This window comes from Ruditapes philippinarum, unplaced genomic scaffold (genome assembly GCF_026571515.1).
Source record: "Ruditapes philippinarum isolate M1 unplaced genomic scaffold, ASM2657151v2 ctg4709_1_1_1_1, whole genome shotgun sequence".
Lineage (NCBI taxonomy): Eukaryota > Metazoa > Mollusca > Bivalvia > Venerida > Veneridae > Ruditapes > Ruditapes philippinarum.
The window spans coordinates 1-66637 of NW_026867252.1; the positions used below are offsets into that span (position 1 = coordinate 1).

Consider the following 66637-nt stretch of genomic DNA (forward strand, 5'->3'; position numbering starts at 1 on the left):
CTTTATAAATATAACCAATGCACTTTCAGCATTTGCACCACGTGATGTTTGATTAACAATCAGTTTTGAAAACAATCTTATCAATTTAGCTTCGTTTTCATTTCCAGAGTGGAAAAAGCCATATCAAATTCATAAGACTCCCCTCATGGACTCGGTTTCATTTTCGGAGTCCGAAAGGTTCATATCATATCCATATCACACCCCATTTAGCCTCATTTTCATTTCCAGAGTCCAAAAGGTTCGCCTCGTTTTCATTTTTGAGAATCAAAAATCCATATGAAATACTTATTATACTTGAAATAACAAAGCTCTGTCAAAATGTCAAATAATGTTCGTGTGAAATAACGAGGTCATTATAAATGTTTTAGAACAATACTGATGTTATTTGACTTGTGTACAGCTGCGCAGTTACAAAACTTATATCAGACCAGGCTAGCGCCTCGTCTAATATGTTTTGACAGCTATGTACTCGTCTGATAGAGTTCAGTGTTGCACTCAACAATCAAGGATAACCTTATATTATCGCCATTCTTCAGTCAATGAATTAAGTGCTCAAATACCACGTTGAATTTTAGATATTGATATTTTTAGAGAAACAAATTCAATAATTTATGTAATTAATTGAATATATGTTTGCTGTTGTTCAAAAATCATCCTACTTCATTTAGTTACATTTACATGTATTGCAACACGCTGTTTAGGACACTTACAGTTTTGTTAAGTCAAGGCTTCTAGTTTATCTGGAATGGCACAAAAATTAAAGATTCCATGGTAACTGTCGTAAGAACGTTCATGGTGCTGATCAATTTATATTTCACCATTTTCATGTTTATTTTTGTTATTCTGCTTAAGTCGGTGCTAGCGGGTATTCTATACAAAATGCCCCATTTTGACGACAGGGCGAGGGGTTGCTATAATTAATATGTCGTGTTTCTTCCGTAATATTGACAATAATGACAGTCGATGACGTCTAAATATGTTTAAAGGTCTAAAAGAGGTTCATACATTTGCTCATATAAGCACAAATACTAAAATTAATCCCCATCATACAAGTTGATTAAAACTCGAAAACCAGCTCGTCGACCCTATGTTACTTTCGCTTCAATGTTTTTGTTATCTTATTCTAAGATCATGCAAATTTGTTTTATACAATGTTCATTCCATGTATTATGTTACTTGTATCTATGGAACTGTAGGTTACATCACGGTTTTTATTTTATTTTTCCATTATCTATCTAATCTTACAAAGTTATGTTTGAATCTTTAATTTCTTTTGATGTCGCTTTTGATTTAATTCTAATGTGGGTTATAAAACCCTACTTAACTGGTATTATTTTCTGTTTACAAAATCGACAATTTGCATTTATTATAAACTAATTTTATGTCTTATAAAGCAAACTTTGTCAGCCTTTCAATTCATCAAAAATCTAATAAATGAAATAACCCTTTGGACTTCTCGCATATCCTTGTGCTTTGTCAATTCATGTTGATTACCAGAGCATTGTCTGGCCGATTGCTTGTTATAGATTCCGATGTCCACATTGTATCCATTATTAATCGCAAAAAACCAACAATATTTCGAATATTCAGATATTGCTTGAAAATCATACAAAATCTTGGTAAAAAAGTAGATTTCATAATGTAATGTCATGATAGGATCGTTTGCTCGACGAAATATTTCTTATTAATTCAGGCCTTAAGACAGACAAATTCTAATCTATCAGCATTTTCAACAGGCAATATATACCTCCCGGAAAAATAAATAAACAAAATACTCCTGAAACAGACAAGGTCTGTTACATAATCATGTTCAAAGATTAGCTGTAAAATTACATTGCGTCTAGTAATGATGTTGACGTATTCTTTTTGATAAGCAACATGTTGGATTTGGCATTTTCAATGTATCTGTCTAGTGTGAATTATAACTTGAGATAACCCTCTTATCTTCACGTCTGTCACTAATGTAGTTATATTGAAAAATATTGATGTCATCATAACATTAAAGCAAGACAAACAACAATACACTATCATATTTTATTGAATAAAAGGTTGAAAGCCAAAACCATTTACTCGAAGTAGTCATCACATGTTTGAAGAAAAGCATGAACAATGTTGCTGTCAATTTCGATCCATCTAAACATTGCTGTATAACCAAAGAAAAAATGGCTTTATCAGTAATAATTCATCACAAAAATATTATATGAAATGAAACCATCAAAAAGTCAGTTAATAAGAAACTAGAAGATTCAAAATAACGGAGAATCTGACTTAATGTTTCCAAATTTAAATCGTATCTAGTATAGTTCATTCTTACGTCATAAAATGAGCCGCGTCACGACAAAACCAACATAATGGGTTTGCGACCAGCATGGATCCAGACCACCAGCAGTCTGATCAGGATCCATGCTGTTCGCTTACAAACCCTATAACAAGTAGAGAAACTGATAGCGAACAGCATGGATCCTGATCAGACTGCGCGGATGCGCAGGCTGGTCTGGATCCATGCTGGTCGCAAACCCATTATGTTGGTTCATTCTTACGATTGATATTGGCAAAAATAAGTTTAAATTTATATCAATGATTGTCTAGTCCTGACAAAAGTAATTCATGTAATTAATTAAGAATTAATTTTGAATAAAAGGCAAATACATACTGCTACAGCAGAATTGACCGTAGTAGGATGAAAACAAGAGCCGGTTGAACCGGGTGATGCTCCCCGAATAGGTTTTGGACACAGGAAGGTATACCTCTTGTAGTGTCAGAGTTATGTCACAAACAAAGTTCAAAGTGTAATAACAGCCCAAATGTTGCGCGCGACACATTGTCTCAATATGGTGATCATTTCTGTGAAATAGTTGTAAAATCCGACTTTAAATAACGAAGTTATGGGCTAGACACTATTTTGCTGCAAGGTCATGCTGTGACCTTGACCTTCAAGATAGCGACCCAAATTTTGCATGCGACACTTCGATTTAATATGGTGATCATCTCTGTGAAATTGTTGTTAAATCCGACTTCAAGTAACGAAGTTATGGGCCGGTAACAATTTTGCTGCAAGGTCATGCTGTGACCTTGACCTTCAAGGTAGCGACCCAAATCTTGCTCGCGACACATTGTCTCAATATGGTGAGATATGGTGAGATATTCTGTGAAATAGTTTTATAATCTGACTTCAAATAACGAAGTAATGGGACGGACACTATTTTGCTGCAAGGTCATGCTGTGACCTTGAACTTCAAGGTAACGACCTAAATGTTGCGCGCGATACGTCGTCTCAATATGTTGGTCTTTTCTGTGAAATAGTTTTAAAATTCGACTTCAAATATTAATGTTATGGGCCGGAAACGATTTGGCTGCAAGGCCATGCTGTGACATTGACCTTCAAGGTAGCGACCTAAATTTTTGCGCGCGACACGTATGTTAATATGATGATCATTTCGGTGAAATATTTTTAAAATCCGACTTCAAATAACGAAGTAATGGGCCGGACACGATTTTGCTGCAAGGTCATGCTGTGACCTTGACCTTCAAGGTAGCGACCAAAATGTTGCGCGCGACACGTCGTCTCAATATGGTGATCATTTCTGTGAAATAGTTTTAAAATCCGACTTCAAATAACAAAGTTATGGGCCGGACACGAATTCGGGACGTACGTACGTATGGACGGACGGACAACCCGGCGACTATATGCTCCCCCGAAATTTTCCGGGGAGCATAATTAATGTACCAGAGAGTACGTGTTTATACAAGGGTATCAATAAATAACTTCTAATCTAGTAGTACATCTGTGTGGATGGTTGGACTTCTTAAAGGCCTATTATGCTCCAGCATGCTTTTATCGTTATTCTTTTCAAAAGCTGATTAATTTTATTGTGCACTTTTATAGTATCCAAAGAGTTACACATTGACCAATTACCAAAACCATCTTTTTCATCGGTTGCTTTTTGGCACTAAGTACAGTTATAGTTAATTAGTAGTTTGTAAGGCAGTCAAATTACTACTTTGTTTACATTTTGCTACTTTTATAAGAAATTATATCACATTTACTTTCTTCTGGTAACAGGCATCTAACATTCATTAAAGCTATTATTATTTAAACGTTTGTCGTTTCTAAAGAAGAAAAAAAAATATTTGTTTCTAAGGCATTATGTGTCTTTACGATAAGCTCAGCAAACACCACAAAGCAATGTCGAATGAATCTCTTTTATTACATACAATTACGTAATACTAATAATTATTTCAAACATTAATTTATATTCTTAATATACAGAGACAAACGCAACAGAAAATAAATTCTACCTTGGCTATGGCCACAAAAAGCTGACAAACAATGCAAAGTAACAATTTTAAAGACCATTGAGCCAAAGAGTCGATCCACTAGCCTAATTGTTAGGTTGCAATAATTGTAGGCGTGCACTAAACAGTAATACAATTAATATAAGTGTTATTTATAAACAAGTTCTAGAGAAAACAAAATTTCAGGTAAAGAATGAATGCATTGATTCCTGCGAAGAAGATTAAGTAAAACATATTCAAAGCGATTTTGCATAAAAGAGGTTTTAAAATTGTTTAAGTTTAATGCGATGAAAAACTGATTATATTTCACTTGTTCCTCTTTTCTGTTGAAATAAACTACTATCGTATTAATCAGATAAAAACCTTAAATCCGAAGCAGACAACTGGAATTGCAATTCACTTTGTTCTTTCATAAATATTTGTAAGATTCAATTAAAATTAAGTAAATTCAAATGAAAATTTATGATCTGTAAGTGACTGAGGGACAATAAACACCGTGTCTGTTGTTTGGTTATTCAGCGGATAATTGCTGAGTCATCAAAATGTTCTTTCTCATTATATCGTAGTGCCCAATATCACGTATTACATTTGCACTTTACAATATTGTTTTTTTTTTGTTTTTGATTTCTTTATGTTAAAGTGAATAAAATTCACAAAACAAAAATCGCTTTGCAACTTCAGACATATTTAAAATTATTCAACATATTCCAAATAAGATTATTGTTTTTCTTCCGTATTTCTGCGAGTAATAATCTTTTGATAGTCTTTTATTACTAATTATTTAATTAACAGTCTCTTTTTTATAACTTTTCTGCTGAAATAATTTTTGATTGCTCATCCGATAATTATGACTGTTGTAATAGATAAATGTTAGATTCTCATTATAGTTGTCCGGAAAACTTAAAAGTACACAAGATTTGACAGTAAAATTAATCTTTATGGTTCTAACATTCATCATCACCTTCCTGTCAAAACAATAAATACAAACGAGCATTAATATTGTCCAAATGAAGGCTAAAAACGGTAATTATATAGGTGATTTAAACACTTTAAACGGGGTGTAATTGGTCGATGACTTAAAGCCACTTGCCCCTTACCGATGTGGGTTCGAATTCCGACAGGGACTTTGGATTCTTTCATGTAAGGAAGCTATCTAGCTATCTTATGGAACATTTATCACCTTTCTGCCAAAATAATAAACACAGACGATCATGAAAATTGTCCATATATTGGCTGAAAGTGGTAATTCTATAAATGATTCTCTTCAAATAAATGTGTTTTTACAAAGAGCTTTTTTACAAATAAATACAATAATATCAAAACAAGTACCTTTGATTTTGTCATTAGTCATAAAAGTTCACTTTTTTATTTTCAATACAACTTTTATGAAATAGTATGGTAACATTTTATATGTGTAAAGAGACACAATCTATATCTGCCTTTTCCCATAATGTTGAAAGGGTGATCTGCCCTTACTCTGATCATTCATTAGATAAATGTTATCGTACACGGGAAAGCCCTTTTAATCAACATTTTGTCTCTATAATGCCTTTAAAACTTTTAAAAAAATGTTTACATGAAATAAAAAAGACATTTTGATGACAACAAGAAACTAGATTTCTTACATTATATTAATATAATTATTGTATATTAATATACACAATATCCCTTTTTCAACGTAGCACAAAATTATGATAAAAGACACAAAAGCAAATTGAAAACAACTTATATTAAAAAAATGATTGTTGTTAATTTAAAAATGATTTTTTAAACTGTTTCATATAAAAAGAAAGAAAAATATCAACAAATAACAACAAAAAAAAACCAAAAACGAACCCCATAAAAACACAACACAAATAATAGTTACTTCTTACAATTGTATGAATAATTTTTTGTGAAATATTAGAGACTGAGAATACATGACTCAAAATATGTTTCCGAGATGAGTGTACTATTTGATTCATGTCTGAATCGAAACTGATGTGCGTGCATATTTTCTTGTTTTTCAGAATGATTATTTTTATTGTACAAAATGACCAACCAAAAAAAAGAAAAAGAAAAAACAAACAAAAAAACCCCAACAACAACAACAAAGAAATAAAAACATAATTAAATGAAAATTAATAGCGTAACAACGCTTTTCAATCAAATTTGTAACAATCGATTTTCAATTTAGTTCTGAGCCTGTTTCGTTTTTACCCTTGCTAATTTTATTCCATTTTATGTGCATCACTTGAACTAAATTCAAACTTTATGGGGCTTTTAAATTTTAGCCTTTTTAACCTCAGTGAAACTCCTTTAAACTATAATACTGAACAGCAAATGTAACTACTCAAGTTATCTGTGGGTCTGCATATTTTATTATCATGGGTTAATTATACTAAGATGTAGAGAGGGAAGTAAAAGTAATACACCGTACCATATAATTTATTACACTGATACCGTTTGCTTACTTAAGCTCTCAACAAACCTGGTCACGTGTTTATAAGTAAACTGATGAACAGGGATCTTTAAGAATACATTAGCCAGTCGAGTAATATAGAACGTCTATAGTCTTATATTTGAGATGATTGATTTGTAAAGAAAAAAAAAACACGGATTAACAAAAGAAACAAAAATGAAAACAAAAGTATTATTTTTGATTTTATTTTATTGTTTATACGTGCATAGTGAGGCCGCTGGTAAGTTAATGTTTGTTATTTGTTTTCATTTGAGAGTTACTAAACTGACACAAGGAATAATATCAATCGTTAATTATCTACCAAAGTCTATAAGAGATGTTAAGAGATCCCTGTTGCATACTTGAGTTTAACATTAAACGAATAGACAAATCTCTGAACATCTTCTCTTTTTAGGAAATGACAATATTTGGAAAAGACATAACAGTTATAATGTCTTCAATTTAAAGTGACAAGTATAGGTTAAAGTTTATTAGTATGTATTTACAAAATTAAATTGGTCAGGCGCGGCATAGCTTAGTGTTTTAAATTATTTTTACAAACAGTCGATTTACTAGACAGATTAACAGTTTGCCGATTTACCAAAGTAAATGTGTTACGATTCATGTGAAATACTGCAATCCTTTTGGACAAAAAATAATTTCAAACACTAAATACCCATAGTGAGTGAACATTTGCAAAGTTTAGATTTCTCTTTCTCTTTTGAATATGAATATATGGTTTAATTGTTAACGCTATTTATTGTTAATTGTACGACATTTACTCCGGATAAATGAATACTTTCAGTTATTAGAACCTATTTGATGTTGTCACATGCTGTTCATTTATCAATTGTTTTCAATCAAGGAAAAAATTAACTTGCGACAAAAGAAGGAGTCAGATCATCAAGCAGGAAGATATCTTCATTACAATTAGACATATACTGATAAAATTAATCACCTTATTTGTTTAATCTACTAACAGATTGTAATACAGTGCATCCTGGCTCACCAACGTTTATGAATTGCCAGTATAGGTGTCACTGTGTAAATGACGATCAATGTAGCGAGCAAACAGGATATTGTTCAAACGGTTGTGCACCAGGGTGGATGGGTCCAGGATGTCAGTACCGTAAGTGATATCGCTACACGTGTATCAATTGTGATTTCTAAAGCACCTTTGACCTCTTAGGAAAGTCATATTTCGAACACATTTTTTTATGTTTCTACACAGCCAGTTTTTTCTAACACTCATTCAAATCATGAAGTGTGATAAAATCTTATTCAATCGAGGAATCTTTCTCAAGACCCCATTCCCTATAAAGCCTCATAGTGACGACTACCCCCTCAATATATATTCAAATCTACTTATCAACGGCATATCCGATGAATTGCATTAATTATGACCTTTTTATAAATTCGAAACGTGCTTAGTGGATGGCCAAAAAAACCACACTGGTGGGGAATATTTTGAGAGTTTTATTCTTCCGTCTGTGTATGGCTTATGTTCTTCCATAAACGGAAATGTATATAAACCGAATACGGATGTTTTGTATTCGTGGGAAATAGCAAATATAACGGTATACTTTGTAAATCATATTATTCAATTGTAGGTTCTCCGGATGTGAAAAAGAAATACTGAGACAAGTGATTTAACCTTTTTCTTATAAACGTTCAGCCCATTACTTAGTCACCAATAAAATGCACGGAAGTAATAATAATTTTTATTCCAATAATATCAACAATCTGAATTCTTTTTTTAATGCTGCACATTTTGTAACGTCGCTTTTCATTGGATAATCGGGTATTAATCGTTTATATAGTTATATTCACGGCTACTGTCGGGTTATGAAGAATTCTTACCTTTTTCTCTTGAAAAAGTCAACCGTTTATATGGGACGTTATAATCTGTCAACGTTTATACAATCTATCTATATATATATATAACGTTAATACAATCTTTTTACTTTTTTACTTTTTAAAAGCCTGCGCGACTAAAAAAGGTCACAAAAGCTGCCGCCTTTGCAATTACGACTTTATTTTACGCTTTAAATGTTGACAGAATTTACGATTGTTAATTATAACCGTTTTGACCGGCTTGTATCATAAGTCAACAGTTTATTACTGATAATGATTTATGGTCGAATAAAGTTTTGTTTGTTTGTTTGTTTGTTTGCCAAAATGATGTACTTATTTATACTCAACAAGTCGGCCATTGATTTGCTACATTCTTGATGTAGAACTTAAAAACTTATTGTATTTTTATCTGGATTAATTTGGAAAGAACTCTTATTTTTCCATCTAAATCTTATATTTAAAATCAGTTCGGTACAGAAATTTCTTTCGGAGAACTTGCAAAAGAGTTATAAATGATATAAATATATAAAGGGCAATGATAAATTATTTACATGTTTCTTGCGGTATATACCAGGCTTATATACATACACACCTTCGTAGACAGTGATTATGTTATTACGAATCAAAATTAAAATAAATATTTTCATAGAATATGATTTATAAATTACCTTCAGCGTAAAATTGTATATTAAACAATACAGGCACGCGCAATCAGTGTCTGTTTACAAAAGCATCATGTCATCTCTGGCCATTCGGCTCTTCATTCCTGATGTCATAATTTCATGTTCAGCAGCAGCTCTACTGACAGGCATGTTCAATATAACTTTTATGGCAATGAATCCATTGTCATTAAAAATTATGATCTTGAAGTATAAAATCGAAAATAAGTTTTATTGATAAGTATACTTAATATAGTCATTTTAACTCAAGAATCATGCTACATCTGTTTGTTTGACATCTTTTGAAATGTGAAATATTTCAAGTTTCGTTTAACCTGTAAATTCCACTAAAATGTAAAAACAGACATCAATTCATGCAAATACGCTCATTGTTGTTGGGTTTAATATCTCGAAAATAACGGTTTATTTGTCATTTTCAGGTAACATTGCAATATACAAGTCAAATATACAAAGCGTTGATGGATCAAACGTTTCAGCGGCATTTGACGGAAACAATCAAACGTGTTCTTATACCACTAGAAACGGCACTGCTGGTCAACATTGGTTAGCAATTGAGTGGAGCAGAGAATATCTCATTAAAGGACTTGTTCTTAAGATTCATATTGATGATTCAGGTGTGTTATGATGACAAATTGATTTTTATACTAGAGGTATAGCACTACAATTAGATGCTATCTTTTGAAAAAGAGAGCCAACTGTCGTCTCAGAATAAGTATCGAACACTTTTTGTAGTGTATGAAATATTGTTAGGATATGTTAAAACTTTAAAATATCATACATTTAGCTATTGCATGTGGACTCTTGACATCTTTGAACAAAGGTCGAACTCGGCTTTGGGCGTTCTTAAGGAATTCCGATTTTTTTTCAATTATTTTGATACTGTCTTAAAGTGTTATGTGCTGCCTGACAGTGTTAAACATTTACCCCATACTTCACCTTAGCATTGTTATATTTTTCTGATTCCTTTGAGATTATTGAGTCCGACACTTCTAGTGCTGAGAATTCAAAATAGCTGATCCCTATGTGTGGGAGATGATTCAAATTTCATTATCTCAACATGAAGAGACTCTATGGAACGGGAAATGCAATTCTCCATGCAATACTATTGTTTCCAATGCTTTCAACTGACCAACCCTTTTCTATATTTTCATAAATGATTTTGATAGGTTTAACCATTAACAATAGTTTTAATTTTCAAATATTTGTACTAGTATGGAAACTTCTCCATAACCAAACTTAGTTAATATACTGTCATACTTTTTTGTTTGTTACACTAATCAAAATTGTAAATTTTAGGGTTTTAACCCAATTGAATCTTGAAAACACGCTTAATTGACTTTTTATTGTTAAATCTATTGTTATATTAAACATTTCTCCATCGTATTTCAGAATTTTATTCAAACTTCCTTGTTGAAACAGGACTTAATGATTCAGACTACAATAATATATGTTATCAACATCCTGACTCACAAGGTTTAGCTGAAATGGAGATTATGTGTCAGCAGCCTGTAAGAACAAAACATATCAGAGTCAAACTTTTCATTGAAGATGTTTCACTGCGTATTTGTGAGGTTGAGATATACGGAGGTAAAGATGAGCTAATTATAGAATAATAGATGAATAATTTCATTGTAAAAAAATGCAGTTTGGTTTATTAATGGTGATAACTTTTTACATGATAAGCGATATTGTCCCCATTTTTGTCAGTAAATGTTGTAAGTAAATGTCTTGAAAGTAAATGCCTTACTACACTAGTCCTTACATTTGCGATAGCCTAATTTGAGATTTGAAAGTCATATTAAGCAGGCCCTATTACAATTGAAGCATGCTTTAGTTTAGCAATACCAACAATAGATTTTATCTTTGACATAGGCAGAGTTACTTCTTTCAATAAAGAGACTGATCAAATTTCAACATATGAGCAGTTTAATTCATCGAAAAGTGTAGATGGACATAATCTTTCAAACTTTTCTGGAAATTTTGAACCGGCAACAAGAGAAACGTGTTCAGCAACCCAACCAACTGAAGAAAACCCCTGGTGGCTAGTCAATCTTGGACAAATATTTGAAATTCAAGACATCTACTTTTATGGGAGACGTGATAAAGGTAAAATTGAGAATGCTTTGTTGGATTCGTACAGCGATTGATTGTAATATTTACATGAAATAATGATTTAAGATGTTTTTCATACCTTTACCAATTGAATATGTTTCTTATTTCAGTTTTGCAAAAGAACTTTAACTAAGAAACACAAAATAAAATAAAATATTAAGATGAATAAATAAATGATAAATACAGAAATGAAACACAAGCAAACAGTCATATAACAACAAGCAGATAATAACAAAAATTAAAATAAAACAACCCAACCAAAATGAAATAAAGTGAGGTACAAAAATAGACCACCAATTAAAAACCAGTCAAAATAACGGAATATATCGAAAAATAATTATGTTTATTATCTTTCCATGGTCCCTATAACAAGTTATAACACAGAATTACTGTATGGTTGCATATCTGACACCATTCATCAAAAGGAAATTATCCTGGTTCACAATCTGCAGTCAATTGTATAAATAATTTAACCGCGGAAAACAAAATACTATACCACAACATGAACTTTTGAAACGTACGCGCTGCTAGAGAATAAGTCTTGTGTTAGTTAAATGAAATTAATATCTTGAATTATAATAAAGTCAGCAACAGAACATTTGTATTTCTTTTTACAAGAAACCCTTGAGGCGTTAACAGGCACCTTGTACATCAATAATTTCACTTTTAAAATGTACATTTTCAGAGGAACAATTTAGAGGTTTTAACATATCAGTTGGTAATTTGTCTGAAACAATAACACAAATGATATTTCAAGATACGCAAGCTGATTCTACAGCTGCTGATTATCAACCAATGAGGACAATGCTACAGGAAATAAAAATTGGTCAGTTTGTTCAAATCAAAAGGGAAGTGGATAGCGATATTCTCACTATCTGTGAAGTTCTCGTTTTTGCAGGTATACTTTACTCCTATATACTGAATCTGTGTGACCAGATAAATTGTTTTATCCAATTATGTTTGGTATCTTAATACATGTACAGAATAGCAGGCTAAAAGAACTAATACAATGATAAAGCCATTGGGTGGTTTTAAATTAAGAAGAACGTCTGTTTTTATAGACATATAAATGAAATTTATAAATATACTACTTGTTGCACCTAATTAGTGTGTTTTTGTTTATGTTTTTTTAACATTACGCATAAATTTTGATAATTTGTAAAATGTTTAATTGCAAACATCTTAAACAATCTATAATGTACTTTCCATTTCATGTTAAGTACTTACGTAAAGGGTATATGCAGATATATATTATGTTCTAGATTGCCCTATTAATAGCTGTGGATGGGACTGCACGTTACAGTGTTTTTGTCACGAAGAGATTACCGGAAATATGAAAATTGCTGGTATTTGTCCAAATGGTTGTCTTTCCGGATGGACTGGAATTAACGGCACCTGCAATAGAGGTACTGTCTAAATAAGCTCAATAAAATATGATATTAAAAATGAACAAGGAAAGGCGGCGTTCAATGAATGCACCCCTTCCACCCAACCCTAACCCCCCCCCCCCACAAAAAAAAGAAGAAAAACTGAGACAGGAATATCTTTAAAGTGAATTGGTCTACATTTGGCACATTTTCCATAACTATTTTAGATATTGATAAAAATGATAGAAATGTATGATTTTGATATTCTTATTATTTTTTTTTTTGAAAATCAAATATTAATAGAGACGTATACATACGTGATATAGTATAAACATTTACATGATGACTAGTAATAATTTGTTTTAAACAATTTATTATCTAGTCGTTATAGATTTGTTATATCGAGTTATGCATCTCACACTACAACAACATCCATATTTAATTATTCCGTAGTTTGTTTAATTTAATTATTATGATACTAAAATCTATATACATATATATTCATGAGTGACACTATAAAAAGGATTTGAGCACCACACTAAATACCGTATTCCGTTATATACCGGACAAGGCGCTTGAATTATAAAACGCTAAAATCTTGCCTTTTTACCCAACGGAATGAACTTTAAAAGGTCTAACTCATCTGTTTACTCCGATTTATGCATGATAATGAATTTAAAAAAAAAACTGTAATAATTTGCGAATAAAACCAAATTTGTCTATTTTGTTATCATGATTTCTGCAAGCGGTTAGAGGTTCAGGTACTGCTCTAGTCCTGTATTGAGTTAAATCCATTATTTATTGTAATGCAGACTTTCCATTGCCGACAAAAGACATTCTATATAGTACCAACATTTTCAAAACCTTCGAGGTAACATACTTTTATCGTATTTTCAAGATATTTATCGAGAATGATATATTTATTGTTTTATCTGCCATCGAGTAAGATATATTTATTGTTTTATCTGCCATCTTATATATATGCATATTGAACAAAAACCTGCTTGGAATCTGTAATTTTGCATCTGAAAACGCAGTTCTATATATTTGATTGTTTGATATTATGAAATGATAATATTTTTACTTGCCGTAACATTTTTAGAATGTGTTAATGGAACATATGGGATCAATTGTGCAGAAAGTTGTGGATATTGTGATTCAGGAATGATATGTGACCGTTTCAGTGGTCATTGTCCAGATGGTTGTTCAGCAGGCTATATCGGAGACCTCTGTATAGATGGTAAATTTAATTTATTTCTTTCGACCGCCACCCCAGCCCACGCCGCCACCCCCCCCCCCCCAAAAAAAAAAAATAAATAAAATGTGGACAATATGTCACCGCTTTCTACTTCTGCAGTTTCATATATTTGTCGATCTGTAATTCAATCGCGTTTTACTTCACTTTTCAAAAGACCCTGCATTTATTGACTGACTGATATCTTTAATATTTATTAGATAGATTCTTTGGACGATTTTGTATTTTTGTTTGAGGTTTGTGGTCATTTGGGTCAAGGTCACGGTTTTGAAATAAATAAATTTCAACATCCCTTTTTTACCCAGCCTTAATTTATTAATCGATATCCTTCATACTTGATAGGTATACAGTGAACATACGTTGGATGGTCCTCAACTGTGGGTTGATTAAGGCTACACTATCAATGATGCTTAATTAGATATTCTAACACGACCCGCATTTTTCACTATTGAACATAGAAGAACAGAAAGTGTATGTTATTATGCAACAGATGCACAGTTTGACATTCTATATTTAGACATGTGACGTAATCATTATACACGTGACGTAACCACTAAAATCCGATGCGCTGAAAATAAGTACGGAAACAAATCAGGCGCAATTTTGCTTAACTATCTAGTACGACAACATTTATTTGTTGATGTCGTGTTAGAATCGAAATAATATATCCAAATCAGTGATTTTATCGCTTGATAACATCACTGTTTGTCGTTCGGATGCGCATCATTATATCACTCGGGCTACGCCCTCGTGATATAATTCCTCGCATCCGAAATCCAAACAGTGATGTTATTGAGCGATAAAATCACTGTTTGGGATATATTATTTCTTAAACACATATACATATGTTTTGTTTTTATTTTTATTAAGTATGGGGAAAATGGACAATTTTAGAAATAAGGTTGAAAACTTTACTGTTAAATTTTAAGCTTAACTCTTTAAAAAGCATAAAATATACACGGGAATGTACTTACATGTTTGTTTTCATACTATCTTAAAAACAAAACAAAATATTTCTAATTCATAAATGGTTTCTCTCTGAAATATTACACGTGAAAATACCATAAATATTAGACATAATTTTCATGTTTAAATATTTTGCTATGGACATGTACACTTGTTAAGTATATTTGGATATCTGTATATATAATATCATTCTAGAAAAATGTAGTTAATATGTAGGTAATATAAGTAACTATATTATATATTTGACATTGTACGTTGCTGCCTTCAGTCTGTAGGAATGGAACATATGGTATAAATTGTACACATGAATGTGGTTATTGCTTGAATTCGTCGTGTAATCATGTAAACGGAAGTTGTGATGAAGGTTGCCAGGCTGGCTGGTCAGGGGATTATTGTACAGAAAGTATGCTTCACTTTTGTTACTTTTCGAAGGCTTATTTACAAGTTTTCAAAACTTGTTGACCCAAATATACAGAATCCATTTTTTATAGGCCATAATTGCAATTTTAGAACAACGATAACTATTATACTGTACAATATGCTACCAGCACGATTTTCACAAGTTTAATTTCTTTACATTTATTTGATACTAAGAAAATTGTTTTTCTTTTTTGGCATTTGTCTGTGATATTATTCAAAGATAAAAAAGAGGTGGTCTAAATAACAGAAATTATTGTGATGAATAACAAATATAGTCTCACATGCTGTTCCATTTTGCGCAAGTGGTTATAGGTTGAGGGTCTGAATCTTTTGTTTTAGAATGTAGTAATGGAACGTATGGTATGAACTGTTTACAAGAATGTGGGAATTGTATAAACAATGAGACATGTGAGTACATTACTGGTAAATGTGACAACGGATGTGAAGATGGATGGAAAGGCGATACTTGTGTCGAAAGTATGCATGATATATTGGTTATTTTGTATGTGTGTGTCTTTTTTCATCACTGTTAAGAAACAATTTTCAGAGGTTAAAAAATGTTCAAATTCCCTTTAATCTATTATTATTATAAAAATGTGTTGGCTGAAATTGTCATCTCAGCATTTTATCAGCAATTCATTTACTTATTCTACTTTTTTAAACAATTTTTCAGTTGAATTCTGTGGTAAAACAAAATAATATTGTGAATATTTCACACTTGCTTATTGACAAAAATACCCTTATTTCTTATTTTTGAACATTCACTTCCCTTCAAAAGCACAGCTTACTTAGTCGGATAATAAATGTCATGTTTTAAGATAATGCTTTATCTTATTATAAACTAAAATGTTGAAAGTCGAGAATATTTTTAATTTCTAATTCTAAAATACGTGTTATTAATATAAATGTGTAGAATGTGACGAAGGGTCATACGGGAGTAACTGCTCAGGAAGATGTGGGTACTGTAAAGGACACGTCACATGTGATCACATGACTGGTCATTGCCATGGTAACTGTGATGCTGGTTATACAGGAAGTACATGTACAGACGGTATGAGTTCTTAAAAGTATATCGTATCATAGTTTGGGGACCTATCTGTTGAAAATGTGCCAGAGTTAAATCGTATACATATAGATGCAAAGTGCGTTGACTGGAGTGCAAGTATTAGTTACCCGCACTCCAGAGCTTGCCCATTGATCGGCTCATATTTTTCTGGGGTCTACTTATTTTGACGACGGGGAAACGAATAGCGGTAGAAATATGATATTCAGTTGCTCGTTCATTAGTTACTTTTTTTTTGGGGGGGGGGGTTCATATTGTGACAACAGGGAACGTGTTTTCATTTTTGCCTATGATACAAAAGAGAAAGAACATCAAAACACTCGGCAATATGATTATACACGGGGGCTTCGCCTCCTACAAATTAGATAGCCTCGTGTTTCGATGCACGTCTAATACTAAGTGTTTTCAAAGGATATTTACAATCAAACTTAAGATACTTTCTTATCTTTTCTGTTATGTTTGAATTCTATTAAACTGATCAAAAAGAGAAAATAAGAATCCCCAAAGAAAGCCCAAAACGACAAGGTTGAAAATGTTGTAGGCTCGGTTTGATTGAGCCTGTTCATGGACGGTCCTGTCAAATGCAAACCAACGACCACACCCCCTAGCACCGGCTTAAGCAGAATTCAACATTTAAACATGAATTGGTAAAAGTTTGAATGTAGAAACATCCGCAAATGTGTTCATACGGCGGTAATCACGCAACCTTCAATGTGACACTTCCGTGCCATTAATTTCCATGAAATGCGGCGTATGGTCCACAAGTAATAGAAAGCGTGTGCCCTAAACGGGAAAAGAATGGGCGGAACTAAATAAAATGGAATGCAAGGCATTCAGTGATAAAGTTTTAGAAACTACACTTTATTGTATATTCTACCAGGACCTACATAATCGACAATGACTACATATCTCCAATAATAACCCTATGTATCTATATCATGGATGAATGAGTTACATATGTCATGTTTGTTATGTTAATGGCAATGTATATTTACCGCCAAAATGTTTGCTGCAATTGTATCATTAAAAACTGTATTTTATCAGATTTTTGACATGAAGTCAATTCAAAGAAGAACTGTCCATTTATGTTTTCATGGAATAATGAATGAAAGCATTCAAGCTTAAATCATATGTAAAAGTCATCCGTATATATATGTCAGTTTATCTTTGTATTTACAGCACTTATACAATGTGTCATTATTTCAGCATGCAGAAATAAAACGTATGGTACAAACTGTTCAGAAGTATGTGGGCATTGCTTAAACAATGATGTTTGTAACCATGCAAACGGTTTCTGTATACGTGGCTGCGAGGCAGGATGGCAGGGTGATAGATGCATAAATGGTATGTAACTTTACCATTGATATTAAAATTCTATTCATCTCTTAACCAAAGAGAAGATCTGTCATATAACATCTACATATTTTTGAACATTTATGATATATTACAACTTACTCAATGAAAACAAACGTTATATACGCTTTCGACATTTAGTCTTCCTCAAAATGTAATTGACCGTTATGTTGTATACATATAAGGGTTTAAATCAATTATATTTCATATTTGACAAAAAAATATATATGTATGTCAGAAATAAATATGTTAAACACAATGAAACTTAATAGATAACATGTTCTCCGCTCAATGTTTACGAATTTGTTATAAGATGGTATACTAACTGAATCAATACTTAAAGCATGCACCCCTTCCTTTCCCGCGCTCGTGCCCTATCCCGTTTTCATTTGTTTGTTGACTTCTGAGTGTCCTGCTTGTATGGCTTGTTGGGATGGTAGAAATACGTTCTGTGAGTGTTGCCTTGCCATGTTAAACCGTGTTCTCATATTTTAATACCATTGTAAATGTAACAATTCATAATGAATACTAACGATTTACATCTTTACCATAACTTTTACATATGTAATTGTCAAAATCTATGTAATTATCTTGGAGGTGGTGAGGAAATATCGCATTCTTAATTTGATGTTTCATATATAATCTATTAATCTTTTAAAGAATGTGATATCGGTAAATATGGACAAAATTGTCGTGAAACCTGTGGCAACTGCTACAAACTGTCTGACTGCAATAGATATGACGGGATCTGTCAATCAGGTTGTTCAGCGGGATTGAACGGCTCTCATTGCAAAGAACGTGAGAATAAGCCATTTATTTAAGGGTTTCTGTACGCACAAATGACACAATGAAACAAATAACTGACGCTCCAGATTATAAGTATAGGTTATAGTTTATATATCAGAATTATATACAAGTTAAGTGCAAGGGAGCGTTAGAGACCGCTGCATTTAATTTGTATATAATTCTAACATGTTACCTATAACCGGCTTATAGTTCACACCGCCCCTTTTCCGTCGATCCGTTTCTTGTAACATATACCACGCCCAAATAGAATTTTGGCAGCCCTTAAAAATTAAGAGCGACAGTGTTAACATGTAGCCAAATGTTTCTAATACGCAAACGGACGATTAAATTTTACTGAACAGGTAGAATAGCTTAACCCTTCGTAAACACAGACATATGTGTAATATCAGTTTGTAAAAATTCGGACGGTCTTGAGTCTAACTCTTAAAAATAGTCTTTTTGTATATACTGAGCTTTGGTGCGGGAAAACACCATTCGTGCTTCAGCTGATAATTTATAAACATTTATAAACATTGATGTAAACAGTAACAGGACTCATTTTCTAAACATTTGAAAAAATATTATTGAAACGTTGCTAACCTTACTAATCTTATTGTGCGCAGATGGCTCTTTTCATATACTGAAACACTGTATGCCGCCCCCTTACATGCATAAGGCAGAAATATGATAGGCATCAGCCTGTATATTAGGTTTACCTTTTAGCAGAAAAATCATTGAGCGTAGGTCTGCTTCCTAATATCTGTTACAAATAACTGGTAAATAACATGCACAGAAAAATAGCCACACTTTGCTAAAACCAACCTTTCTGCAGACATTTATTGAATCTTCTAGAATTTGCTTGTTTACAAAAAGATATGCCGCAACATTTATGGCGTTCTAAATCGACTAATCCACTAGGCGAAGCTTATTTCTTCATATTGAAAAACTGCCATATTGACCTCTGAATAATTACACTTTAAGATTTTACGTAACAGATATCGCGCACAATGTCAAAATAGCCAGACAAGTGGAGCACAACTTTGAAACGTTTCGATGATATTTGGATATTAAAGCACAGGAAGGGGCGGAGTGAGCTATAAAATACATAAATAGTCTAAGTAGCTACAATAACGGTAGTTATAGAATATAAAATAACTGATATACATTTGCCTTGTATACATGTGAAGCTGGAACCAATTGTAATGTTCAACGAGTTTTTATATTATACTATTTCTTAAAGGGATATTAAGGCAAATTGATGATAAACATTTTAAAATTATCTTATATACTCAAATCACGTTAAAGTGACATTTGTGCAGACCCCGTCATGAATTTATGTGTAAATTCTATATATTTTGAGTTTGAAGCGTAAATATATCTTTATATGCTGAACAAAAGTTGGCCACTGTCTGAATCGCCGAGTAATTCTAAAACAAGTCATGTGACTTGAACAAACCCTGGAAGTGACAATAACAGATGCTGTAGATATAATTGAAACAACACGTGAGTCAAGTTAGGAAACCACCATTTTATTCTTTATAAGGAGGAAAGTTTTGTTCCTGTGACTGTCTAGTGTATTCATTTTGAGGACATTTACAGATTATTGAATGAAAATTTCAAACGAAGAAATGAAAATTTTGCCTGTGTCTCCCTTTAAGACCTAAATATTTGTTTTAAATTGAATATAAATGTCACTGTGTTTTGCTTCAATTTCAAGTTTGAAGTCCATGTTTATTTCATTTAAAGCGTCTATAAAATCTAAATCTTGAGTTCTAAGTTTAAACTTAAACCTGCGCTTCTTTCTTTTCTAAAAACAAATGACCTCTTATCCTTTACTAGTTCTGTTTCCTATCTTTTTGTTTTCATGTGCCTTCTTATCAAACGTTTAGAGTGTAGCAATGGTACATATGGACTTGATTGTAAATTCAAATGTGGTAATTGCCAGGCAAATTACTGCATACATACAACCGGGGCGTGTCCTTTAGGGTGTCTACAAGGGTATGACGGCGAAACGTGTATCCTTAAAGGTGACTTATTTCTTTACATATTTCTAGAATGCAGTTGACTATATTTTGTTTGTCTTTGCTTAATCTTGTAATTGAAACGGATAGATTTAATAATATAGAGAGAAATAACAGAGTGTGTTTATTTTGTAATGAGAAACAGACTGAACCTGAATATCATTTTTATTAATTTGTTTGAAATATAATCATATCAGAAACAGAAAATTATACATATTTGCCTTCACTTAATAAATTTGTTACATTAATGATTATAGTTATAATTAAAATTAGCAACATATATTAAAGAAGCATTTAAAGTAAGAAAACAAGCTATTGAACGAAATGAATTTGAACAGACAAACAATGTTTAATTGTGTATTTATGTACATTATATTTTGATGTTTATGTGTTATGTGTTTGGCTATCAATTGAATTATTATTATCAACAATATGAATTATTAATGTATAAGATGTACTATTTTGATTTAGCCATATTCTATATTCTTTTAATTGTGAAAGACCGAAGGTATATTTATTCTGATTGCTAAATGCTAAAAAATATTGATTGATTGATTGATTGATTGATTGATTGGTGTCTTTATTCAAAATCTTTTTGAAATTTTCTGATACTCTTACTTTGATTGTATATGTATATGAAATATACGATGTCCTGTGCATGTAATATTTTTGACGACAATAGACTAAACAATTTCTTCATAAAATAACTGTACTAAAATAGCAACAATTATTATATTGACTGACAGTGTCAGGACCATCTACGTCTCCAACAGCAACAATTGTTGGCTCTATTGTGGGTGTAGCAGTTTTAGTAGCAATAGTTTTAGCCATTTTGATTTTTCGAAGACTAAAACAGAATCGGTGAGACTTATCGTTTTTCTTTTCTACAGATATTACGTTTTCTTTGTTGTTTATAATTGCCTTTCTTCATTACAAAGATTTTTTTGGATATATATGCACATTTATTTATGTTTCTTTTGAGTATCAAGTTATTACTATGCAATGTCTCAATAATCTAAGACAGTGTATATTGTATCTGATTCTATGATAAAATTACGTTTAATTGAATGAATCTAGGAAACACAAGTATTGTCTTCATGATATGTTATAGAAACATTCAAGTATTACTAATTATATTCGTAAAAACACAATTCGAAATTTCACATACTCTTATATTCCGTTTTTTATTTTGACCAAGACTACCTGGAAAAAAAGGAAGAAAAGCTGAAAATGAATTATCCAATCCACACGGTAATGCAGCTTAACGTTTTAATCATGTTAATTGTGTACATCATTTCGTTTTATAGTTTGTCTAAAAGTGTAGTCGTATAATAACATTGTTAAAGCAAAACAGTTCACAAAAACATACATATCCAACAAGAAAACAAATTAATAACGAAATACAATCGTTTTTGTTTAATGAATTTAAAGCTAACTGGCAAAGATGTATAAACTCAGATACGGGAGTTAGTGGCAAAAATAGAGGTAATAAATTAAGACACTACAGAACATTTAAGAGTGAATATAAAACAGAAACATATATTAAAAGTGAAATTTTATCAAGAAGTCACAGAAGTGCTTTGGCGAAATTTAGAACTGGGGTAGCCCCTCTCAAAATAGAGACTGGTCGCTATAATAGCTTACCAATTGATCAAAGACTATGTTTTCACTGAAACACATGTATTGAAGATGAGATTCATGTATGAATCCATTGTTCTTTATATGACACAATTAGACAAGAGTTATATAGAAAAGTCACTGATCAGAATCAAGATTTTCCATTGTATAGTGAGTCAGAACAGTTTGTCTATCTATTGTCAAATGCCGATATTGTTAAATATACGGCCAGAGCCTGCCCTAATATTTTACAAGAAAGACGTAAAAAGTTGTACAATTGCATGTGATATTTGCTTAATATTTTAAAAATGAGTTTATAAGTTTTAATATGTATATATCTATTTTCACGGTTTGACATGTTAAATAAGTATTTTATTAATAATGTCTTAATTTAATGTTTATACGAGTCGTTTAAGGTTTCTTTTAATTTCCAAGAATGAAAATATGTTTATTTTATATGGTAATGTGATATGCAATATTATCTCTTAGTCTCTCATAACTCTTTTAGAGTGGTTTTGTACATTACTTGCATTTTATCTATTTTATTGTATTTAATATGTTATATATGTACAAAAGTGAGACTTAAATAAATTATCTGTCTGTCTGTCTGTCTGTCTTATCGTTGCTACTCTAATAGAAAATCATAAAGTATCATATATTTTATTAGTTGTTTGTAACATTTGTTAACATTTAATTAAACACATTTAATTCAGTACTGTTTTTCCGCTCATACATTGAATAAATTACAAACTATTTTTTTTAACGGAAAAACCGTAAAAGACGGTAACAACAAACGATATCTTTGGAAGAAAAATGACAACTCCCATCTTTTGTACATGTACAAATTTACACGAATTTCATTCAATTTATATAATTTTATAATTTGTGTGATGATTTGTTTGTTTGGATTTTTACGGCACCTCAACACACAACTGGTCATATCGTGCCGAATGCTATAATAGGCTTAAACTGTTATGTAAAAATTTGTGATGAAACTTTATTTAAATTGGTACATTCTCATACAAAATTGTGACTTATTTTAATTCCATCTTTTAAAAAGCATTATGGAGTAGGGACAGTTCGAAAAGTGGCACGGTCGAAATTGATACTCCGACACAGGAAATTGTCACAAATGGAACTATGGAACCTGTTTATTCGAATGATTCTAGTGGACCAAAGCCCATTCAGATATCACAGTTACGGAATGTTTGTCAGTCAGCTAAGAATAATCCTTCGTCTTTATATGCAGAATTTCAGGTAATCATACAAGAAGGAAGGAAGCAATTTATGTCTGCTTTTCAAATATTGTTTCTTCTACTGACAGCCAGTTGTTTACATATTGTCTGATCTTATCTCAATTTCTTTTTATTTACATTTTAAAATTAATAAAATTAAAACACATTGATGACTTTATATGAATGTTAATATTACAAATGTAATTAAGTATACGTGTTTAGTAGTTTTGTTGTGTCGATCAGATGAATAGATTCTTAGGGGAAAGAATGGCGTTAAAGGCAACTTGCTTTTACCAATACTGTCTATGGTCCATGATCTGACCCAATAAAATCGAGCCCTGCAACACTTTTTAATTTTTCAGTTTTGGAAAATTTTAGGGGTTTTTGTTTTTTCCTATCATAATGATTTTATAGTAAAGTTGTGTAATTGAATAGTATTAAGAAAAGATTAGTTCTAATTCAGACGCTTCCATATGGTTTACAATTTGATGTCTCAGAAGCCAGGAGCAAGCAGTACAAATCAAAGAACAGATACAAGGATATGTATCCATGTACGAATTACACATTTTTTAACCATATACATGTATATTAATCGTAATTAGTGTACGTTTTCCAAAGTCCAAGTTTTGTTAATATTCACATTTTTTCAAGTCGAACAAGTGATATTCTTAAATGTTACTTTAAGTGAAGCATAATTTTATCCATAATAAGTTTTAAGTCACTTCTTTGTTGTTGAGCAAGCCAATTGATATAAATAGCATGAAAAATATGATGTATATAACGTCTTTTCTTTTGTTTTCAGACAATGCAAACAGGGTTATTTTGCCTGAGATTCCTGGCGATAATGCGTCAACCTACATTAATGCCAGTTACATAGACGTCAGTTGACTTCTTACCTTGCTTATCCTTAAAAAATGCATACCTTTGATCATATATTTTAATGAATATCTTTTATTATTTAATAATTATGTTATCAATGTAGCATTATTGTTTGACACACCATCAATAATTTGATAAATACTGATTGTTGCTGTATATGCAGCTTTAATAACATTTTCTTTTCTAACTATAATTTAAAATTAAAGGATTCCGAAGTAATACATTTAATATAGAGATTTTCATCAAGTTGTATATTTTTCTGTTTTCCTTTCTATACAGGGATATAAAACTCCAAAGAAATATATTGCCGCACAAGGTAAGCTGCTTGTATGTAGCCATATTTTCTGTGTTTGAAGTTCTACATGATCAGTTGCAGAAAAATAATTTAATTAGTTATATAACAATCTGACAAAGGGGACATACGTCAAAGGCAATAGAAACAACAAATAACATGGAAATTCAAGACTCCATCAGAGTCTGTTTATTAGAGATACAGAAAGTACAACATCCGTCAACTGCAACACGAGTTTTCAATTGCCAATTTTTAATTAAGACCTATCAGTTTTGGTTAAATCTATACCGACACCGTGAAGATCATATCGCGATGTTCAAGCTTTACAGACTGAGCAATACTTGAATAATATATCTGTGTATGTCTTTTCCGGAATACGCTGGTAGCTTTGTACAACCTACGATCTATAAAAAAAAACTAGGTTGACAGATTCTTTTAATGAAAGAATCAAACGTTTCTTGCCGGATAAGAACTCGCAGTGAAAGGAGTCATGTAAAATCTCACAAATACCATGAAATGCATCATAGGCAAAGTATTGCAACTTTCTACTAAAATATACTTTTATTTTCTTTCTTTTTTGTCCTTTTAACAGGAGCTTTAGAGGGAACTGTAGATGACATTTGGAGAATGGTGTGGTCACATGAAATTAAAATTATAGTCATGCTGACAAGATGCTCCGAATTAGGCCAAGTAAAGATATTGATTTAATCGGTTATCGCGTTCGTATATTCTAACTTCCTTTTAAGATCCTGTAACACAATTTTTATGGTTTTATATCATAAATATGATGCTCAATTAAGATTTATCAAGTTTGTAAGTTCCAAAAAGCATTATTTATAAATATATTACCCAATTTAACATTTTATGTAAATAAAGTGAGGTAATAAACAATATTTTCTATAAAGTCTGAGTCAACTTTTTCAATAAAAAATGAATGCATATACTTTAATGATAGCACATAATATGTACAAATATTTGCAGTACATATTTTACATATTTTTTGATGTTTGAAAATTGTTTTATAAGCATAATTATATACATATATAATAATTTTACTTGAGTGTGGTATACAACCTCAATTATAACATACAGGATCTTTAAATGTTTCTTGACATCCTGAAAACAACAAGATTAATTTTCAGAAAAAGTTGTATAAATGACCTTTGCGTCATAGTTTCTGTTGAAAATGTGTCAGAGAGTGCGTTAACTCGAGAGCAGGTATTAGTTACCCGCACTCTAGAGCATGTCCATTGATTGGTTCATTTTGTCTCGCGTTTACATATTGTTACGACAGAGGAAGTGATAGAAATAAAATATCATATTCAGATGCACATTCATTGGTTACTTTTTAACCAGGTTTTCAATTTTGAAAATCCTGGTTATTAGATTGGGGTATGGCGGGCGGATGGGCGGATGGGCGGATGGGCGGCTGGGCGGATGGGCGGATGGGCGGATGGGCGGGCGGGCGTCAAACGAAATTGTGTCCGCTCTGTAACTCTTCAACCCTTTGAAGAATTTTGATGAAACTTCAGACAAATGTTTACCACATCAAGATGACGTGCAGAACGCATGTTCCGCATGGCTGGCTCCAAGGTCAAGGTCACAGTGACATTAACATTGAAAATCCTGTCCGCTCTGTAACTCTTCAACCCTTTGAAGAATTTTGATGAAACTTCAGACAAATGTTTACCACATCAAGATGACGTGCAGAACGCATGTTCCGCATGGCTGGCTCCAAGGTCAAGGTCACAGTGACATTAACATTGAAAATCCTGTTTACATGATTTTAACTTGATTTGTCAAACGAAATTGTGTCCGCTCTGTAACTCTTCAACCCTTTGAAGAATTTTGATGAAACTTCAGACAAATGTTTACCACATCAAGATGACGTGCAGAACGCATGTTCCGCATGGCTGGCTCCAAGGTCAAGGTCACAGTGACATTAACATTGAAAATCCTGTCCGCTCTGTAACTCTTCAACCCTTTGAAGAATTTTGATGAAACTTCAGACAAATGTTTACCACATCAAGATGACGTGCAGAACGCATGTTCCGCATGGCTGGCTCCAAGGTCAAGGTCACAGTGACATTAACATTGAAAATCCTGTCCGCTCTGTAACTCTTCAACCCTTTGAAGAATTTTGATGAAACTTCAGACAAATGTTTACCACATCAAGATGACGTGCAGAACGCATGTTCCGCATGGCTGGCTCCAAGGTCAAGGTCACAGTGACATTAACATTGAAAATCCTGTTTACATGATTTTAACTTGATTTGGCAGTCAAAGGTCATATCATCTTTGGAGGTAATTTAAAAAAAGATATGATATATTATTTCATGTCTACTTTGTAACTTGTTTTTCATTATACAGAATTATCAATATAATTATAGTGAACAAATTCTTCTGTGCTGAACTCGTCCTACATTTCTCAACGGATTTTGTTCAAACTTTCACAGAAGCTTTGTCATCAAGCACCCTGGCACATATTGTCGGGGTTTTGTGATTGGATAGTTTTTGACCTAATTATGGCCCTTTGTTTTTTTCCTTATACATAATATTATAGTGAACACTTCTTCAGTGGCAATTCCTCCTACATTATTCATGTTTTACATTGCACATAGTTACATTGTTTGTTGCTTGTATTTGTATTTCAAATACAACATATTTATCTACAATGGTGATAATTGAAAACCTGGTTTCATGGCATTGCCATGTTTCTTGTTTCTGGGGTTTTATATTGTGACAACAAGGAATGTGTTTTTATTACTGCCTATGATATTTAAGAGAAAGAACATCCAAACATGAGGCAATTTGATTGATACTCGCAGGCTACGCCCCTCGTACAAATCAGATCAGCCTCGTATTTGGATGCTCTTTTTATTACTTATTTCAATAATGTTATAACTTGATAAATAATCTAACACGCATAGATTTGTAAAATGCATATTTTTTTCTATTACATTTGTAGATAAAGTGCATACAGTATTGGCCGGACGAAGGATCTAAAGTTTATGGCGATATATCTGTACATGCTTCGGCAGTTGAAACATATTCAGATTTTGATATAAGGATATTTAATTGCTACAATGTAATTATTCATAACGTATTTTTACTTCTTTTCCTATTTTTAAACATATTTACTTTAAAATTAGAGAATAAGAATGCATCCTCTTATATTCACTAAAGCCGGTGGTAAATGTGTGGCTGTCCCGTATTTAATTGTACAATACTGTGTTATTGTTTGCCTATAAGGGTCATTATTTCCAATACTTTAATTCCATTTCTGACCATTTTGATGCTGCATAAACAAACGCGTTAGGAAGGTTCAAACAATAATTCATCAACTCGTCTTCTCAAATGCATTTACGTGCTTTCTACGTTAAAACAAACCCGGCATGCTATTAACAAAAAGTGTTCATGCAAGTTAGAAAAACGTCACTATCAACTACTTTGTATCAGTCAGGTACAATGGAACGACGGACAGTGTTACAGTACCATTTCACAGGCTGGCCTGACAAAGATGTTCCGGATTCGGCTTTATCGCTTGCTCAGTTCTGGGGTGCAGTCAAAAAGAGTTACGGTAATATCAAAGCACCTTTGCTTGTACATTGCAGGTATGTACTTTTGTTCTTATTTTACATAGAAATTCATAATTGGCGCTTAACCTATTAACACGTACAGATTTACATACCAACATGTAGTCATATAAAGTGTATTTATTTTAATAGAGAATCGATTGATACAAGCGGAACCCAAAAAAGGAAATAAGACAAAATTTGTCGCAGACTTGGCTTATTTGTACTAGTTGTACAGTGGTGATATAATTCTCTTGAGATACAGTCCATGTTTAAATTGAGAATATAATACTAATATTTATATTAAGATATTTCTTCTTTGGAAGAAATAAATTGTTTACATTATTTTCAATATTTGATTTATATTGTCCTGGTCTGTGTATTGTTTTTAGAAAATACTGGTCGGTGATTTGAAGAATAATAAAATTTTGCATGTTACATAAATAAAAATGGATAAGGTTTGTTTGTTATATTATTTTTATGCCATCAAGTGCTGGAGTTGGAAGGACAGGGACATTTATTGCCGTAGACTATTTGTATGATCAAGGATTGAGTAAAGGGCATGTTGATATTTGTGCTTCTGTAAGAAAGCTACGTGAACAGCGTTTAAACATGGTACAAACAACGGTATGGTTCAAAACTAACACAAGGAATAAATATGGAGATAATACAACTCTTTAGAAATCGTCCTGTTCTTCTAAAATTCCGAAGATTTTACATTCTTAACATTATTGTTAAACAAAAACCTTCTTTGTATTTTACAATTTCTAGAAAGTTCTTATTTCAATACAGATAATGCAATATCACAAACTATGTCAATGTAACTTTGCCATTAACTTAAAATGAACATTAACATTTCATATTCTTTTTTCTTCTTTTTTTTTGCCAACATTTTATTTTTATACTGACTTCATGTTGTTGGTAGGCGCAGTATATGTACCTCCATGAAGTAGTTTCTGAGATTCTTGATCCAATTGGAATCGTTTATAGTACAGACGAATTTATTGAAACGTGTTACTCTGTACTCTTGTCAGAAGATAATTTACTACAAGAATACAAGGTAAATATAAAAGGTTTACTGTCGTTTTAATTATCAATTGATACTGGAATAAGATGTGTCGGTTACCGTTTACAATTAATATAACATAAGCAAAGACAGAACTCAAAAGGGGCTAAATTATAATTCATCTCAATCTAATAAAATCATCTAAGAAGATCCGTTGGAATATTAAGTATTTAGGCAGCAGTAAAAGTAATTGTGTATAAAACACTTATATAAAGAGCTAACTGAATTGAAAGAACTTTAATAAGGTTTTCTATTTTAAGTTTCTTTTTGTTTTGTTGCTTTTTGTTGTTGGGTTTTTTGTGTTTGTCAACAAAAAATTTAATTTGAATACATGTCACTTACTTTCTGAAACAAGATGAACAAAACAACATTGCGATAGAAACATCAAGCAAACAGATGATTATAGACACAGTGATAAGAAGTAAACGACTCTTTATGCAAAATGAATAACGCTTTATGCGATCAAACGTGGTCTAGAATACATGATTTAATTAGATGATGATGTAATTGTTTTACCTTTGATCTTAATATAATTTCCAAAAAGATTAGCCTTTTAAACAATAGAAGAAAGAAACCAAAATATATAAAAAATTATTTAAAAATAGACTGTTCAACATTCAACATTGTCTTTATTTATTAAATATTTTAGATATAACATTAACTATTTCATTTTTTTCGAAAGGCATCGACCGGAAAATGTGATTTTATTGTTAAACAGTTATAAAGAAAAGACGATCAATTAATGTTTCGATGTAACGAGATTATAGATTATATATTCATTTATATGCTCTAATTATCAAGTTTTATATATGGTCAGAAAATCGAAGAATCAACGCAAAAGGAACAAGCAGCCGAATCGGAAGAGGACATTGTTTACAGCAATCTCTCGAAGAGGCAAATGGCGGACGCGCATCTTACAGAAAATATACACAAATCTAGAAATCCTGAGATATATCCCCGTATAAATTTAATGACTATTTGTTCTTTGTATAATTATACAAAAAACTAATTTTGAAATTGTGCCGATAAAGTAATAAAGGGATTGCAACATTGACCTGAATTGATATTTAATTGTAAAATCAGGATAGAAAATTTACACTCTATAATGAATTCAAGAATCTGTTGGTATCTTTTTGGCATATTTTTTTCTTTTTAGGTATTGAAAATGTGTCAAATATTATAGATATCTTATCTCCTTTGTTTCAGTGGATATAAATCGACCAAGGTTGAGCAATGTTGATGGCCGGAATGATTTCATTAATGCTGTATTTGTAAAAGTAAGTCCAAACCCATTAGTTTTTACGTGACTTACGCCGCTTTTCATGGAATGGCACGGAAGTGTCACATTGAAGGTTCCATGATAACCGCCGTATGAACACATTTTGCCGTGTTGGGCTTTCTTTAGGGACTCTGTATTTATCTATTTGTATATATAAAGTGTATAAAATCTACATTATGTATATGAAATAACCTACGCCAGTTTTAAACCTTTATATATAAATTTAGCCAATAATGGTTCTCTAACACGTGTTGAAAAAGGTAAGTAACGTTTGCATAACTAACGTAATTTCAAGCACTTAGCATTTCGTTTGTATTCATTTTTCTCATTACACGTTGCAAAGCCGTTTGAAAAAATCTCGATTTTTTTTTAATTTAATATTTGTGCAGACATTCCGACAGAGGGATCGCATGATATTGACACAGGTGCCTTTAGAAGACACGGTTGTTGACTTCATAAGAATGCTTTGGGAGTTCGATGTCCAAACAATCCTGTTACTGGAAGAAAAAATAGAGCGTGTAAGGAAAAGTACATGTGTATACATAGAATAACATTTATATTTAAAGAACTATTGTCTTGTATGCAAATATTTTTCGATTTGGTATCATTTTATCTCAGTTTTTCATATGCACTATTTCACTATTTTTGAAATAGAGATGTCCCTACATACTGAACATTTGTGACATTATCTTTCTTCTTCTTTTGTATGTTATAGGAATTTGAATATTGGCCGTCACGGAATGACGTTTTACAAATTGGTCCATTTAAATCTGAGCTTGTAAAAGAAGAGAGGAAATCTACATACCTGCTCAGAACGATTCGTTATTGGTTATCTGGACAGGTATAGTCAAACTAAAGAAAAAACAGTAGTTCAGTCATCACACAATTAGGATAACATGAATTCGTAGATTTATAACCCGGTCATCGGAATACTTTTTTTCCTACAACATATTGCTTTTCAAATGATACCAATGTTGTAATAATCCAATCATATAAACATTTATAATTTCTTATGTGGATGTTAGTAGATGTGTTGGGGCGCCATAAAATAAACCAAACAAAATATTAGACAAAACATGAATCAATTCATAATAAATTGTTATATTATAGACTTATAAAATAAGATAGACTTATTTTGCTTTGTAAATTTTGTAAATTTAGAATTGAACTTGTGAATAATGTTTGATTATATTTATCCATCCTTTTAATAATTCAATGATTAATATAACATGTCTATGAATGTTCAAAATAGACCTACCTTTGTGATAATATTTATGTTTTGTAAATATGTTACTTATTGTACACGATGTACATCTTGTTACAAGTGAAATAATTGTTCTGTTCTCTTTTCTTATAAATGATAATTATGTTTGTAAATTACGTAACCTGAATAATGTTTCAGACCGAGCACAAAATTGTGAAACAGTTTCATTTTAAAGCTTGGTCTGGGGATACTGCAACGCCGAAAGACACAGAAGCCGTTCTTAGCATGATCACTGATATGCAAAATGTTATTACGGACACAACAAATCTTATTACCATCCAATGCAAGTAAGTGAATGAAATATATGAAATAGTAATCGGTTCCTGTAGCTTTTAACACTGTTGTTTTGTTAACAGTGCTTTAAAAAAAACATTTGAGTCACCTCAAGCTGTTGATTAATTTCTTACTTATAATAATCTAAATTTTCTTTTGTTGACAAGATGTTTATGATATGCTATTCAAGGAGACTTCTATCAAATTATATGTTCATTATATCAATAGTGTATTCATTGATAATTTTTCTTAAATCGCATGGCCATTTCTGTTTTTTTGTTGTTGTTTTTTGTTGTTGTTTTGTATGGAAAGAAATGAATGCGATAAAACATTATACAGTGGAAAACATTTTTTTAAGTGACGGTGCTAGGAAAAGTGGTGTTATTTGCGTTCTGATAGCTCTGTTTGAAAGAATGAAAGCAGATGGCGAGGTTGCTATTGCTGAAACTGTCAGAATGGTCAGGCAGAGTAGGCAACAAATAATCGACAGCTTTGTAAGTGTTCAAGATAATAACATATCTTTATATTATGTGAGGAATGTTTTCTTATAGCATACGTCAACTGTAACTAACGCCGCGTTTCTAACATATTGAAATTTAAAAGTGTATATTTTTAGGTATACATACACATTATTTACTCATTAATTTCAGAGAAAATCAGAACATAAATTGTGCATATTGTGCAAGTAGCTGTCTTTTATTGAAAGTCACTGTTTTATTTAATATTCATGCTTATTAATTGATATTTAACATGTTATTTTACATAAGATTTTATATCCCAAGTATATTAAAATGTCTAAAAAACAAGACGAATAAGATTGTAAGTGAAGGTTTGAGGCATATTTATTCTAGACAAAATAGAACGAAAAGATCTGATTTATTTCCTATCATTTATTTTCAGGATCAGTATAAATTTTGTTACAGGACCGCTAAGGATTACCTTGAGAGTGACAATGTATATGCAAATATGTTATGAACGTTATAGGACCGTTTATGTGACTTTCCAAGGGACCTTAATAAAATAGTCACATATGACAAGGAGTCTTTTAATATAGTCGCAAAGAAAATCAAAATTTTACAACCATCTATGTTCAATATTATTGTGATACATTATATATATAATAGATGAATTCGTCATTAGATACTAATATCCAACTTATTTTTACATTTAATAAAGAAATGCTTACCTATGTTCTAAATAAATCTTTATTTTTCCAACTTTTGAATTGCTTTTTGAATTGTTTTAAATTGCCATTGCTATTCAATTAAAAATGTACAACTGTTAACAATAGATATTCTCTGATATGAGCTCTACAAGACCATCCGGATTTTAACGATTGTCGTAATGTTTATACTTATTTGTAATGAACCTTACATGAGTGTACTAAGGGGCACAATGCATATGCGAATATGTTATGAATGTTACATGCCTGTTCAGGGTTATATTGAGAGGCTCAATGTATATACAAATATGTTATGAACGGTGTTATGTTGATGTAAGATTTTGGCATAATGTATGTGACACATAACACGAACATAAGCACAAAAACCATGACATGCAACTCAACACCCGGGATAACACAAAGAAGGGTTTGCGGTTCCTAAGTGCTGGTGGCGTGACATAGAGAGGCTCTGATAATACTTGATGGGAACTGTCACAGAAAATATCACAAAAAAACAGTATCACACACAATTCATCACGTAATTTTTTTATATTGATATTATCATATAAAATCCAAAGTTGACTAGATTTAATTCTATAAAAGAAACAAACAAAACAAAACATTTATATCAACGATACGATAATTAATTACATTTGTATAGAAGTTACTCTCAGACTCTACCTAATAGTTCAGACATACTATCCAAAAAATTATATAAAGATTATTTTATAAAAGAAAATCGTCATACATGACTCATGCCAAAATGTATAATAAAATGTTATTAGACTAGTAAGTCATAAAGTACCGTTTAATTAAATTTATCTAAAACGTACTGTTTCACAGCAAGTTTAAAAACAGGCAGAATTTTCATGTGAGTAAAACTGGCTGGTAAATTGTTTAACAGTGAACAGCCTTTGTAAGAAATGATTTTGATCCAAACCTTATAACTTTAGAAATTGAATATGCCCACTTTTATAAAGGCGTGTGTTTTGACCATGAACAGTACCTTCAGGATAAAGTTATCACCCCAAGTTTAAAATTTGACTTTAAAAATATGACATAAAATGATTTGTTCCACACGGTGTTTTTTAGTGTTTTGAATTGTTCTGCACTTATATGCGATCTACTGGTCAGAATAAATACAAATCTCATTAACTTGTTTTGTGTTGTTTGGTGCTTATTGTTAAAACCTGTGTCAACCCATGATACCAGGTTGTACATGTATTGTCAAAATTACCAATGTACCAAAAGACATAACCAGTAGTTTCTAGATATCCATTTGTCCGTAAAGAAACATTTACCTGTCATTTTCCTTTTGAAAAATGATTTGTGCCATGACCTCAAAAGATAGATTTGGATCAAGAGTTGCACCAAAATACTAAACAGAACATTTTTTATAACAGTACCAGTGACATGTGACCTGGGGGTTTGGATCCTGATTAAGTTTCAACTTGTACCCAAAAAGAAATGACCGACCCTGTCTTGCCAAGATGCACAGACAATTCATTGTCAATTAACCAGTCACTAATAAGACTCATGTCATAAGATAGAACTCTTCATTTTTAGATTTATATTTACCAGTTACAGGGATATCTGAGTCATCAGCATATAACAAGCTTATTGCTTATGACTGCAAACATGTCATTGACATACGATATTTAAAATAAAAGAGAACATAAAATGGACCCCTGGGTGACACCACAAGTAATGGGAGCACAGTGTCTATTCTAGGATTCGTCAAACGTGGATTTTTATCGAAAAGTGAGAATTTTTTACATCTGTTGATCTTTTTCCTTCTTTCTCTATGTGAAATTTTCCCCCTGCCTCTGAAAAATAGGGGGGAATTCTAAAAAAATATGAGTGAATCCCCCATCCCCCTTCTTAGAATAGACACTGGGAGCAGTGTTATGAGTACCAGTCAGCCACATTTACTAGCTGCTGTCTATCAGAGTGATTAGACTTGAACCATGTAAGAATGTCATTACCTATGCCAGATACCTGAAGTTTTAATTATAGTATGTTTTGGTCAAGTTTATCAAATACCCTTTGTAGATCTAAAAGTATCATGCCTACAATATTGCCTTAGTCCATTTCATTACTATATCTATGATTAACATCAGGCAATTTTTCAACAAGCTTAGCTACAACAGTGGTGTAAAAAGAATTGAAAGTTTCAGCTTTGACATTTTTATGAAAGCAATTATTTTCAACTTTTCCCAGGCCATTTTTAGCTTGTTTCTTGGAAACAATCAAAGATCCTTAAGAGATATTTAGAGGAAGAAATATTTTTATTTTGTTCAAGTGTACCCACAAAGAAATTCTCTTTTCTTTTTTTTTTTTCGCAATACATATGACTTCCTGTTGAGTATCATTTCTTATAGATTTGTTTTCAAAATTTTTATCAGTTTTATCCCATTTAAAACTATTAAAAGCTTTGTCTCTCTTATATTATTAACTGTAAAATATCAGAATATTTCCATTGCGCCGTCCTTTGTTAAATGCGATTTTGATTGACAGGAGCAATGTTTTCAACATTTGACAATAATACAAATTTAAAATTATTTCTTGCATCTCAGACAGGATTATCTACCGTTTACACCGGTGCTAGAAAACTCTGTCTTACACCCCCCCCCATGTAAGACAAGTCGCGTGCTTCAAAAGACGTCATTGACGCGCGCCTTTTATAAATGAATCGCGTTCTTTGGATGACGTCATTTATCTGTTATGAATGAAGTTGTATGTTCATACGCTACTATAAGAAAAAAGTGTGTAATGTCAGTTTTCATAATTTCTGTTCCGAAATAATTGACATGTAATATGCAAGAAAAAGAATCAAACACCGGCTGTTGGTGCAGACAGGAATATCTAGCTCTCGGGTAACTGTTTAGCGGAAACTCGGCAGAGCCTCGTTACCGCCGTAAACAGTTACCCTCGAGCTAGATTTCCGGTCTGTACCGGCAGCCGGTGTAAGATTCTTATATTCTTGCATCAGAAACATTGTCATTTAACAAGACAAGACTCCAGTCATATGATAATAAGTTAGCTTGAAAGTCATCTTTATTATTTTTCTTTTCAACGAACGTTATTTCACAGTGAACGTAATTTCACAGCGTTTTGGGAACCAGTAGGTATTTTAGTAAGTTCTTTTGTACAAAAAACTAAACAATGGTCACGAAAACGTGTATTGATAACTCCTGACTGAGAAATTCTATCAATATTAGAAACTAAGACCAAATCAATGTCAGTACAGCTTTTGTTACAAATTCTTGTATATTCATAGATAAGTTGTTTAAAATCAAACACGTTAATTTAAGACTTCAAAGATGACAATAAAAGCGTATTTGTTTTTTTTTCATAAAACATCATTGTTATTTGTATGAACAAATACAAATTGTTTGTAATGCAAATTACCGCTCCGGGTTGTATTGAGAGCCACAATGTATATACAAATATATTATGAATGCGACCTGTTGAGAGTCATAATGTTCATGTAATAATATGCAAGTTTGTTATTAAAGAGATAGAGCAGCTTATGATTTTCTTTAGAGTACCAATAAATATGCAAACATGGACTCAAACCAAGACGTGAAAGGTCATAACGATATGAATATATCTTTAAGTTACTCACTTAGAAACAATTTAACTATGTATGTATTAGCAATTATGATATATCAAACAGGTTAAGCAATGACATATTAATCTTTTTTTTTATCATTTTGGAAATTAGTTTAGACGTGTTTAATTTTGACAAGAATTTATTTTGAAGTTATAAAGTTATTCACTTTAAAAATACTTCATCATTTATGTATGATTCTACATAAATTTAATTTACTATTTGTATTGAGCATTTTCCATTATTGCATATTGACGGTGTTCAACCACATTCATTGTTATAAATCTATGTATAACTGTTTAACAAAAAAAATCAATGTGTGCATGTAATCTATTGGTATAAAATTTAAAAGTATGTTACAAGTCCGCCTCTCTTAAAGCATCTTAAGATTTATCATTTAATTTATATCATCCGCATGCATACGTGATAGACAACATATAATTGCAATAAGGCAATTATTTTTACATACAAAATAATCGATAACGAATCAAATGTTAAACATCCATCGTCAAGTGGAGCTAAAATGACTATACATTCAAAACAAATGACTGGTTTGCGAGTATTGGTGATTATTGGGAAATGGTAAGGATAAAATAAGTCTGTTAAAATATAAAAACCGCCCTACCTTTTTTTATTTTATTTTTTTTATTTTTTTAAAGAGCATTCCTGTGGATATTTACAAAAAATAACTTAAGGTCACGTGAGTTATTAATTGTTCATGCGAAGTAAATTGTTAATTTAAAGGTATAATGACAAAATAGAAAACTTATTTTAACTTTAAACTGTTCACTCACTATATATCATTGGATAGGCATAATTTCACTAAGGTTTAAGGTTTTTACTAGTATTCAGGACAATAATCATCACATTCTATAAGGAATGGCAAACAATTAGAATTGATATAATTTATTATTTTTCATATGAAACGTCATGACTGTCAAATTGGTAAAATAGAAATAATATAAAAAACGGATCGGAATCCCCCCCCCCAAAAAAAAAGCCCTAACAGACAATATGAAAAATGTTTGAAGACTCAGTTTTATTGAGCCTTTCTAGGATGGTAGTGGTAAATGCAAGCAACCGTCCTCACAGATTGGCATCGCCTAAAACAGTATTTGCACGCAGTGTTTATCATTTTTAAGTGCTGTCATAAAGAATTTAAGTATGAAGATTTTAATAACTTCAGTATCAGCTAGATTCAGTGATACAGAGTTGGCCAGTAAATCGGATATAACCTGTTCATGTCTGATAGATGAAGAAACAACCACTGCAACAAAATCTCAACACATCACATTTAAGAAGAATTAAAATTTCAAGGTCAAATTTTGACACGGATGTAGAATAATTTGATAATGTTGATGACACATTACAGTACACACTTACAGTGATTTGATGTTATGTTATTTAGGAAATATATATCAATTTTGAGTGCATTGATGCTAAATCATGCACGGTTCTAGTTCAGATGCTTAGGAATATAATCACAAAGATCGATAGGCCTGAGTGTTTTATTAAAAAGCATTTGAATGATAAACCATACATTATTATATTACAATGCAAGAAAAATTAATTACCATTTTAACATACTAATAAAAAAGGTAAGTGATAAATTTTAAAAATATGCTGATCTATATTGAGCGTAGAATTTTTTTTGTTCCGACGTCCTTTGATTTAATGACGTGCACACATTCTTTTTTGTTGTTGTTTTTTGTTGCTGTTGTTGTTTTTGTGCTGTGTATATATCGTGCAATAATGAACATAAAAAGCCTGTCTATTTCATAGGGCGAGTTAGAAGTTGAAAAAAGTGTACAGCTGAATGAAAAAAGTTAACTGTTAAAGTTAATAAAAAAGATGATTAGAATAGCACGTATTGTCTAGAAATTCAATGATCCCTTCTACACAGTTAACATTTTTTCCTGTTATGCAAGGAGACTGTTTCAATTTTTGTTCTCTTGCAAACATTCATATTAAGTTGAATGCGTGATTGTATAGACATAACATGTTAATATAGTTTCACAAACCGGTGTAGCATACTTTTATAGAGTACTGTGCAAAACTTTACCAAGCGGATTTTTATCAGGGCGGTATATATATATATATATATATATCTCCCACTTGCATTATATTATAGTCACGTGTAGACAAGTAGCTTCTTCTGAATATGACAATTGAACATTATCTCTAATTTATCTTTTTAATGAAACATTTTGGTATTTATAATAACAATATGGATATAAAGTTTAAATTCATTTTCCTAATTTTTGGAATGAAGTTTATTGGAACCGTTGTGTGTGGTAAGATTTACATTGCTTTCCTGCATTTAAGTTATACATGATTGGTTGTTTGCCTGTGCTTCTAAGGACAAAATATTATACATCAATCTTTTTTATATCTTTTTGATGCTCAATTGATTGATAATGACGCAATTGTATTTTTTTATTTCTACCTCTATAAAGACATTTTTACAGCTATCCTTATAAGTTTACTATTTTGTTGTTTGTTGACTTTACACGGAGGCGTATGTGTGTGTGGTTAAGTTGCCCCGTACGCTACTTTAGTGTTGTTATAGGGTTTGGTCGTTCAGGATGATTAATTCCTGCACTTTAAGTATTGAAGCCGGTGCTCGGGGGGGGGGGGGGGGGTGAGGGGTTTTACACGTTTTCATTATCCCTCATGCACAGATTTAATCAAACCGAGTTTAAATTTTTATGTGAATAATGCTTCCAATGGATCACCTTTTTTCAAGATTTTATTGGCATGTTAATCTGATTTTATCTTAAAACCTAGCAGCAAGTTCACTCCTTAACAAACCTATTGCCATATAGCATTGTCTATACAAGTCTATGTAAGTATGTGTATACAGTGTGCACGAAACCACAACATTTGTCATCTAAACGTGACATTTGTTTGCCATAATCATTCTTGATACATCATAAAACGAATTTCTAGGAATTAAAGTACAGGGAAACGATGGTATATAGTATATATAAATTCTGATGAATAATGCATCACAACATTTTTAAAGGTGTCATTTAAAAGCAATTATAAAAATATATAACTGAGTAATATCTTAAATTTCTTTAATAAACGATTTAAAATGTAAACTGCTTTACATGAAACAGTTGTTTACGGACAAACTCACGCGAGTTAAAACCGTTGTAAAATGTGATTTCATTATCAAACCAACTGGCAAATGACATCGCACTAGGACGTAAAAGCACGATTGTACAAAATTATATAACTAATCGCAGAATTAACGAACCAAACGTATACTTTTTGCGGTTTTATATGCGGTTGCACATGCTGCTGCAGATGATAAAGCACGGCAAAAGGCGCTTTAACCCACTTTTATTGTGCCCTAAAGTATTTTACGCTTTTCAAAATGTGTCGCATGTAACTCAAAAAGTATTTGATCTAGTGTCATAAAACTGTACAGGAATGTTGCTCAGCATGTGCAGCTGTGTACCTGGGTTGTTTTTGTGGATATATGTTGTATTTATAGAATTATTGCCCTTGACTTAGTGAAAATTTGCAATTTTCAACTTCTGTCGCACATATTTCAATAGTATTTGACCTGGAGTCATGAATCCTTTAAGAAATGTTGCACAGCATGTGAAGTTGTGCACCTGGGGTTTTGCTTGTGGATTTACTCTGTCTTGTTTTAGTTATTTTCATTGACTTCATAAAAATTTACAATTTTCAACTTGTGTCGCAGGTAACTCAAAAAGTATTTGACTTAGTGTCATGAAACTTTATAGAAATATTGATCAGCATGTATAGTTGTGCACCTGGGTATTTTTGTGTGAATATATGTAGTATTTTTAAAGTGATTGCCCTTGATTTAGTAACAATTTACGCTTTTCAACTTGTGTCGCACACAACTCAAAAAGTATTTGACCTAGTGTCATGAAACTTTTTAAAAATGTTGATCAGCATGGGAAGTTGTGCACCTGGGGTTGAGGTTGTGGATTTATTTCTGTTTTGTTAGAGTTATTGCCCTTGACTTAGCAAATATTTGCAATTTTCAACTTGTGTCACATGTAGCTCAATGTAGCTCAAAAGTATTTGACCTAGAGTCATAAAACTTTACAAGAATGTTAAGTTATTGCCATTGACTTCGATAAAATATAAGCTTTTCAACTTGTGTCACATGTAACTCAAAACGTATTTGATCCAGTGTCATGAAACTGTACAGGAATGTTGCTCAGCATGTGAAGTTGTGCACCTGGGTATTTTTGTGTGGATATATTTTGTATTTTTGCCCTTGACTTAGCAAATATTTGCAATTTTCAACTTGTGTCACATGTAGCTCAAAAGTATTTGACCAAGAGTCATGAATCCTTACAGGAATGTTGTTGAGCATGTTAAGTTGTGCACGTGGGGTTTTGCTTGTGGATTTATTCTGTTTTGTCTTAACTTAGTGAAAACCGTTTTATTATGCTGTGTTATTTGTTCCTCGAGTGCTTGAGTTAGAATTAACTAACTTTACAGGAATACTGATCAACATCACTGTGAAGCTATGCACCTGGGGTTTTGCATGTGGATTTTCATTTTTGTTAGAGTTATTGCCCTTGACTTAGTATAGATTTGCACTTTTCAACTTGTTCATGCATGACTCAAAAAATAATGTTGGTCAGCCATATACTCATGCACCTTGGGGTTTGCTTGTGGATTTCATTTGTATTTGTAAAGTTCTTGCCCTTGAATTAGTAAAAGAATTTTAGTTTTCAATTTGTGGCACACGTAGCCCAAAAAATATTTGACTTAAAGTCATAAGATTTACAAAACAGTGGAGTGTGGGGGCACCCGCGTCCTATGGACACATTTCTATTTATCTTTTAATCCATTCCCTTTTATTTAATGGTTACAAACTTTATTCATGAATCAGTAAAATGAACATTCAAATACTTCAATAAAAGTTTATGTTATTGCTGTTTAATCAGTTATGGGTTAACTCAATGTAATGTGTCATATTTTTGTTAAGGTAACTGCCTTGAGTTTGAGGGTTTTAGTAGTGTTGTCCCGATTGTCTCTGAAAATCGATAACTAATCGGACCACCCCATAATCGGCAACAATCGATAGTCCTTTTTAAAAATCGATTATTTTAATGTTCTACCACGGCTGAATTGCCTATGGTGTAATTTTTTTACATGCAGTCGAAAAGAAGTTTCCCAACCGAATTCCGGACAATTCTAACGTATTTTTTGTATTCAAAACCTATTTAACATGGTTTATACTACTTTAGAAAATTATAGTGTGTAGTAACATAACATTATAAACATATATATCTACTGTAGTTAAATTAGTGATCTACAATACTACTCATTGATATTTTGACATGCTGACTAGTACTAATATTGAATGCCATAAAGTTGTATTTTACAAAAATTTACTGTCACAAAGTAGTATTTAGGTATTTGTGTTGTTTGCTTTGAATTCAAAGAGCAAATCATACTAAAGAAAAAAGGGCCATTATAAGTGCGAAACTCGATGGTACTATCGGCAGACAATCGATTGTGATGGTCCGATTATCGATAGTGATTTTTGAGTCCGATACCCAACACTAGGTTTTAGCCCTACTCATCTCGCGACCATGTGTCCACATGTGAAACCGATGTAAGTTGTTAGAACTAATTACACAAACTAGCTAAAATGAATATTTTTAAATTGAAACTTACAAATTATGATCTCTTTGTTTCATTATTTTGTTCAAATTGCCTTTCAAGCAGCATGCATTTAGATGCATTATAACTTTTATAAAAAAATGAAAATGTATTAAAAGTAAAAAAGGAGTTAACATATTGCAAACGGCACTTGCAATCCACGTAAATTACCTGCTAAAAAGAGGTCAAAATATACAATAATAGTTCTTACTACGTAAGTCATGCAGTAGAATTATGATGATAAATATTGCAAAATCAGTCATCAATCGCTAGTTACATGTAAATTATTTCTTTGATATTGAATCGTTAACCTATTTCTTACAATCTTAATACATTTTATTTACGTTTGATTTCTTTAAATATTATGGCTAATCGGGAGGGATTGAACTTTTAAAACATAATTATTTATTTCATTTTTTTGACATTGTGTACAATTAACTTTACCCTTGGATTGTTCAATTAGACAGCATTGCGAAATTGCTAATGCAGTAACACTTTTGGTAATATTTCTGCTCGTTTCGGATAATAAAAATATAACAAGAGTTTATTTAAATAGATACTATGCTCAAATTTGAAATAAGAAAATAATGATTGCTTCACAGTCTCTTTGTAAATATAAAAACTATTTTTTTACTTCGCCGAAAAAGATATTTTGTGTTTAAAACTCTAAACGTTGTAGGCGGTTACAATATGAATATATAGTGTCATTGAAAATTGGCAGTGTTTTTAAGAACAGACCAACTTTACTTGACCTGTAATAGGGAACACAGCTTCCCATACATAGTTTATTATTTCTTTTACTCAAATTGGACTTATTCAGTAAGAATTTCATAGATTATAATACATTTCTGTGATTGAAATAATTTACTCAAGGATGACCATATTATATCTTTAAAGTATACTCACAATATAGGCCGTCACATTACAAGACCACAATTTATCTAGAGTTGTTTTATCTTATGTCTGATGCATTAATTAATGATTGTTGATGGCAATGATTCAGTTAAACAATATTTGTTTTGTAATCTTTTCATTTACATAAAAAATATATAAATATTAATTTACGTATTGAGTCGGAAGCTTAAACAACAATGATAAGGTGGCATTTATGCTATTCCTGAGGTTTTAAACATTTGTTCAGCTCAGAATATGTAATGTGAATACCTAACCTTTAATCAATTAAAAGTGTTAAACGAGTTAAAGTGCTTTAAAAAGAAGTTATACTCAACTCTTTCCAAAGCATCTTTAAATCAGAGAAAAAGCCTTTACAATCCACACTGATACATTGTGAAATGAAATAATAAAATATACAAAATGTACGCGAGAATGAAATAACAAATATACAAGAGAGTAATTTTGACAACAAATGCATGTTACACAAAGCAAAATGGACGTGATAATCGATATAAGTGTGGGCTAATAAAATACGCGAAGAGTGTTTCTCAACTTTCATCGTTTATTTGTTCTTTTTTATTCTTTAACAACCAAGTTCTTGTTTTTTTTTGTCTAGCCGGAAATCAAACATAGGTCTAACACCCTTAAAAACAAAACTTCTTTTACCATGGCTACTTCGATTGTACTCTATAGAACGCGAAGGGTACGTCCGCTATGAAACATTTAAACTGTTATTTTCACATCAAGTTTTATACAACAAAGTTTGCTTCTTTGCAATACAACATTGAGACAATACACATGTTATAATAAAAGACCTTTTAAATCGTCAATGTATATCAAATGTAATAAATTATTTCGGCTTAGAAATGATCATATAAAATTTGAAAAGTTTAAAGGTAAACTCAGTACATTGTAAATGCCTAATTTATTTAAATATTATCAAAACCAATTACGAAATAAATAATGCTAAATTACTGTTAAAGAAAAACGGTCCTAATGGTAAAGGTTGTAATATTAATTAAAATTTCTTAGATATATAATTATGAATTTATCTTTTATAGCTGAACTTAAAACTTCCACTCAATTTGACGGACGATAACTGAAAATTAAAGTTGTGGAATTACGTGTCAATTTTACAAAATAATTGATCGAATGCAGGAATATCAAGAGGGTGCTCAGAAGAAAAAAAATGGCAATCAATGAATAAAAAGCATTTATTGCAGACCGAAAGATTTTGATTCCACTCCATCAGTAGTAGTAGTTATATATAAGGGATTATAACCACTGCACATTTTGGAATATGGATACAATCGGGAATATGCATCCAACCTTGACCAAATGCGATTGGACGACGAGAATTCACGAAGCGATTCGTTAGCGTTCGTGATCGGTTTTTGGTAAAGGTAGGTAGTAAAGTGTACTATGTGTTTACTCGCGATGCAAGCGATTTATATATTATTATATAGGCCGTAATTTTCCTTTAAACAGAGAGATACGTAGTTTTTGCTTTAAACAGACGACATGTCGTTGTGACAGGTATTAGCCTAAGGGTAGTTGTGTATTAACCTGTATCACGCAGAAGTTATATAGAAAAATCTCACTGTTGAAACATTTAGCATCAGAGCAAAACATCGAACGTTACAGTTTCTTGAATATAGAAAATAAATTTCAAAAGTATTGATAGAGGATCATGGCTCAGAAACGCTCAGCAGAAGTTACGAGGACTTAAGGAGTCAAAATTTTTGAAAAAGATAGAAGAAAGCGAAAACGATGTGAAACTAGACAGCTCTGTTTTATCGTCCGGTTTTAAAAGTTTTCTCGAGTATGATTTTGTGTTGAAAACATTTTCAGTTACACTAGAAAAGGAGCGCGAGAATGGAAATAGGTGGGTTTGCTTTGGGGAGGAAAAAAACTGAAAACATCATAAAACTTCTGCCGGCGATAGAAAAGCTCGTTGATAGGTATACTTGTAAGAGATCTTCCAAGAATATAGACATACCGTTTGAGGCTTGTCGCGGTAACATCGGTGACTTGATTACTGTTGTTTCTTTGAAGGAGAACAATTACAAGAGAGGTCATTTCGATGTAGACATTCGAAAATGCGTGAAGATGGAAGAGGGATCATACAGATATACATCAGAGGGTGTGCGATTTACTCAGTCACTGATAGCAGTTTTAAACGAAACTCTTCTCGGTTACAAATCTACCATCACTCAAATAACAGACCGGACTTCGGAGGTGATTTCGATGACCACGGCATTTGTTATTATACGAGAAATCAACGAACTTGCAGACCCTCGACAAAATTGTCAAGGTTGTAAATCACAACATCCTTCTCAGAAACAGCATATGGTTGAAGGTGGCTGTTTGTCTACTGATCAGCCGACATGGGAAGAGACCTGCAACAAATTCTGGCAAGTAGGGAAAAGTTTGATCAAAGACGAAGATGTTCAAGACCTTGCAGTAAGAGCTGTATCACGTATCCCAGAAATGCAGGTATGTAATAGTAGTATTTCTCTTCTTCTTACAATAATAATGAAAATAATAATAATAATAATAATTATAAAAGTTATTGATTTTATTATATTGATAACATTTTTGAGGTTTCATAACTTTAAAACTAACTCGTGTAAGTATTAGGCTTTACATGTACATGTGAAATCATTTGTTCTTTACTGTTAAACCTTGCTTTCCATATATTTCAGAAACAATTCATACCAGGACTCGTTCCAATGGAGCACACGCAAGACAGTGACTTGAAGGATTACGTTTTAAGAAAAGATGAATTGAAGGATAGTCCGAAGAAAACAAATATTATGTCATTATTTAGATAATTAGTGTGTGTTGATTTTTTTTTGTTATTCTTGGTGACATGGTTTATTTCGTTTATATGTAAAAAGTTCTTTTATAGCTTTCTAATAAAATATGTTTGGTTTCCAGAATATGAATATATACATATAGAAATAATATATATATAAGTATGGAATGATGTTGTTGTTGTTTATTATTTGCATAGAAGTAACCAATAGAATCCGATATTTTCCGGTAGAAACCGGAATTTTCCGGTTAGAAAAACAGTTGACCTCCTTTTCTTTAGGTTTATATCATTCGTTCAAAACACCTACTTCTAGCATGGCACAAGCACATGTTAACATTTGTACATCGGCGAGTAATGACACAATGGGGTCTATACTGTATGAAAATGATTCGAGTAACATTACTAGCGAACTAAATACAGTAAATAGTAACAAGCGTAAAGTTAGCTTGAATCTGGATGGATGTCACCATGTGTCTGTGTTTCAAAATGAGGAGGCTCGAGTGGTTATAAATATAAGAAAAGGAACGAGATCGGTTAATATTTCAAAAGAAGTTCTGATTCAGTTATGTGGTTTACAACAAGTGATTTTACAATGTTGTGAATTTATACAGTCATAATAATTTATCATGAATTTTCGAGAATATTTAAAATCTCTTTACTTTGATGTAAGCAGTCCGGTGTCCTTTAGCGGTGCAGAAAAACTGTATCAAGTTATCAAGAAACAAGGGAAATATAAAATTTCGAGAAATAAAATAAAACAATGGTTGCAGGAACAAGACGTATATACTCTTCACAAAGACTTAAGTAGAAAATTTAAAAGGAGGCAAATAATAACTTCAGGTGTAGACATACAGTTGGGCGTTGATTTAGCCAGCGTTGCGAACACTGCAAAATTCAACGACGGCATAAATTATTTACTGATAGTAATCGACGTATTTTCAAAGTATTTATTCGTTCAACATGTTAAGACTAAACGAGCTAAAGATGTTTTAGAAGCGTTTGAACTTATCTTACGTCAAGGACGCAAACCTCAAATAGTCTATTCAGACAAGGGCGGAGAATTTAATAACAAGTTGTTCAAGACATTTCTACTGAAAAGAGGTATTAAATATTTCACGACTCAAAACGAAAGCATAAAGGTTTCTCCGGTCGACAGACTTATTCGTACGCTTAGAAATAAGATGCACAAACTCTTTCAAACCACCAGATCATACAGATACATAGAACACTTGCAAAGTCTTGCAAACAGTTACAATGCGACTCCTCATCGCAGTTTACCTGAGCAGATGGCTCCATCAGAAGTCAATAAGGAGAATGAAGCCGAGGTCTGGGATTACATGTATACTCGAAATACGCACAAAGGCAAAAAACTCCGTGTAGGAACACACAAACCCGAGCTTAAATATAAAGTAGGAGACTTTGTTCGTCTTGCGTATAGCAAACATACATTCCAGAGAGATTATCAACAAAAATGGACATCCGAGATATTTAAAATTCATGATCGATTTGTAAAACAAAATATTTCTGTTTATAAAGTTGCAGACTTCGATGGAGATGTAATAGTCGGAACATTTTATGAACAAGAATTACAGAATTACATAAAAACGAAGACGCTGTATGGATTATTGAATTGATCCTCAAGAAAAGAAAACGGAGAGGCACTGATGAATACCTTGTTAAATATGAAGGGTGGCCTAATAAATTCAATTCGTGGGTGAAAAAAGATGATATTCAAAACGTAAACTGATAGAAAATGTCGTATTACATGATTTTTCGAAGCGACCAGGATCTCGATTATTATCCAAATAATAAACCTTATTGTTTTAAAATCAAGTTGCGGCAAAATATAGAATTAAATGGAGACTGGGAAATTGCGTTGGCAGAAATAACTCTTAGAGAAGCGATCAAAAAGGAAGATATTTTGTATATCTACTCGGATATATGTGGAGAGAGCTTTATTAATGGAGTGAATGCTACTTTGTTGAGACGAGTGGTTGTAAATAATAACGAAAACGCCGCATTTTCCTCTTTTTATTATGTACCGTTGATAAAATCGGAAATTAATGAGAAAGAATTTAGAATTACTAACTATCAAGGGGTTACAGCAAAACATTTAAAAAATCCTGTTACTCTAGTGGTACATTTAAGATCACACAGATCATAAGGATATTAAAAAAATGAATGACAATCACCAATACGTACCTAATTATGAAAAATGGATACAATTTTATTAATCTGTTGGAAGATCAGAACATCCTATTTATTTTCACCCGGGAAAAATCTCTGATAAAAAGATAAATGGAACTATTAACAAAATTGAACAAAACCGAATAATTCCAATTGAAACACGTGATCAGAAATGCACAGATAAAACACCAGGATTGAAAGTTGAATTCGTTTCTCCGGCTCAGCAGATAGTAGAACAAGCAACCAGTGAAATAAAACGTGAAATGGAGATACACCGACTAAAAATCAGTCTCGCAAAAGCACTCATCGGGATAAGAAGAAGAAGAAGAGGAAGAATACTAGAGTGAAGGGAGAATATGTCGGCAATCAATTCTGATTATTTAGTTGAGGGACAACCTAGCGAACTGGAAATATTTAGCATAAATCCTACCCAAACAGCAGTAGACAAGTTATATTTTCAACAAGTACTACCATTTGGACAAATAACGGATACTTCTCCGATACAATTTACAGTTAGTGGTCAGAATGGCATGGAGTACATAGACACAAAACGAAGTTTCATGAGTATTAAAGCAAGGATTGTACATCAAGATGGAAAAGCGCTAGAATCTGGTGAAATTATCGGTCCAGTCAATCTTCTTGCCCATGCATTATTCGATCAAGTTGATGTTACGATACAAGGAAAGTTTATAACTTCATCAACAGGTAATTATCCATTCAAGGCATACATACAGACTTTACTACAGTACGGTAATGATGCAAAGTCTTATTATTATCAATTATCTACTCAGTGTTATTATCAAGACACACCCGGACATTTGGACGATAACGATGGGAAAACAGGTGCGAATGAAGGTTTCAAATTCAGGACAGAACTTTTTTCTGAGAGCAAGAAAGTTCATATGTTCGCGCCGATTATACACGACGTGTTTCAACTGAATAGATACATTCTTAATCAGTCAGCGATGAACATAAAATTCTACGGATCTAAACCTGAGTTTTACTTGATGACAGACGCTTTAATGCAGGCTTACAAAGTAGTCATCGACGAAATGGTGCTAAATATATGCAAAACACAAGTCAACCCTGCTGTCGTATACGCTCATAGTCAGCAATTAGAAAAAACTAATGCCAAATATCCGTATGTTAAAACGGAAGTGAGGTTAGCCGCAATTTCTCAAGGACAGGTTAATTTTAACATAGATAATGTATGTCAAGGGATAAGACCGAACAAGATTGTGGTGGCATTTGCTAATAGTCAGTCAGTTTCAGGTTCGTACCAGACCTCACCATGGAACTTTCAAGGATTCGGACTAACAGAACTAACGGTATCAATTGATAACATCCCATGTTTAGGTAACCCCGTGAGATTAAATTTTGATGCAACGAACGGAGTAGATACAACGGAAGCTTTTCATTGGTTGTTTGAAAGTAGTAAGAAATGGCTAAGGATGAAGGCAATCAAATCACTCAGACCGATTTTGCAAAAGGATTTGCTGTGTACGCGTTTGACATCGAACCGGCTTATCAGGACAGAAATTATTTAACTTCAGTAAAACAGGGAATCGTTAGAATAAGTGCAAATTTTGCAAGTCCGCTACCGTCTCCAATTACCTGTATTATCTACACAGAAGGGGTCGGTTACTTTGAAATTAATAAAGCGAGGGATGTAATTGTGTACCAGTGAACTTAAACCGTGAATACATATTCAAATTCTGTAATTTATAACCAATAACTATTTTATTTTTAATCATTTATAATTGTTATAGCTGTGTATATGTATAATACATGTAAAATTTACGAATATCTCTATTTAATAAACATTTTGTTAACTAATGAGTGTGAACAATTAAGAAACGTTAAGAGTTTGTACAACAGTCAATCTGTCAACAACGTAAATATCATTTCTTTTTAAACTAGAATTCAGTATTGATATCGTTATTGGTGTTTAAGTAGTCATATTAGGAGGGATAAAAAAAGGTTCATTCTTTCCTGTAGTTTATTCGATTCTCTGACGTTTATAGCTGCTAGAATCAACCATGACTTCATTACAAAGTAGTCCTCAAGACTCAACCGAAGATACTGTCACAACTAAAATAATGGAATCTTTTACTGAAGAAAATGTATTTCACATGGAATCGAGAAATTTAAAATGTCACTTAAATGTTATTAAATGGATTGGTGTTGTAGTTTTACTTTTCGTTTACACATCTATACCTGGAATAATAATTCTAAATGATCAGAAAGCGCGTTCAGTCGATGTTTTGGATTACAAAATTGAGATGCAACAACAAAACGAGACTGCATGTGTCTTTATTAAGCAGTATGATATTTATCACGATACATACGTCACAGTGTGTAATAGGTATGGAGTTGTCGTGCTAGATATAAGACGATTTTTCAACGACACAGCATCCATTATCGGAATACAAATCAGTGAGAGACAGTGGATTAAACTAAAACAAGTTACACCTTTAGTAGATAAAGCAATTTCTGAAGCTCGAACATATTGGAAAGACTTGAAAATTTTGAAATACAAAAACGAAAAGTAGACTCAAATATGTGAGACATATCGTTCAATACATAAATCAGCTTGCTATGGCGTGGTAAGAAACACAGTCATTGTTACCGCTAGAAAGTCCGTGTACATTAACATTGATTTCTGCTTCCAACGGAGGAAAAACATTTTTTGTAGAAAGACTTCTCAGAAATTCAAATGGAATGTTTACTGAAGATATTTCGACTATTGTTTATTGTCACGGTAGTTCTTGGCAACGAATATTTGATGACATGCTTGAAAGCAAACCTAATATAGTTTTTAAAGAAGGAATGCCGACAGAGAACGAGCTCGAGTTGTTATTAAAAGATCCCGGTCACTCTTGTCTTATTTTAGATGACTTGATGACAGAAATAAATAAAGACAAAACAATGGAAAAACTTTGGACAGTTCATTCACACCACTATAAAATGTCGATTATTTATTTGACTCACAATATGTATCAGAGGACCCCATCGGCTAGAACGATAAGTCTAAACACGCAATATTACGTTCTGTTTAAAAACCATAGAGACATTCAACAAATTCAGCATTTTGGTAGACAAATTTATGGAAATAAAAGCGGGTTTTTTAACAGAGCATATCAGTTAGCAACTAGTCGAGCGTGGGGGTACTTGTTAGTCGATTTACACAGTCATTCGGATGATAAATATAGACTCAGAACTAATATATTTCCAAATGAGGATTGCATCGTCTATACTCCGGAGTAAAACAGATGAAAAATGACCGACGTGTTGAAAAAGGAAGCTACATTTCTTCAATACTTTGTTAAACTTAGCGATAGTGAAAAGAAATCAATATCCAAGCATCTGACAAAATCTCAAACATCAGCAATAAGTCAGATTTTGTTCAACGCTATTAAAGGTACGTTTCAGTTGAACAAATCGCAAACATCGGAGTAAAAAAGGTACAGAACTTCTCTTTATACTATTGCTGACAAGAAAACGTCTTTACAACTAAAAAGGAATTTGGTTTCAAGGAGAATTCGTCAAGTAACCCTAATATTGAAAGCAGGGTTGAAGTGGATACCAGACAATCGCTGAAGCTATGTCAGCGAAGGAACTTGTACTTCTATCGAAACAAAAATACAATCTTTTAACAGACAAGCATTCTGTGGAGAGCGTGTCTGTGCATACGCAAACGCTCGATGAGAAAATTCTTGAAAAAAGTGTAGAGAATGAAGAAACTTCAAGCGAGCTACGTGACAACAGGGCTTAACAAAGTAATAATACCACAAAAGCTGTTCGGATGTCATCATGGGGGAATGTGCCTGGAATTCGGAAGAAAGAAATAAAAACTAAACCAAAGAAATATGTCAGATGGATTCCTTATTGAAAATGTTTAAAAGGGGAAAAAAACAACAAGTAAAATTCAGGAAAACAGGAATTTTATTTACAATATGTTTCATTTCAAATCTCGCTGTTAAAGCACAATAGATAATACACACATAATAATAATAATTTCTATCTCATATTTTGTGTAATATACATTTTTTTTATAATAATGATATTGTACGATTTGAATAAAAGTTAAACATAAGTCTGATATTGTATTCTCTCTCTCTCTCTCCAACATTTTACTAATTTCAGAAGGTAAACAAACTTTTACAGGTTGAAAGAGTCTAGTAAACGTTGTACCTCATCTTCTTCCTCCTTTTGTTTTTGTTTGTATTTGTTAATTGAATAGAACAATATCCAGCGGTTTGATGTGAATTCCGTCTTGTAAAACAACCCTTTTACAATAAAAGTAGTAAAATGTCTGCTTTGGTTGAGAGTATGTAAAAACAGAATTATTAAAAGTTCTTATACCCCTGTTTATAGCTGTAACAGGATTTCTTGTTCTCATTACTTCTTCAAACTGATTTAAGGGATTGAAGAATTGTTTATTCACGCCTTTTAAACTGTATTTAACATTCGTTATTCCTCCTGCAACAGCGTTTACTCCTACGTAAGATTTTGAACAAAGGCCTATAAATTTAGTCCCCTTAAATTCTAATTTCATTAAACCTGGAGTTCTTGAATCATACTTATTGTGATGTTCACAGCATTCTCTGGGAAGCCAAATGTTTTCAAAACAATCACCAGTAAAATCATCTCTACAGTTTTCGTGAAGTGAAGACAAAACTTATTGGCGCTTCTCGGGTTTGACCGCATCCGGTAATGATTCACTTGATAGAGCAAAATAACACGAGTCGGTGTCCATTTCAACCATTTCAAAGTTTTCCCTTTCTGTATATCTATCTAAAAAGTCGTAATAAAAAGAAAGCATGTGTAATTTTGCATACTGTAAAATCGTGAATCCTAAATAAACCGGAGAATCTATGGATATATTCGCATTCGCAAATTCAGATTCAAAAATCATGTCTCCAAGTTCGTTTAATTGACGAATTATTAATCTAGGATTATTTACAGCAAAGCAGGCCTTTTTAAAACCTTCTACATACTTAACCCTGAGAAATTTTTCTTTATTTATGATGGTTCCACCAAAAGCTGAATTTCCAATTAATTTTGATAACGCGCTCCTCAGCTCTTGAGATTTATTGACATCACCTGCACGTCTATCTCGTGTAATACTATCACCAAAGTCTTTAAAACACGACAGTTTATTAAATTCTACCACTTGGTGGATTCTTGTTATTTCTAGTCCGTGTTTTAAGTACCACTTTAACAACGGAGAGGACAACAACAGTCTTTCAGCTTTCATTCCATTAACCAACAGGGTACGCGGTTCCTTTGAAAGTCCGTACTGCTCCACGTGGCTTTGCATATGCTCCCCAAAACACTCAAAAGGCACCTCTGTTGTACAAAACAAGGGACTCATTTCTTCGAAATACTCGTAAGGAGAAAGGCAAGTGTTTGGTTTGTAGAAAACATCATTCCAAGATGTAGGTACGCGAATATCAACCTCAATGAATCCAAAAAGTGTCTCATCAATAACCGACTTGAGAATCGCCGACTCTTCAACAGCACCTTTATTACTGTTATAAAAAGAAGGATAGCGGTGCTCTACAAATTTTCTCATTTCACTATTTTCCTTAAGTTGCTGTCGGTATTCGCACTCCCAAATTGACACGACATTATATCCTTGGTATTTTAAGTATGCTATTCTATGTTTGGTTCGAGAATACCGTTCTGTTTGTATTTGTTGATCAGTAGATACTACACAACTATGTCCGTGAAAATAGCAACCAAGAAATTCGTACGCAGTGTTAGTCGTACAATCATATCCGTCGAGTAAGTATGGTCCTACTCTTGTTTCCACTCCGTTGTTCATTTTATGTTTAATTTTAACGTGACGACTGTAATTAAGCCATTCCATCCAGTCGTACATCACCTGATATCTGTTTGTAGACCTAACAGGACGAAATCCATGTTCTCGTTTCCGTCGAATGTAATTTCCACATGGCATTGGTTGACAAATACAGTATAAATATAAAGCATTAGCATCGTATCCTACAATAGACTTGCATGGATACTGTTCATTCCCTCTTATATTTGTAATGTCTGCCTCTTGCATTCTTGAAAATATCACGGATGGACCTCCAATTATATTTGCTTTCAATACATGGTACAAGTCTTCGTCATTTCTATCAATCAACGGAAAATTAGCCCCTTTTCCTAATCCTGACTGAAACATACTTTTTCTTGCGGCACAGGGAACAGATAAACAGTTTTTAAATATGTCTATACCCTTATCTACAAAGTGTAATCTATACTTCTCTATTCCTTCCACCATCGGCAAAGTGTCTAGATTATTGTAATATTTCAAAAAGTCAAAAAATGTTTTCATGTTGTTTTGACGCCAGATTTTTAGTAAAGATTCATATCTTTCATCTATTTTCGATATAGGTGGAGATTCTAACTTTAAATGCTCCAAAGCCTCTTTCTCTGATTTATTATCGTTTCTAGTAAGTTTTTCAAAGTCTATCCTGGTTGCGTCTTCCAGAGTGTTACATTGTTTTAATGTGGAAAAGAAAGTCTCTTTTGGTGGAAGGGATGGCTCGTCTAACACCGATAAGTTAGTGAAGTACTCATCAGGAAAGTAACTTTTTCTGTGTTTAACATCAAATGTTTGCAAAAACTTGTCATACGACGTACCTGGTGGGAGATAATTTATCATATCCAAGAAACGAAGGTTGTTGTTCGACAAATATATTAAGCATTATTTTTCTTTACCACAAACTTTTGTTGATTGGGTTTATGAAGTTTTAAAAGTTTTGCTAACTTATTTTTTACCAAATTTAAGTCATACTTGGCAGAATTATATCCAATAACGGGAATTTGTTTACAGTATGTTTCAAAACGTTCGCAAATGCGAAGAATTGATTTGAACATTAATTTCGAAGTTTCAGGAAAAGATCTGTACTCGTCTTTATCATCATCATCATCATCATCATCATCATCATCATCATCATCATCATCATCATCAACATCATCATCATCATCAGCAGCAGTAGCAGCAGCAGCAGTAGCATCACCTACATAACCATTATTATCATTTTCGTCATCATCATCATCATCATCGTTGTCATCACTCTCGATTCGTGTAGAGTTTAAGGCATGAAAAGGTTGAATAAAGTCATCATCATCATCATCATCATCAACATCATCATCAACAACAGCAGCAGCAGCAGCAGCAGCGGCATCACCTACATAACCATTATCATCATTTTCGTCATCATCATCATCGTTGTCATCACTCTCGATTCGTCTATGGTTTAAGGCATGAACAGGTTGAATAAAATCATCATCATCATCATCGAAATCACTTTCCATTCTTATAGTAGTCCTCGCATTCAGTGCACGAATAGGTAAAGTAGAATCAACAGAATCGAAATCATCAAGATTTGTACCTATGTTGCTAGCACACTCCGTACTGTTGCTGATGGAGGAGGTGGAACTGAGGTTGCTGTCACTCTCCCAGTTGTTATATTGCACTTGAAATGTACCTGAAGACTCGAGGTTTTTCAAACATTTATAGAAAACATTTTCTTTGCTCGTGGCGTATAGAAATTCATTCGAAAGCGGCTCATACTCCTTACTTTCTTTTGCTTGATTCTCATCATCATCATCATCATCATCGTCATCAGAGCTACCCAAATTAATGTCGTCTTTCATGTTCCACTGACTCTGTAATCTGTCTAAACTCGTAAACACATCTCTCCACCTGACTTTTGCTAACGCATACGCTCTATCAGATATGTCATTCATGTACGATATCATTTTATTCAGTAAGATGTCTGGGTCGGATTCAAGTAAGAACTAAGGATTTTCAAAACTATCAACATTACTGCAGACACTGACCGATACTGGCTGGTGAAGCTGTGTTTTGGTAAGTCTGTCTTCCGAATTTTCGCTAACTGTTTTAAGCATGGCTTCGAAATCAAATGTAACAAACCAAGGATAATTCTGTAAAGATGTATTCACACAAACCCCAAGGTCTTTTAGTTGATCGAAGATAGATTTCGGTGGAGTGTAGTAACCACCGCGGAATCTTAATTTTGTTGCGTTCTGACATGTTTTCTGGTGTTGAAGTAGATTATCTTTGCGATTAAATAGCTTGTCACACAATCTACATTGGAATTTTAAGGCGTACGATGAAAATGTTGATACATAACTGAGATGGTCTTCAAATAGATTTAAATTCATTGTTTTATTTGTCTCACCAGAGAAGACTTCTCTGGATCTGTATAGCACCTGAACAGTCTTATCTTCACTAAGTTCATAAACATTTATATTTGTTTCAAAACATTGCTCTAAATCGCACATTCTATTTAGTGTAACGTCTGTCAGTTTTAATTTCTTTGTGGAGCAATACTGTATCCAAGTATTATGAAATTCTTTAGTTAAAGTTTCGCATTGAATATTCTTTATTTTGTGATAAGACAAACAGCGAAAAAAGCATAAATTATCCGCGTATAATCTCTTGGTATATGGATTCTTCTGAAAGGATACTATACTCTTCGAGTGTAAGATATATTTCGGTAATGGTTGACTTAAACCGAGAGGAAAGCTCGTATTGTTCACATTATATAGTACATTTGAAATGAACACCGGGCGCCATTTTGAATTTGGCTTTTGTTTGTGAAAATAATTAGGAATATCCAGTTTAGATAACCGCAAAAGTAACATTTCAATGTCTTTTCTATTATTAATAAGCTGTGGGAATAAAAATATTTTATCGGTGTAATGCGCAGAAAAGTATCTGTATTCTTCCGACTCAACATGCTGTAAAATGAGTCCAAATGAAATATTAATTTTAAAAGCAGTTTGACTTCTTTCAAAAATATAATTAATTTGATCTTCCAACTGTTCCATTGTATTTAAATTTGGAACTGGAAAATTGTATGTACTCCTCACATCACCTTCTCTCACCCTTTCTCCCAAAATCAAATGTCTATGTTCTATGTAAACCCGCTTCATTCTATCATTTATACTCCCGTCGGCATTCTCCCATGGAGGACTTTCATTCCTCTCATCCCAAGGATAAAGTTGTAAATTCGAAGCAGTCGGTTGATTATGCACTAACATTCTGTGACGGTACAAATCTTTGTAGTCCGTAAAGCACTTGTCACATCGTCGACATTTAGGCTGAACGTGACTATTCTGGGACGTTCGCTGTTTTCCATTAGTCTCACTCTCTACGTTTTTAGTAGTGTTATTAATACAGCTTTTATTCTCAGTACTACTTCCCCCGGCTTGGTTATGCTTTAAACTGAATTCATGTTTTACTAAAAGTCCATGGGAAGCGAATATCGCGCCACAGGTTTTACACTGAAAACCTTTATTCTCCTTGACAGATTGATTCTTTTCATTTTTGCTTCTACAAAGTTTTTCATGTTTGAGTCGACCTCTGTAGTTTGTGAATTGCTTCCTGCATATCCCACATAGGGTATTATCCGTTTTTTTCACTAAACGCCCAGCACATTTCTTTTCATGTTTGTTTAGATTAAACTTTGTGGAAAATTGTTTTTCACATTTAGAACATATTGGTATCTCTTTATTTTTGTTGTTGTTGATACTAAAATTACTGTTGGTTCCATTGTTATTCTGGTGGTTAACAGTATGTCTGCTGGTAGAGTTCCTGAAATTTTAATAAAATAAAGATAACATTAGTATACGATTTGAGCATACGTACTGTGCAGTTGATGTTGACAAGACTTTACAGTTATATTGACTGAAAGACCTTTATCGAGTTCATTGTGGAATGATCAACAAACAAACAAGCATCCTGAACGAAATACCTGTCATAGTTCTCGTTGTTCTTTTGACGTTTCGCTAGTTTTCTATCATTGTCTTGGGTACTACGACGCTCCTCCTGCAAAATATATATATTTTATTATTACTTCAAAACAACAAAGTTGTCATCACCATCATCATCATCATCATCATCATCATCATCATAATCGACATATAGAATTTGTACCTGAATTGTAGTACCGGTTCTTCATGCTTTCTCATTCTTTAGTTTTCTATTTCATGTGATAGATATCTATATTTAAATTCTTTATAGAAGTAAATAAATTATATTATTATATTATTATAATTACCCATTATATTGTTTTTTTATGACGCGGCTCATTTGCTATTTCATTTGTTTGTTTGTTTGACAACAGACCCATTCAATTACTTCAACGTGTCAGACTAAATACTCTATATAATATTGTGTTTGTAAGCGTGATAGTACTCTCCTGCGCATCGGTCGAATGTTTCAATATCGCTCACTGTCTGAAGTAACGTGAGGTATTCCATGAGCTGCAAAGGGAGCGTAGCGTGAAAGATGTTGCACTTTTCAGTTTCAAGCGTGCGATTTTCACTTTTATTCGTTTTATGGCTACTTCCTTTCTTCAGAAAATATACACCATACTGCTTGTTGTACTGTCGTCAACCATCCTGCATATTTAATTACATATACACATATAGTATGTTAATTTAAGTAAAGTATTGAATTTAACTTCCGTTTGTACTTAAACCGTTACTTCAATCATTATTAAAGCGTCATTTTAAAATCAAGCAAACAATGCACACATATTGAATCATTTGACAGGAAACAAAACTAATATTAAATTTATTGTTCAAGTTTCAAGTTGAATCGTTTGAGGATGAGTTTCAAAGGAAACAAATTATCTGCACAATCTTTCAAATTCACTTTGTGCAAACATTCTGATCAGTGTAATCAAGATTACAGTTTGGTAATATATTGTATCGAATCACTACCTTGAAAATGCTGATACATAGCTTTTTTTCTTGCCTGGTCAATTTCATAATATCAGACAATCGTTTGGTATTCTATTAAGTATGTGTTCAATTTTAATATGCGCTTATTTCTTTAAATTTCAAATGAAACAAAAATACTGTCAAGAACCTGTCCAGTTCATTCCACGCTCAGTAATATACCAAAGGTCATATCTTTTAGAAAAATTCCCAAATGTTTTTTTTTGTCAAATGTAAGACAGACTTCAAAATCCAAAAATAAATTCGATTTAAAGTTAATCAATTTAATATGTTCACCTATTTGGAGATAAAATATTACATTTTCTTCATTTTATTTCAATATATATTGATGAACTGTCTGATAAAACTGAGGGTGACTCATAAAGCTAAATTTATCAGGCATAAACTTTAATTTAATGACATGGTAAAGTAATATCTATAATGTACTAGTAACTCAAACTGATTGCAGGAGTATGGCATAACATTATGAGCTTCTTTAGATAGGATATTTTTCCCCATCTTTCTTTGACCGCCTCTAATTATAATGGGCTTGTAATTTTCTATTATAAATATTTTTTTAACATTAAAATTTTAATTTTCAGCATGTCCGTCAACAGTACATAAGGATGTCAAAGGGTTTGGACCAGATTGTAAATACAGATGTAATTGTAAGAATAATGACCAATGTGATGAAAATGGAATATGCCCGCAAGGTTGTTTGTATGGATGGATGGGACCAGCTTGCCAATACCGTATGTCAGTTTGACATAAATAATCGTATACAAATGAAAGGAGTAGCTTCCATGTATTTATTAGATTCTGGATATAATAATTTCTTTAGGTCAAATATTTCAATTCAATATTTTTGAGATTATTAAAGAATCTGCATACCGGCGGGTATGGTGAAGATTATTTATTTAATGTAAAACTTGATATAATATATTTTCTCTATTTCATCAAAATATTCTATAATTTATGTGCAGATATTTGTTTGTACTTTAAACTGAATATATAAATGCACAAGAATTCAAATCTGAACGAAAATATCAAATAACTGACATATTCATGAAATCTAAGTATTTATACAATGATGATTTATGTTTAGTTAATCATGCATTAACATCAAAGCAAGCTATGCAGAGTGGAAATAGTCCCTTTTTGGGACACTTCGCAATAGATGGTGATGCAAGTTCATGTAGTAGGACAAATCCAACAGTATCAGAACAATTATGGTGGAGGGTCGAGCTAAATTACAAGCTTTATATAACTGGCCTTGTTCTCAATATACCAGGTTCAGCAACAGGTGTGTTAATTCTATATTAAGTTCTAAATTTGTAACTACAGTCAAATTGCAAGATTATTTCTTCATTGTGGCGGCGTTGCCGAGTGGTTAACGTCTGACTAGTAATCTAAGTATTGCTAGACGCGTGGGATATGGACAAGCCCTTGTTTCCCTGAGCAAAGAACTTTAAACTCATTTTTTTACTGATTTGTTCCTGGAACGGATTCGAGAGAGTTTCAATAAACTTATACATGTAGCTTCCAACACAATCGAACTAACAAAAAAATAGTATAAACCAAATTGAAAGTTTTCTTTATCTTATTCGTAACCTGATGTGAATCAACGCAGGGCATTTGGTTACTTATTTTTCTTACCGATACATGATTTCACTCGGGTGTCTAAAGATAATACAAAGATATAGATTAGTTCAAAACAACTTGCCATGAGGTTATTTCGTGATATGAGTTTGGGTCATTTGACAACGATTGAGACTAAAAAAAGATTGAAGCATTACACTAAATACCGTACTCCGGTATATACTGGATAAGGCGCTTGAATGATAAAATGCTAAAATCGTGTCCTTTTACCCAACGAAATGAACTTTAAAAGGTCTAATTCATCGATTGATGTATGATTATAAATTAAAAAATGTAATAATCGGAGAAATAAACGATATTTGTCTATTTATTGATCATGATTTCTGCAAGCGTCTAGAGGTACTGCTCCAGTCCTTTAATTGCTTTTGAGAATTTTTCTTGTATTAAGACTATTATTGAATTAGAGTATTATTGAAAATAAGAGTTTTAAGTGATCAAACAGTAATCTATATTCTGTAATTCCGTAATCATTTAAACAATTCAAAGACATTAAATATATATCTATATAAACACTTTTATTTTGTTGTAAAGTTTCAGTTTTTATAGCACTACGTACTTCTATATAGGAATGCCTAATTCTGCATTTAATAAACATGTGCATACCTCTTCATTTGGACAATTAACATTATCTTGCGTCAAGCATGTATAACTGATACTGTACTGTTTCCATCCGTCACATTTGTATTATTTTATACCTCCGTCAAAATTCATTGGGCTATTTTTCCCTGAATTGATTTATTTCTTCTGAAATCCGTTCATTCGCGTTTGTCGCAATCGTGAAGTCTTCTACCATAATGATCAGATAAATTCCTTTTTTTTTCAGAGAAGTATAGAGGTTTTACTATAGAGATAGGAAACGGCACGGATGTAAAAGACTTATGTTATCAACATGGAACTGACAGTAACGGAAGTAGGAAAATGACAATCTACTGTGAAAAAGAGATAATTGGTAATGTGGTGGAAATTAAACTCGCTAAAAATGTAGACAAGCTAACTCTATGTGAGGTTCAAATATTTGGAGGTAAACAATTTATTAATTGGATCTATTCCTATTAGGTATTGTTGTTACTTTTGATATAAATATACAAATATGATTTTATTAGCTGGTGAATATAGTATGATCTGGACTTCTGGACGCCTCGGTCAATATTTATTTTTCAGTACATATCACATCATATTTACCAGCTAAAGTCCGTATCTGTTTAGTTTTATAATCCATAAATTACTTTCACATTGCTTATCAAATCTACGTATGAATACGACTTAATTTGACATTTCTTCTAAATGTTACTCTTTCTATAATTGGGTCCAATCCTTTACAAGAACGCACAGAATTGCTAAATTCGTAATATTCCTAATTATTTACATGCTTCCCAGTGGTCAGTGAAATCATATTTTTATCATTTTAAAGTGAAATTATAAAATGTAATTTTCACAGTACCGAACTATTTCTGAATGTGAATAAAAGGTATATTACTTAAACAAGTGGAAATATTGTAGTCTGAAATACAGTCCAGAAGCACATCAATATTTTGCACATATTATTTTAAAAATATAACAAAATTCGTAAAATTTTAAAGAATTATTTTTCATCAAGACAATTATGACGTCATGGTTTGATGTTACGCGGCAATTGTCTCGGTCAATATCATTATTTTTTCAGTACATATCTAAATATATCATCTCAGTCAATATTTTTTCCAGTACATTATAATCACACAATATTCACCACCTGAAAAGACCATATTTGTATACTACTTAAACATTTCGGTATCGTTTCTTCAAAATAATGACAGCTAAACGGATGTGAAGAGTTGGTTGAAAAAAATAAGAAGAAGAAAGAAAAGGCGAAGATTTATTCGTCGTTGTTGTTTTTTCTTTTTTCCCTCTAAAATCGATTTTCTGCAAATCCGCCAAAGGTTACGAAAATATTAATTGAGTTCACGCCTGGTTTGTTATCATTTCGAAGAAACAGTCTATTTCAGTTGGCTCCGTTATGCTTATTTAGGAATATTAATTATGTTAAAAGACAAGTACCAATCATTGTCACATTTTTTTTTTCAGTAATAATATCACATCATATTCTTCATCTATAAAATACCATATTTGTTTAATGCATGACACAGCTTTAATTGCCACTTTGGGAAGCCGAGGAGTTTCCTAGAATTTAGATGCTCTTTAATTTAAGAAAATAGACATCAATTTTGAGCGCATTGTTTAGGAAATAAATATCAATTTTGAGTGCATTATTGCAAATTATGCACGATTCTTGTTCAAATGCGCAAGAATATAACCACGAAGGCTATTAGCACTGAGTGATTAATTGCAAATCATTTTAACAATAAACCGTGCATACTACAACGAAAAAAAAAAAATCTATTTCCATTCTACATGTCACATGCTAATAAAAATAAGATTTGATTAAAATGTATTGAACTATATCATGCGGAAAAAGTAATTTTCCTGACGTCATTTGGTTTATTCAATTTATCACGCAAAACATAAAAACACTTTACTTTAAAATTTACTATTCTTTTCTATTGGTTTGTACAAATGACATCACGTTAAAAATAGACAAGCCATGCAATACTGTTTAAAATAGTCGCTAAAACGGACGGGTATATGAAAAGCAAATAATGATATTTTCTAATGGTACTTAAATTAGTCCACAAGTTAATAACACTGTTTGTTAATCTGAAATCATATTTGTATGTGTGTCTAAATCTGACATATTCATATCTTACATAAAAACAAGACATGCTTTAAAGTTTTAGTAGTAAAAATAATGGTCAAGATAGTAATTTCATTTTCGATACAAGGCATTATGTTACATATATGTTTATGTATACATTTTTAGGAGGTTAGTAATACCAAACATTATAAATAGTTATATATGAGCATATTATGATAAAACAAGTAAACATTTATAACCATTCATGTTTAGTAAAAAGAACACATACAGAACAAGGTAATGAACCAAATAATCAAAGAGATAAATATGTATGAAATTATAATTGATATGAATTAAATTGTAACAACTGACATCATAATGTTTTGATAATATATGAATGTAAGAATATGTTGAAAGTGAGTAATATTATTATTCAATGTCCGTCATTGCATTGTAATGTATTGGGTCATGTATTGTATTGCTGAGAATGTTGCAATTTTATTTTGTATCAGGTCAAGGGCTTATTAGCCTAAACCAGACTGTTGTTGTTTACATGTGGATTTTGAAATAAAATTCTTCTTCTTCGTCATCTTCTATCACCTAAAGTCGTGGTCAATGACACTGTCTTTTGACCGATCAACTCGACCAAATGCACAATGTAAAATTGTTTGTCGTAAAGACCAGACAATCAGAATAGATGAATGGATGGATGGATGGATGGTTATGTTAAAGCATATACTTTTAAATTTCAGGTCGACATTTATCGTTTAACAAGTACACTTTGCCAAATGAAACATTACACTGGAAAGGATTTTGGAATTCATCGTATGCAGTAGATGGAAGACAAATGCGTCAGGGTGAAGACCAAAATGTTGAATCTGAAAGAACGTGCATGTCAACTAAACACACACAACTAAAGACAACACATCAATGGAGTGTTAACTTGGACTCCGAGTATCTTATACAAGGGATACATTTCTTTGTTGGTTACGGCTTTTTAGGTTTGTATGAAAATGTTACATGCGATGTCTATATTTCTGTGAACTAGGAAGTGATTGATATGTGTTGCAACAAAAAATATAAGATTTTAAAAATATTACATAAATATAATATTTTGCAATAAAACTATTACAGCATATATTATTATATTTTTTAACATTTCCTTTAAATATTTAATTAATATTTATTTTTTGTCTTACAAAGTCAACAGCTGTAGCAACTTGTAATTGATCACGTGATACTCTTAATCACTTGAAATCATTGGTAATTGTGTGACTTCATTAATATATATATACATGTCCGTCTGTCAGTCCTTCCGTCACACATTTTTGTCCGGAGCATATGTATTGATGTAACATGTGTATTGATATCGTTTTAATTTAATGGCACGTCCATAAGTATTTAATGTATTTAACATCGGATTATGATAGAAATCGACAATCGCAATACCGTCCTGAAATAATATATCAAATTAACGAATTAAATATAACTTATAACGTATATAACTTATCTTTATTACCAGATTATTATACACTTACATGTATTTTGAAATTCAAATTTTAGTCTTTTATCCCGGTAAGACTTTTGTTGTAAACATTGCAAGAGGTCTTCTATATAATGAATGGTTCTGCAGTAGAATAAGCCTATCTAAATGTCAACTAAATGTAACATTTATTTATTAATATGTGCACATCATTCCATTTTTATTTTACAAACAATAGTTGCGATTGACTGTTACAGTTCAGTTTCAGTCGTACAAGATATATGTGAACGGTGTCAATACGTCATCACGTGACCCTGTATTCACTGACAACCCGGTGGGAAATGACATAGAAGACTATAATCCTAAATCTGTAAACTTCACGAATCCAGTCTTTGGCTTGGAGGTCCAAGTACAAAGAAATGCATCCATTCTTGCTATATGTGAATTAGAAGTATTTGGAGGTAATTAAAGACTTCTTCTTTTTATCCCCTGCCGGAAGTCGGCGGGGGATATAGTAATAGTCTCCGTCCATCCATCCTTCCGTCCATCCTTCCGTCTATCCTACCGTCTTTCCGTCCCACATTTTTGTCCGAAGCATATCTCAAAATTTATTTGATGTATCAACTTAAAACTTCATAGGTGGATAGATCATTTTGGAGGACACAAGGAAGAGGATTGCATGACACAAAATTAATAAGTCTACCCTGCATAATTTTTCAGTTATTGCCCTTTGTTATTTTTCATACTTATTTTTTGTCCAGAGCATAACTCAAAAGGCCTTTGAGAAATCAACATGAAACTTCATAGTCGGATAGATTTCACTCAGGAGCTGTTCAGTGCACAAGAATGATAACACTACCTTCATGATTTCTTTTAGTTTTTGCCCTTTGTTATTTTTCATACTTCATTTTTCACCTGAGTGGGGCATAACTCAAAAATCTTTGAGATGTCAACATGAAACTTCATGGGTGGGTAGATATTATTGAGGAGGAATGCTTTGCGCAAGAATGATAACACTACCTTTATAATTTTTCAGTGCTCAAGAATTATAACTCTACTCTGCACAATTTTTCATTTATTGCCCTTTCTTATTTTTCATACTTAATTTTTGTCCAGGGCATAACTCAAAAAGCCTTTGAGATATCAACATGAAACTTCACAGGTGGATATATCTCACACAGAAGGTGTGCAGTGCACAAGAGTGATAACTCTTCTCGTAATAATTTTTGAGTTATTGCCCTTAGTTATTTTCATACTTAATTTTTCACCTGATTGGAACATAACTCAAAAAGTCTTTGAGATGTCAAACACATGAAACTTCATAGGTGGATTTATCTTATTGAGGAGGAATGCTATGCGCAAGAATGATAATCACTACCCTTTATAATTTTTGAGTTATTGCCCTTTCAAATTGTCATTTCTCATACAATTTGTCCGGAGGTATCTCAAAAGTGTTAGAGGTATCAACTCAAAACTTCATAGGTTGATAGATCTCATTGAGGAGTAGTGCAGCATTCAAGAATGATAACCTACCCTACATTATTTTTCAGTTATTGCCATTTATAATTTCAGCCAGCAGTATTCAAAAAGGTTTCAAATCTGTAATCTTTTTAGCCATCAGTT

The 66637-nt window shown here is 32.2% G+C and overlaps 5 protein-coding genes across 6 annotated transcripts; 4 read left to right on the forward strand and 1 right to left on the reverse strand.

Moving 5' to 3' along the window:
- The first annotated feature begins 6748 nt into the window (after positions 1-6748).
- LOC132735420 (uncharacterized) lies at positions 6749-33314 on the forward strand. Of its 2 annotated transcripts, XM_060722362.1 has the most exons (32): positions 6749-6977; positions 7719-7865; positions 9690-9884; positions 10660-10857; positions 11143-11376; positions 12068-12280; positions 12645-12788; positions 13852-13989; positions 15239-15373; positions 15730-15867; positions 16304-16441; positions 17660-17797; positions 18467-18604; positions 20482-20619; positions 21360-21474; positions 21812-21864; positions 23291-23487; positions 23929-24016; positions 24268-24344; positions 24624-24660; positions 25229-25326; positions 27605-27724; positions 28096-28250; positions 28703-28838; positions 29137-29271; positions 30095-30236; positions 30484-30554; positions 30946-31074; positions 31272-31397; positions 31959-32107; positions 32452-32587; positions 32994-33314. In XM_060722362.1, exons 1-32 carry the CDS (start codon positions 6914-6916, stop codon positions 33066-33068), a joined length of 4197 nt encoding a protein of 1398 aa, XP_060578345.1. In that variant the 5' UTR covers positions 6749-6913; the 3' UTR covers positions 33069-33314. The 2 variants fall into 2 exon arrangements, with proteins under 2 accessions (XP_060578345.1, XP_060578346.1); XM_060722363.1 differs by lacking the exon at positions 18467-18604.
- A 5732-nt stretch (positions 33315-39046) lies between these two features.
- On the forward strand, positions 39047-60656 carry LOC132735423 (uncharacterized). The gene is made up of 3 exons (XM_060722367.1): positions 39047-39162; positions 59804-59953; positions 60307-60656. The coding sequence occupies exons 1-3, from the start codon at positions 39066-39068 to the stop codon at positions 60522-60524; spliced, it is 465 nt and encodes a 154-aa protein (XP_060578350.1). The 5' UTR covers positions 39047-39065; the 3' UTR covers positions 60525-60656.
- LOC132735421 (uncharacterized) lies at positions 45193-46260 on the forward strand. Its single transcript, XM_060722364.1, has 2 exons — positions 45193-45922; positions 46132-46260. The coding sequence occupies exons 1-2, from the start codon at positions 45302-45304 to the stop codon at positions 46258-46260; spliced, it is 750 nt and encodes a 249-aa protein (XP_060578347.1). The 5' UTR covers positions 45193-45301.
- Positions 56235-58071, reverse strand: LOC132735422 (metacaspase-2-like; the record flags this gene model as incomplete). The annotated part of the gene is given in 1 exon segment (XM_060722366.1): positions 56235-58071. A coding segment is annotated over 1 exon segment (1822 nt), but the record flags the coding sequence as incomplete, so codon positions are not given.
- Positions 60657-61684: 1028 nt separating the features above from the next.
- LOC132735418 (uncharacterized) lies at positions 61685-65475 on the forward strand (the record flags this gene model as incomplete). Its single annotated transcript, XM_060722361.1, has 3 exons — positions 61685-61881; positions 64284-64532; positions 65272-65475. Coding segments are annotated over exons 1-3 (556 nt in total), but the record flags the coding sequence as incomplete, so codon positions are not given.
- Between the last annotated feature and the right edge of the window lie 1162 nt (positions 65476-66637).

What these genes read in the sequence shown, in the direction of transcription:
- LOC132735420 (XM_060722362.1), top strand. Translation starts at nt 6,914, where the DNA reads ATGAAAACAAAAGTATTATTTTTGATTTTATTTTATTGTTTATACGTG. An exon ending in TTATGGGAGACGTGATAAAG is followed by an intron (nt 11,377 to 12,067) that starts GTAAAATTGAGA and finishes GTACATTTTCAG; the next exon opens with AGGAACAATTTAGAGGTTTT. An exon ending in CGGAGACCTCTGTATAGATG is followed by an intron (nt 13,990 to 15,238) that starts GTAAATTTAATT and finishes TGCTGCCTTCAG; the next exon opens with TCTGTAGGAATGGAACATAT.
- LOC132735423 (XM_060722367.1), top strand. Translation starts at nt 39,066, where the DNA reads ATGAAACATTTTGGTATTTATAATAACAATATGGATATAAAGTTTAAA. An exon ending in TATTGGAACCGTTGTGTGTG is followed by an intron (nt 39,163 to 59,803) that starts GTAAGATTTACA and finishes TTTAATTTTCAG; the next exon opens with CATGTCCGTCAACAGTACAT. An exon ending in GGGACCAGCTTGCCAATACC is followed by an intron (nt 59,954 to 60,306) that starts GTATGTCAGTTT and finishes ATTTATGTTTAG; the next exon opens with TTAATCATGCATTAACATCA.
- LOC132735421 (XM_060722364.1), top strand. Translation starts at nt 45,302, where the DNA reads ATGGAAATAGGTGGGTTTGCTTTGGGGAGGAAAAAAACTGAAAACATC. An exon ending in CACGTATCCCAGAAATGCAG is followed by an intron (nt 45,923 to 46,131) that starts GTATGTAATAGT and finishes CATATATTTCAG; the next exon opens with AAACAATTCATACCAGGACT.